This window comes from Coturnix japonica, chromosome 19, assembly GCF_054131305.1.
Source record: "Coturnix japonica strain WE chromosome 19, WE-NBRP24, whole genome shotgun sequence".
NCBI classification, from domain to species: domain Eukaryota; kingdom Metazoa; phylum Chordata; class Aves; order Galliformes; family Phasianidae; genus Coturnix; species Coturnix japonica.
Genome location: NC_140681.1, coordinates 12,302,947 through 12,363,557, shown reverse-complemented (window position 1 = coordinate 12,363,557; position 60,611 = coordinate 12,302,947). Strand labels below are relative to the sequence as shown.

The 60,611-nt window shown below is 44.8% G+C and overlaps 2 protein-coding genes and 1 long non-coding RNA gene across 3 annotated transcripts; 2 read left to right on the top strand and 1 right to left on the bottom strand.

The window, feature by feature from the left end:
* Positions 1-955: 955 nt before the first annotated feature.
* On the top strand, positions 956-12,754 carry LOC146757860 (uncharacterized). The gene is made up of 2 exons (XR_014935812.1): positions 956-4,120; positions 4,904-12,754. It is a non-coding gene; the product is annotated as an uncharacterized LOC146757860 (long non-coding RNA).
* On the bottom strand, positions 3,617-29,358 carry CTCFL (CCCTC-binding factor like). Its single transcript, XM_085519776.1, is given in 13 exon segments — positions 3,617-5,691; positions 5,807-5,881; positions 6,357-6,451; positions 6,532-7,232; positions 7,686-12,720; positions 13,102-18,508; positions 19,087-19,247; positions 20,613-20,733; positions 21,084-21,217; positions 21,372-21,542; positions 23,198-23,390; positions 23,992-24,441; positions 29,229-29,358. Coding segments are annotated over 7 exon segments (1,206 nt in total). The 5' UTR covers positions 24,298-24,441; positions 29,229-29,358; the 3' UTR covers positions 3,617-5,691; positions 5,807-5,881; positions 6,357-6,451; positions 6,532-7,232; positions 7,686-12,720; positions 13,102-18,388.
* Positions 29,359-34,071: 4,713 nt separating this feature from the next.
* PCK1 (phosphoenolpyruvate carboxykinase 1) lies at positions 34,072-41,617 on the top strand. Its single transcript, XM_015882090.2, has 10 exons — positions 34,072-34,302; positions 34,392-34,666; positions 36,062-36,243; positions 36,831-37,034; positions 37,356-37,543; positions 38,398-38,560; positions 38,690-38,914; positions 39,004-39,135; positions 39,854-39,949; positions 40,508-41,617. Exons 2-10 carry the CDS (start codon positions 34,443-34,445, stop codon positions 40,960-40,962), a joined length of 1,869 nt encoding a protein of 622 aa, XP_015737576.1. The 5' UTR covers positions 34,072-34,302; positions 34,392-34,442; the 3' UTR covers positions 40,963-41,617.
* Positions 41,618-60,611: the final 18,994 nt, after the last annotated feature.

Genomic DNA, 60,611 nt, shown 5'->3' with positions numbered 1-60,611 from the left:
CCTTTTGAAGGCAGATGAAACACCACACAGCCAGGCAGCACAAACCTTACACACTCAGGCTGCGCTAATTTACTTCCCAACATCTAGAAACGAAAGCAGAACGGCAGCAAAATGCACAGTGCTGTTTTCCATTCTGACCAAAGCACACATGAATTTAACGTGTCACCCCTCAAACAGAACAGGTCTGCACAATTCATTACAGCCATCTATCACAGCTCATTCTTTACAGCTGTACCAGAAATGCTGAGTCAAGGCCTGAAGCAGGAGCACCTGGGGGGAAGGCAGGGCAGCTCAGGTGTAAGCAATGTGTCTGATTGACCAGAAGGGCTGGAGCCAGGATCCACCCCTTCCAGCCCTCATTTAAGGGTTGGCAGTGGGGATATGGGTATCTCTCTTTGCAGGTTCCTGCATATCTGAGGTCTTCTGAAGGTAAGTGGGTTTTCTTTTTTTGTTTCTGCATCCATAGATGTTGTATTTGGGCTTGTTTCAATTTGCTGCTGCCTCGGATTGTGCCACTCTGCTATCATTGCTGTACTTTCCATCATGTTATGGCATTACAACAGCCAATTAACTTTATAGGCAATAATTTGCCCTGCAGGCACCACCCATACAGGGGGATACTCTGCTCCCAGGAGGAAGGCTGCATTCTCTGCCTCTTCAGAGCAGATAACAGTAATGGGCTGCAGGAATGGGGAAACAATTGCTTGCCATGCTTTGGCCAAGGAGCAGTGCTGTCCTTTCTCTCCTGTATTTGCTTTTTATAGGACATGACAGTCTGAGAAAACTGATTTAGCCAAGGAGTGGAGAAATCTCTATGCTAATGAGCAATGTGTATTCAATTCAAGTGCTGTTTCCCAGAGAGCAGAGAAGACACAGAGCTGCACAATCATTGCTGCGGTATGGAGGGTCAAACATCCTTCTCACAGCTGAGCTGAGTGAGCCCAGGTAGGATGGGAGGAGACGAAGAGATAACAAAACCTGGGGCAGGGAAAGGGGGAATGGTGCCTGCTGTGGCTCCCAGGCCAGAGGGCTGTGGGTGTTCCTGCCTGCAGGAGCTGGTAGCTCATGTGTTGTGTTACTCTTGGAGTTTGGACGTGGCCTTTGAGTCCTCCTCTCAGCTCCTTTTATTCCCTGCTAGGTTTACACAGCCTCTCCACTTCTAGTGTATATTTAGTCCAAAGAAAAACACCATTAAAATGCCGAGGAGGCTTTCAAGACAATTGTTTTATTATATTAAACCAACTTCAAGTCTAAACTCTGCTTCTGTGAAGTTACTGGATGGGATGCTTCAAACCTAAATTACTGACCAAATGTAGCCGTCACCAAAAAAAGATGGCAGCTTTCACAGCTCAACCGGAGCAGGTAAGGGTTTTAACAAGAGGGTGCTTCAGGGATCTGCACACAGCCCTTCTGCAACAGCTGCTGTCCCAAAGATGAGCATCCTTTGCTGCAGGAAGCACCTTTCAGCACCTTTCCCAGCCCTGGTGTTGCAGCTCTGAAACACCCAGTGCCTCTGTGCAGCTCTTTGGCACGTGCTTGCTCTGCTCCTGTTGGTGCTTCAGAGGAGGATAATTCTGAGCACTGCAGCCTGTGTGTCACCCGGTGAAACCCAAGAGCTGTATCCATTTTTAGCACCCGGCTGCTTGCCTGAAGTTATGTTGCATTATCTGACCAACACGTAAGGGAACAACATGAACTGCAGCTCCCCCTGCCACTTATTTACCTTCAGTTTAAACAGTGCCTCTGCAGCCTGCTGCGCTGCCTCCCGTGCACCCATTTACTCAGCACCTCTTGCAGGGCCGCTCTATTTTTACAAGTGTGCTGCTGGCTTTTATCTTCAGCTGCCTTCTTTATTTTTATTTTTTTAGCTCCTGTACTCTCTAAACTTATTTAAAACATGTTGGCAGATAAGAGCAGTGAGGGAAGATACAGCAAATGGATCATGGTTGGCATTGAGAATCGAGGAATTAAAGCGAGAGGTAACATCATAGGTTAAAAATGAACCATCGAGCTGAACAGCAGTAGTGCTTGTGCTCAGTAGGTGAGCTCTGAGGGATGAGGGAGCTCTGAGCCCGTGAGCACTGCATGCCAGTGGGTGCTGAGTGCACCAATTCATCACCCCTACATGCAAAGACACTTTAATGATGCCCAGACTTTCGAGCTTAGAGTCCTGTTCTCCTGAGGCTTTTTAAAACAGATTTGGTGACTCTCTTTGCCAGGTTTGTTTCAGTTCTATCTGTATCAAATCTTCAGTTGCAGTATATTGGTTGTATTTTGGTTTCTGTCTTTCTCATGCTATCCATAACCTTCAATTTTTTCCCCTCTCTGAATCTCATCTGAAAACTTAGAGGAAATCACAGGCTCATGGTCTTGTGTACACATTATGGCTTCCTAGTGTCTGTCTCTGTGTATGGGGGAAATGCTCCCTCAGATGGAGCAGGAGTTGAGGCTTTGTTTGCCTGACACTCAGGTGCCCACTGTGCCCCATGGGGCTGCCCTGTGCTCCCTTGGTGTCCCTGCATTAGTCCCACAGCCGCCTCTGGTACACTGTGCACGTCTGGGGCTGAGCTCAGCTCCATTTCACATTCAGGCAGTCTCAGAGCTGGCTGGAATGAGGGCTTGCTAAAGCTCCCATCAGATGCTGACGGGCCTTTTTGTGCCAGGAAAACGGATGTGTGTGACAACAGCAAAAGTGCCTGGAAGCATCCCAAAGGCTGAGCGAAACGAGGGGATTTTGAGTGGCACCGAACAAAAGGAGCAGTGATTTAATCGCCACAGATGGGGAGGGGGGAGCAGTGTCAGGAAAAGCAGGAGGCTGAGATTAGGGAGGCAATAAAATGGAAATGGGCAAGAGGTGGAGCAAACCGTGCTGCGATAAGGGGAGGTGGATTTCAGCCGTGGCAGATGGAGGGGAGCTGGCAGCCAAAGAGGGAACAAAAGAAAAACCAACAGGTAATAAATCTGTAAAAATCTCAATCAACAACTTGAAATACCATTTCCAAACTGTTTTCTCCAGGGAGCTGTGATTACAGCAGATGGGTGTGCAGGGCTGTGTGCTCTCTTTGGATGCACACGAGGGCCTCCAGCCAGGTGAGCAGGGCCTGAGCTCCTGTAGGCAGCACGGTTCTCCTGGTGTAAGAGTGGTCATTGAACAGCAAAAGGAGGAAGAAACTGCTTCTTTCTTGGCTGACCATTTGACTCAGCCTGAGTCAGCAGCATGAAGGTGACACGCTGTGTTTCCTCAAGCCCCATAGCAGTGCACTGCACCAGGTATCTCAGTTGTGCCCATTGGTTGTGTGTTTGTCCTACCCCTCCCTGCCTCTGTTTCATCTATTAGATGAAACATCAGTTGTTTCAGGTGTTATATTTTTGGAGAATGGAAAGCATCTGGGTACTGCAAGGACAAGAAGGGAAATGAATAGGTGAAGTACACGGGTTGCTCTGAGGTGGCAATTTCCCATCCAAGTGGTCCCACTGCTGCTGAGCTGAGCTCACTGAGCCCCACTTCCTGGCTGCCCCTTCCTTATCCCCTCATGGGTCTTTCTTCCTCTCTCTGCCTCCTCAGCCTATGCAACATCTCCTGAGCCCAAAAGAACGAGGTTGTACCATAGGAGGCTATAGATAATTGTATAAAGTTTTTATTTATGCTTTGAAGGCTTCCATTAGCTTTCCTTCCTCATTCCCTACAGGCAGGGCAAGAAGATGCTTGGGATAGTGATCCTTACTTGTGGCCTATAAGAATCATAGACCAGAAATGAAGTTTAATAGCACATACTCATTAAAGTCCAAGTGTAATGGAAAGTGGGGAAAAAGACACAGCCTTTCTCCAGCACATGACCAGGAGAGCTGTGAGCAGTGAGGGCACAGGGCAGCAGGGAGCTGAGGCTGGAGCTCTTTGTCCAGGAGCTTTCTAAGAAGCCCCTGGGACTCCTTGCCATGGGCATGTCATTGGGAATAAGAAGCATTTCAGCAGTGCTGAGATGACTGCACAATCAGGGGCAGCCCGTCTGCTTTTTTTAAGAACATTTTTTTTTTCCCCTTAGGGAAGCACTGCGGTCAGCCAGAAGTTCCTGGACAGGCAGTGGGAGTGAAGTGCATGAAATCCAACACTCCATGTCAGGTACCGGGGTCAGGCTGAGGGTCCCTTCAGATCCAAAGCACATATATCCCTCCCAATCCCCCCCTAAATTAAACAGAATGAGATGGGAGGGCAAAGTCAGCCAAGTGAACACAAAGCACTGGAGTTTACATCTGATATCAGTGCGTGTGGACCCAGGGGCTGGCTCAGCTGCAGCACTGCCTGGCAGGACCCAGCAGTGGCAGCCTGGGGTGCCGGTCCTTGTCTGACCCCACTGTGTTTCACATGCTGTTCTCCCTCCTCTGGGCTGAGCCAGCTCATCTTGCTTGAAACTCTGACTGAAAACATCATCTAAAAACAGCTTCACATGCTGGTGCCCAGAGGGGAGGAGCAGAGCCCAGCGGGCACAGACAGAGCTTCAATAAACAGCAGAGCCGACGGGGAGGGGATGGGAAGGATCTCACACTGACAGCAGCAGCTCTGCTTGGTTGGGTTGGGATGCAGGAGGTGGATGTACAGCTCCCATGCACCCAGGGCTCCTTGCATGTGGCTTTGGTGAGATCACAGCTCCCCTGTGTCCAGGCTGGGACTTAGAGTTGGTAATGAATGCTCAAAGACTATTGTGGTTTTCTTATTATCAAGCTTTCCCATGGTTGAAAGAAGGCACCTATTTCCACTCCAGGTATTTTTGGTCAGGATGAAAAGCTCAATAGCACACTCTAAATGTCACACTTCCAGCTGGCTCCAGATAATTTTGGTTGAGAAGGTTTTGCATGGAATCCCAGCACATTTTCAGCCTGAACTGTAATTCACTTCTTTTGGCAGGAATTTGCTACTAATGGAGCCTATCTGCAGCATGGGAACCAGCAAGTGAGAGCTGAAATCAAGGCTGTCAGACTCACTTCGCTTACTGGTTACGAAATGGGACAAATCAGCCCCAGAGTCACACGGAAACATGAGCACGGTGGTGACACGGCCTTTCATGCACAGCGTCAGCACTAAAAACAGCATATAGATGGTTTGGGAAGTTATAAACACCGACCTCATGATTCTATTCTGAGCTGGTCCTATGACAAAAAGGGGGGGAAAAATAACCAAATGAAAACAGCAACAACAAAAATCCAACAGAAGATAAGAGCCCAAAGCAATGGGCAGCACTGCATGGGGCCCACCGTGCTGGCTGTGGGATGGGAGCTGGCAGCACTGACTGACACCGGCACAGCTGCAGCCCAATGGCTCCAGCAGCAAAGTGCTTCAGAGCTTCCCTTCCTCTTCTTAATTATCATGATTTTTTTTAAGCTAAACAGCCTTTGTCAGGTTACTCGTGTCATGTCCCTGTTTAGCCTCCCACATCCAAAGTTCAGATGGATATTCAGAATGGCTCTTCCTAATCTTCAGCATGTCAGACTTCATCGGTTGATCTCAAGTTTCCAGCTGTCTCCCAGGTATGGTGTGGGGCTGATCCTGCCCTGCAGGAGGGGCTCTGGGCAGCTGGTCCAGCTGGATGGGACGTAGGAGGGCAGCCCCAGCCACACCTGCCCCCAGCCCTCCTCCACCCCATGAATCCATGGATTATTAAGAAGTGTTAATCAGCAAACATGGGATTGAAGGTCCTGTGAGAGATGTGTAGCAAACTGGTTAGAAGCCAAAAAATTTCCATGAGATAATTTTCAGTGGAAAAAGATGGAGAAAGCCCTAATGTATCTTAAGTGCAATATAAATTCTTACCAGTGAGTGTTTTGATGTAGTTTTAACCTCTGAGTTAAGTGCCACAATTCAAAAGACATCTGCTAACTGATGATTCTGTAAAGCCAGAAGTGCATCACATACATTCAAATGAGCTCCAAAAAGGCACAGGCACATCTGCTTTCATGAATCAGATCAGAACAAAAACCATTTTCTGTTGCTGCTGGTTTTGCCAGCAGTGGAGAGAGCTTTAAGCTCAGAAAATCATATTTCCCTCTCCCAGGGCCATGCCACCATCTGACCAAAACCTCACTGAACTCAAGACTCTGTGCTATCTGCAGTCCTTCTGCAGCTGGGCTGGCTCTGCTCCAGTGCCTGGAATGGGATTCCAGAGCCATCCCCACTCTTATCACCCGTTGTGCCGATAATCAGCCTGCAACAAGCCTGACCTTCTGATTTGATTTGAACTTTGGCCAACAGGAAAACACTTGTTGTAGCATCGCAGCCAGGCACCCAGCTGCCAGCTTTGTACAGTGGGGTTAAATTAAGGCATGTTCCCTACCGTGAGCACAGGGGAAGAATGGGAACTCACCAGATGTTGTCATCAGGCTGAGCAAGATGTGAGTGCAGGTGGGGCCATCAGCTCCTGCCTCGTGCTCTGCAGAATGCATTTCAAAGAACAAGAAACTTTCCAAATCGGTGAGGAAAAAGCCCTTATTTGCTGTCCCCACAGTACTGAGAAACAGTTTTTCTTCAGTGGTTCCTACCTGGTGAAGTCACACAGCTCTCCTGATGGTCCCATGCTGTTGCTGTGCAGGGCAGTGGCTCTCGCCCTATTCAGATGTGGCAGCCCCGGCTGTGCTCACTGCCCAGCACGGTGATGCCCTCAGGTCGATGGGGAAGTGCACTCCCTGCTGGGGGTCTGCAGACCCATCCCTGGTCACTGCCGGCCCCGAGGGGCTCCGGGAGGAAAGCAGCCCGGTGCCGCTCTGCTGCTCCCTGCGGGCTGATTGCAGAACTGCTGTCACCCTGCACAACCACTCTAATCACTGAGCGAGTACCAGAAGCCTTGCGCATCCTGTAACTCTTGCTGTCTCTTTAGAAGGGATCTACAGAGCCCCAGCGGCCTGCAGCCACCATATGACACCCTTTCTTTCTTACCGACACCAGTAAAGAAAAGATGCTACAAGTTCAACACGTGGTGCCTTTGGGGGAGAGCAGTCACTACTTCAGTGTGGTGGCTGGAGTGCAGCAGCAGTGCCTTCAGCAGAGATGTGTCCTTGCCTTTAGGGCTGGGCTGCAGCATAGAGCTCTGCACGAGGAGCCCTGAAGTACCATCAGAAGGAGCAGAGTGTTCAGTGCTGACTCTTCAGGTGCAAAGGAAGGAAGGTTGGAGAGCTGGAACTCTGCCCTTCAGGGCTCATCAAAGAGCCACACATGATAATCCCACCTGCAGGGCCCTGAACACCTGGCACCAGGGAGAGAAAAGCACTGTTTGGTTTTAAAATGCAAGAACATAACAACTTTCTGTCATTTGGATCACGTCTCCATGTCCATTCAAGTTAGGAAAGTTAAATATAACCAGCACCTTATAAAGTATTAATTGAAGCAAGCATTGCACTGGGACCCATGAATCATTGTGCATGTGTTCAATACTTACAAGTGTAGCTGTGGTGAGGAGCTGGGCTCAGCCCCTAGCTATGGTGCATGAGGGCTGCTGGGTGATCTGCTGCTGCTGGCTTACACCAAACCATAAACCACAGACCTGTCATTGGGGTGGGGAGAGCTCCCAGGGCACAGAACAAGGCTCACAAATCAACAGCACAATTTGATGTTAATCCACAGCTCCTGTGTCAGCTGTAGGAGTTAATGTTACAAGCACAGTGTCTGGAACAGGCCCTAGGAAATGCTATTGTTTTACCTGGTTGGCTTCTCCAGTTTCTGTCTTCTTTGTGGCTGGGGCTGCAGTGCTGAGCATCTGACTCATCCATCCAGGCACAGAGCACCTCACGCATCCCTCCTTGCTGCTCTCAGCCACCGATTATCTCAGATCATCAGTGCTTTGGATGACCGAATAAACAGGATTATCCTCTCCCGGTGCCTGTTAAGTCAAAACTGGATGGTGATCCTATTAGTGGATTGCAATAGCATGAGGATATCCAAGCAGGAGATTATCTTTTTTACTTGCTCTGCGGAGCTGAAATCAGTACTGGGAAATTTAATCTCCATGAAGGGGACAGTAGAGCTCACAGAAAGAAACCCAGATTCACGACCATCCCCTCAATCAGCCGCCTAGCTCAAGAAAGGCATCTCTATTGACAAAGTCATACCCTTCTTTCATTGATATAGTACCGGATTTGGGGTGCCCATGAAAAACATCTTACATGCGTAGCCTCTTTCATCCAAACTGATCCCAGCAAGCCTTACAAGTGCCACATGCCAATGGCACGTGGGATTAGCAGCACTTACAGGAGCCTGTCTGTGCTCCCACTGAGGTTACAGAGCACGGCGGGGGCACTCGGTGCTGAGTCAGACATGAAATGGGCTGGAACGGGGCCAGGCTGCTGAGCTGAAGCCTTGCATTGTGCTGGAAGGGTTTGGGTCTGCGCCTTGTGCAGAACAACGGGGCAGGTTGCAGCAGGGCACAGAAGGATGATGTTTGAAACATCGCAGTAATACACCTTCACTTGTTTTTTTCCAGCACTCAAGGTTAAAAATATTGTGAGTAGTTACAGAGGAGGAAATATCCACATCTCAATTAAAATCTCCTTAAAGTAACACAGAATATCAGAGAAGCAAACCAGCCAGCTCCCAACACCGTATAATAAATGCATGCAGAAAAGTAAATTCCTTCAAAAGAAGCTTTGAAGAGTGTAATTAAGCATGAAAGTTACCATATATTAAATTATACATCTACTAAAAAAAGAGTCATTAGCCCAGCAAATGGGCTGTTAATGATTTCAGGTTTGCCTCAGGCTGCAAGCAAACCAACCTGCCATGAAGCAGTGGCTGGGCTGCTGCTGAGCCTGGCTGTTGCCACAGACCTTGCCCACTGCTTGGCAAGTGTGGAACAACCAAACTTACTATAAATCACACCAAAAGTGGCCTGGAGAAACAGCTGGAGTTTGTTTGAGACAGGTGAAATGCCAGCTCTGAGGTGCTGGGAGCCCCTCCATGCACCAGACCCTTGGTGTGCATCCAGCTGCATTGCCCCACTCCCACTGTGTTTCATGGCACTGAGAGTTAAAGTTTCCTTTCCCGTCTGCCTTTCTGATGGCAGCACTCAAGGCACAACCTCAGGTGACCTTTTGGACCCCATTTAAGACATCTAAGTAATTCTATGTCAGATAAGTCACATGTATGGTGCCCGGTCCTTCCTCCAAGTGCTGTTGTTTCTCATGGTTATTCCTACAAAAAGAACATGGCTCGATTTTGGCAGCACTTGCACAGACTTCAGGGTAAATATAGCTGTCGTTGACTTTCCCTGAGCCTCAGATACTTCTGAAAATAAGCTTTCTGGCACCCACTGAGGAACATGCTGAACATCTCCTTTAGTTACATGCCCCCAAATAAAAGGAACCCATAAAGTCCTTACCAGCAGCCATAAGAATTTGATTTGAGATCACATTTAACTCTCCTTACAAATATTCAGGCACAGTCCACCTCTCACTCCACCAACAGCATCCAGAATATCTTCAGTGTACTCAGCAGTGGCATCACAGAGTATAACTGGAAAGTAAGAATTAAATAAAAGAACTGAGTTACTTCTTTTTAACAGCCTCCCCTATGAGGGTCCACGTGTGCACTGGAGGCTGTTCCAAGGGCACTGGAGCTTCCACCACACTGACCCCAACCTCAGCTCACACAGCTCTCAGGTCTTCGTATTTAAAATATGCTTTCCAAATTTGTTTTGTTTGTACTACATTAAAAGAAAAAACAAAAACCAACCCACGACCCCTTTCCCACTAAAGCAAGTAGATTTTCCAGTGAACTCCAGCACTTAACCCTGCAGCATTTTACTATTTCTAGATTAGAGCATGAGTTTCACATTTTTTCCTGGACAAAAAATAAATATATAAGATATGCATGAATTTATAATGCCACCATGGTAAACACAAGAGGCATCCTGGAAAGGAAAACAACCCGAGCAACAATATTGGGCTCAAACTTTCCCAGCAGCTCAGGAGCAGCAGCCCACTTCTGCTAAGGCTGCGGACAGTTCTGTGCCCCTATAAGCAGCTGCCAGGGCCATCTATCAGGGCTGGGTGCTCTATTACGGACAGCCTGTGTTCCTTTCCCCCTCTGGCTCTCTGCAGTTCCAGGGATGCCCTCCTGAAGGGACCAACCCTGACACACTTTGTTTCACATCCTACCAGGCTGGCGTGGCCTTGGTGCGGCCTTCACCACTCACAAGTGAAGGCAACAGATGAGCATTGCTTCTTGCTGAAAGCATCCCAGTCTGCCCTGAGTGTCCCAGCAGGGCTTTATCACCACAGCTCGTCACGAGATGGGAGTCCTTTTCCATAAGACATCTCTTGATTAGGAAAAGAGCTGCCTTGGGAGCAGCTACTGCTATAAGTGGAAGAATAGCTCCCATTTTTAATTATCTGATTAAGTTTTCCACACTAAATCTAATTGAAGCAGCAAGGAGGGGACTGAATTTAAAGACAGACAAGGCATTTGCATCTGTTTTGCTGATTATAGTAGTTGCACATTTTACTTTAAACACCAATGGGCTGCAACGGCCATTCAAATGATATGGAAATTGGTACTTTATACTGAAATCTCCCTTAAGCAATAAAGGAAGGGATTAGCACATGGCTCTGCTTCTCCTTTTCTCTTCTTCTTTTCATTTTACTAAAGTACTGTGCCAGTGGAAATCTGATGGCTCATAAACAACACCTGTATCTGCTAAGTTTTATTATATCAAGCTGCAGAATATTTGAACCTTTTTCTGTAACTAACATGATACAGTTTTTAATTAAAATAACAGCCTATATCTGAAGCACTGAATTAATTAACTTCATTTTCACAGGGCCCATCTATCCCAGAAACGTAGGTACACAAGTGATAAAGGACAGTGACCAGCTTGGTGCCCGCACAGAGCCTGCCTCACCTGCACAAATCCAAGGAGCACAAATCAGGGTGTCAGTGCCACCCAGGACTCAACCCCTGCCCTCAACCCCCTTTGAAGAAGGGGGGTTTCAGAAGCACTGAACACAGTCACTGGGCTCACACATTCCACTGAGACACCTTCAGCTCTTCATAGAAGAATGCAGACAGGATTGAGCAAAGCAACTCCTTTCTCTCAATAAAATTTCAGTACGTGACCCACAGAATAGAGCATCATCAGTCCAGAACTGCACACATTACATAGGGACCCAAATTCTGCTCTTACCCACCTGCCTCTGCATCCCCACTGCCTTCAGCGGATTTTTTAATCACAGAAATAAAAGGGCAACATCACTTCTGAACATTTGCACTGTATCCATCATACTAAAGCCAACACAACAGGGCACACTACAGCACATTCATGCAAGAGATCTGATAACCGCGTTTGCACTTCTGGTTTTGTCAGCCACACATGAATATTTATGCACGTTTCCATGATGCGCCCCTGGTTTGCATAGGGCACAGGTTGTCAGCAGCTGAAAGCCATTAGCATCTGACAGCTGCTGAAAGAGCTTGTTTGGAACAAATAGGTGTCCTGTCCTGCAGAGCAGGCAGGTGATCGGGGCATCATTAGGGGCTGTGGCTCTGGCAGCTGTCGGGACAAGGAAGGCCCTCCCTGTGCTGCTCAGCCCGGCCTGGAGCTGGGAGATTTAATTATCACCACCACATAATGGGTGGTTTGTAGGAGGCTGAGACCTGACAGAAACAGATAGTGGGCAAACAGAGAACAGATCGCAGCCAATGGAGTAATTACAATCCAAATAAGAGCCCATGAGCCGAGAGCAGCAGATGTTGCTGTCTGTCAGCATCTCCCCATAAAATGCATGTTTGAATGGTGTTTGAGAAGAAGGTAAAAGAGCATTACTAGCAGAGCTACAGGATGCTGGTGGGGGATGCTCAGGGACAGTCCTCATGAGGGAAATCCTGGGGATCTCTTGGGAGCAGAGGTGGGGACATCCAGTGATGGGGACTGAGAGGGTTCAGGAAGGGGCACCCCCCCTGCAATGAATGCCTCCCCTCCCAGTGCAGCTGGAGCAGGAACAAGCTGAAAGCTTCTCTATGTAGGAAGAGAGAGATGATGAGCTCTGTGCCTCTCTGGTATTCTTGAAAACGGTGAGCTCCTACTTTTCTGCAAGCACATGCATGATACAGCTTTAATAGAGAAACCCTGAAGTTAACAAGAACAGCAAACATCTGTGCCCAAAACCATGGGTGAGGAAGCGCCCTCCATTTCTCAGTGCTCACAAAGTATTCACTGCTGCCTGCTTGTGCTGTGTTTTTAAAACACGGGTTGTTTAAAATATACACAATTAATATTAACAAAGACCTGTAGTTCTCAGGGCGAGTCGCTGGAACAAGCACTGCCTTCTGTCTGATGTGCAGTGACCTTTGGAAGTATTTTAAGGCACCGTCCTATAAGCAACGCTTCTTGCACCAATTGCTTCTGCCCGGATATAAACCAGCAGAAACCATGAGAGCGGCGTGGGATAGACCTGTGTTTTCTAAAACTGGGGGAAGAGAAAATTGCTGACATTTGGAAGATGGTTCAAGCTTCACAACTTTCTCATTTGTTTAATGATAACACGTACAGAAACTGCATACCACAAATAAGGATGCTGCAGCACACGGAGAGCCAGCAGGAGGCTTCACCATGAACCAAAGCCGTGGCAGAATTCAGAGGTGTAAGAAGAGGGATTTGTCCCTTTTCACTTACCAGGGCCACGTGAGGGAGCACTCAGTACAACACAGATGAACACAGCACTTTTTTTTTTAAGCCAAAGTTCCTGAAAGAAAAAATAAATAAATACAGAAATAAAACTGAATGTAGAAATACTTGCTATGCAGGAAGAAAACAGCCTGATTGCATCAGCATGACCTGCTTTAGGTGATGATGCCAGACAAGTTCCTTCCCTCTTCCATCACACTTAGGTTCCTTGTTTAGCCCATTTCTTTAAAAGCTATCCTCAAAGGGCCAATGGCATCAGAACATCACATTCAGAAGAGTTTTGCTGCCAGCCCACAGCCCCAGCAATGCTGCAGTCAAAGGGTTTATGCAGCAGTCCAGAGCATCGAGAGTGGAAGCAAGTGCTTCTTCCAGAGCTAACATCTCTCAAAGCTGCCAACAAGTAGTTTTAAAATACAGATAGATGCAGTTAGAGACCTACCAGCTACTGGCATCTGTCTTGGTCATGAGGCTTTTATAATAGAGTGCTGTGGCTCTATCTGAACTGCTCCTCCCCAAAGCTCACCAGCATGGGCAATGGTTGGCCCTGACACTCCACAAGCTGTGAAGGAGTCAGCCTCAAGGCATTGCTTCATCTGATTCCAGCATCACCATCACCATTTCAAGTAAAAATATCCTTATCAATATTGAATTGGATGAATGTTTGTTCTTCCTTTCCTTACTGACTGATTGCACCACGCTGTCACATTCAGTCCAAACTGTGCTGCTGTCACATGTTTCCTAACAGCTGGTGTTGGTCAGCAGGTAACTCTTTAGACTGAAACTTTTCTGCACAAATCCTTCCACAATCCTCTGTATACGTACAGATCTTGAAAGAACACAGGTTCTGCAGCCCTCTGTGCCCACACTTCTCACTGTCTGCCCACCCTGCAATGCGATGACACAAAAGAAAAGAAAATACAACAAGTTGGAAGAGCAGTAAGGTCTTGGACTCCAGCAGGTGAGGACCTGCTTGGATGCAATAACAATGGGTGCAGAAATAAGAGAAAGATGCTACTTGCCTTCAGGATGCCTATGAGGCTCTGTCATACACAGGGATCTCCAGATGAGATACCTACACTTTCACTGCCAACCCTTAAATGAGGGCTGGAAGGGGTGGATCCTGGCTCCAGCCCTTCTGGTCACTCAAATGCATTGCTTACACCTGAGCTCCCCTGGGTTAGCCCTGCCTTCCCACCAGGTGCTCCATCACTGTTTCAGGCCGTGATGTACCATTTCCACTACAGTTACAGGATACAGCTTCTAGAGCTGCATGGGGTCCCCATGGCAAACCCCCCACCCTCATTCCCCATCCCTGCCATGTGCCCACACGCTCCCCACCACACACAGCAGGAGGAGTGCAGGCACAGCACTGAGAGAAGTGATGCCGAGGAGCTGCTCGCTGTCATTTCCTGCAATTAAAGACTACTTACTTTTCATGCTCGTGCTGCCAACCCCCCCATCTGACTGCCACACTTGCTGAATTTCATTTTCGAAATGTTGTAATTTGTTAGAGATCACACCCAACTGGTTATTTGACTGTCTGGGTTTAAACACTACCTTTGTAGCTGATCCTGGGGCTCTCTGTCACAAAAAAAAAAAAAAAAAAAAAGAGAATATTTAAGAGGATTTTCTCCATTTGTATCTCATGAAGGAATTCTCTTCATTTAAGGCAAAGGACGGAGTTCTCTGCCAAGTATTTATACACAAATAGAATCACAGTCTCTGGCTTTGTGATAGGAGTCGCATCCTCAGGGTACAATTACGGCAATTATCTGGATGGATCTTCTCATCAGTAACCTTTGACTCATCTCCTACGAACTGTCAGTCTTCATCATCAGATGGGGAAAGCAGTCTATTGTTTCTATTCAATCATCTGCTTCTGAGAAAGAGAAAACCCCGTGATGAGGACAGCCTGCCTGCCCAAATCTGTGACCTCCTGCAGCTCTCCTGCATCTGCCAGGCGGGCAGCAGGGACCAGCAGCAGCTCGCTCCTGTGCTGTGCTGCTGTCAGGACGAAAGCAGCAGGCGCCCCCTGAAACTTCTGCATTTCTCATTGGGATTTCAAGGCAAGCAGAGAAGATCTTTTTGCATGCAAAGTAGAGCCGCATCTCCCAGTTCTAAAAGCTGAAGCTCCCTCCATGTTTCCTCCCCACGAGACTCTGCCACCAGCCACGTCCGTGGCCTTTAGTTGTGCTGCCATAGTGTTTTTACATCAGCCTAAGCGCTGACCTTTATGAAGTTATGAATGTTATTTCAATTTTAATACTTGGAGTTTAATGTCTCTGGAAGAGATTAACCACACCAGCTTAATGTCTTTGGTTCCTTGCACATTCGCTCACTGCTTTCTAATGTAACTTAATCACTGCATGCTGCCACTCCCCTCCGTTTCTATTTCTAGTTCAGTGCAATTATTTAAACAAGCAAGAAGGCAGCAGCACGCTGTTTTATCAGTGGGTCTCATTGCACCTAAAAGCAAAAGAATTAAATCAGAGATTAATTTTCTTCTGTGTTTCATCTTCCTCCTCTGTACAGTGGAGACAGCCATAGCTGCTGCTGCAGGGAGCTGCCAGGTTTTCACAGTACCAGACACAATTAATAGAGCTGAGATGTGCTTACAGCTGTGGGCAGGGAGCTCTGGCTGCAGCTGTAGCAGTGCAGTGCCTTTGCTTCCACCAGTACCAGTGCTGCCCATTAGGGAAGGAACCAGGCAGCGCTGCCATGAGGGTCATTTCAGGTTTGAGCTCTGAGGTCCCACAGCTGTCACTGCACTCTGTTTCTTTTACAGAACAAGACAATGTGCACCAGGAATGGGAGTGCAAGCAACTGGGGTTGGAGAAATTGAGGCTGTGTACGTTTTCTAATTGCAATGTAGTTGTGAGATTGTTAAATAACCGTAACAAATTGATTCTAACTAACAAAGAAAGTAATCGCTGTGAAGATCTTCAGCAGATGACAGTCAGTGTGTTTTGCTAATCCAGAAACCCAGCCAGCAATATTTAAAAGACACAAACAGTTTTTTGGATACGAAGGAAAAAATATCAGGAATTTAAGATGACAGTTAATTTCTTGGAAAGGAGACAATTCAGGAAGTGGAAATAAGCTGGAAACTCACTGTTCTCTGCTCTTACAGAACACTGCCCAGGCAAAAGGTAATGATCACTGCGTGCTGAAATCCCAGGTCACAGGGACCCATCCCAGCAGCGTGATGCTGTGGGAGCAAGGCAGATTCAAAGCCCGTTCTCCTTCCTGGCAGCGCGGCTGCAGCTCGTAGTGACAACTAGAGCTTCATCTGCTAAGAAAAACAGCTAAAAAAACCTCTTGGTTTAGCCTTCACCTGCACAAGATGTTAAGCGAGATGCCTAATTTCAAACTGAGGAAAAATAAATAAGTAAAACAATAAAAAATATTATTAATTACTAATTAATATCAATAAATTAATAAAACTAGAGCACCTTTGTCATGCATCTTTCTTTTGCTGGTCTGCTGTCGGAGATGTGAACCGGTGCTGCCATCTCCAGGAAGCGCTGCTGATCGGCTGCATTGCGCACTGCTCAGCACCAGCCCATGGCAGAGCAGCACTACCGTTAGTATCTATTTCATGGCATGAACCCTTCCTGAATGTTTAATGACTCCTCTATAATTCGTAACTGAAGTTGTTTGTTTGTTTTTTAAATTGTCATCTGTTCAGAGTATGTACTGTTTTAGTAAAAACTAATACATGTGTACTGATCTTATAGGTACAAATAACACCACGGAGTTCACTTTGTAAACCCATCACCTGAAAGCTACGGTAATGTAAGTTCTTAAGTACAGCAACCAGCGTTCCCAGTTAAAAAGCTCGAGTCCATAAGGAATGACTCCTGAGTAGGTCTAAAGCATTCCGTCTTGATTTCAAAAAGGACACATTCTGGCTTCTAACTATTCAGATTGTCATTTTTCAACTTCATTAATGTCTTTTATTTTTTCATATACATTCTACTTTGTGTAGTGTGATGCTCAGATACCAGCACAGGGCAGCACTCAGCTTGGTTAGTAACAATTCAAGCAAGCAATATATTCAGAGCACTGATCACGTCCAATATATAACATCATATCTTCACTTTCAATTTATTTAGATAATGAAACTAATTTACATTGAATATTACACGATGAGCCAGGTAAGTAAGTAGCGCTTATTATAAGTTTAGAGGAAAACTAAGCATTAAGTGGAAATTTAAATTTTCGTATTATAATATAATCAACAATTAAAAAAGAAAATGTGTGTTCCAGCCAATCACTGGTGGCACCAGCCACAAGTCATTTCTAATGAGGGCTCAGCTCTTATGGTAACAGTCATTTATGAAGGCACAGAGAGGAGCCCACAGGCCCTGCATAGTGTGCAAGAAGAGAACAGCGATGGATACTCCCAAATATCAATTATTAAAAAAAAAAAAAAAAAAGAAATCTGGAACTAGCACAGAAATTCTAAAAGCTGTGCATGTCAAATAACAGACTGAATATCTGCATGAGCAATAGCTAATGAGACATTATCTTAGCTGTAGAAACTGAAGTTTCCAGATGAAAGGATATGAAAGATACCAAAAAGATATTGTTTGCGTGCACCAAAACATTAATAAACAGCTAAATCTAATTATTGCAAAAGCATACACACTGCAGCTGTAAACTTCTCTCTAAACATACCATTACATTCTTACCAGAGAAAACAGAAATGTCAATGCTAATGTAAACTCAGCTGCTGATATATATTCATTATATTCATTATATTCATTCAGAAAGGCTTCAACATTTCTTACTCTGTGTCAAATTTTATCTCCGCGTCATTGGCCACAAATCAGTGTAGGTATAACCTGCTATATCAGAATGTAATGTTTGAGGACATCTAGGCCTTAGATATATTTCTACCTGCCCACCATTCTGGTCTCCCCAGATCTGAATTTATTCACTTCCTATTAACCTTAACCTAATGAGAAAAGATGAGGAAGCAGAAGAAAGAGAAGGAAAGAGATTAACTACAGACCATCCTCTGTTTCATGTTGAAGGAATAAATGCTCAGTGCTCAAGTGCTACCTACACTGAGTAACACTGAGTAATTACAAGCACCCTTCTGACTGTACAGACGTGCTGAGCCAAGAGATCTGTAAATGGGCCTGGTCACCCCTTCAGCATGACAGAAGGATGACTCTAGCCATTTAAATCACTAGAGTTTTTATTATTGGATCATTATCTGATTTGAGTATGAGAGAAGAACAATTTTTTTGTTAAGATGCATATTGAGATTAATGTGCAATTTGGGTTTTGAAACCAAAAATGTTCCATTCTGGTCTGTATTAAAGCAGTGTATTATCAAAAATAGGCTCATAAGGAAACTCACTACAGCTCAACGCAGCAATGATTGTTTCATTCACCTTTATAAAGGCAAAGTGAATTTGTAAAAGGGAAAAGAAAAAATGCATTTGTAAGCATTGCTGAGCAAGGAATTTAGGAAGATATCTGCAGGAGCTGAGGAATAGCAGTCCCAGAACAAGTACCTGAGCAGTGACCCAGAGCAGAAGACCAGAACTTCTGCTCAGCAATTCAAGACTGTTCTAAAGCATTCCTCCATTTTTAGCACTTAAATTAGCTTCATTGTGAAACAGTAATTAAGCAGCAGGGAAGATTTACCACCTTAGCCTTTTATTCTTCATTCTAATTTACATGATTAAATTCTAACTTATTCACTGATTACCTTATTGCTTAGCATGCTTTGGATTCTCCCTTTCTTTCCTTCTACCCTTGCTTCTTTTTCTGGGTGTAGAAGTTTTGGCCTTCACCAATCCACATTTTTCAGGATACTTCTGCATATCACCCTGGTAGCATAATGAAGTGTAAATACATTAATCAAATATTAATATTATATATATATATATATTATATATAATATTGAGTTACTGCCCAGTCCCTTGGAGAAGGTTAGAGCTTCTCCTCCTGATGTCATTAATGTTTGCAGAGACAATGACCAAGCAATGGAAAAGCTTCAGAATGAGGGCAGAATAAAGATATTTTTACATACAATTTGCTCTATCAAATAGTGCTATTGTGGTTTTTTTCATCTCTTGTAGTTTCCATGGAAATAAGTAGGAGACATTACTTTTGGATCAACCTTTGTATTTCTTCATACTATCAGTTCAGCAAAAGATATATGCAATATAATCAATGCTTTTATTATGGAGTCTGCAGATGTATAAAATATATTTGTCAGAGATACATACAGACCAGAACATCTGTGGATCTTTCATTTTAGCACACACACTAGCTGTACTACAGATCTCCCCTCCCCCTTATTTTGTCCCTGTAAGTTAAAGTATTAGGTAAGAGTACCCAATGCAAACCCTGCTTGCCAAGTCATCCACTTAATACGCAATAATTTGTCAGTGAGTTTAAATACCTGCTTGCATGGATAGCTGCACTGATCACATCTGAAACTTCTTCCATCCCCGTGAATCTTCTTGCACTGAGTAAGAGCATAATGGTTGTGAAAAGCAGGCTCACAGTGACTGCACTGAACCGCCACTGCCATACGTGAATGCACACTTTGTAACTGGACACCTGAAGAGTTGAAATAATTATTTTAATGGTAAATTTTGGATCTCCACAAGTTTGAACAAGAATTAGATTGTGCACAGCCCCAAGTAACATGTTTGTTATAGAAGAAAGTGGAAGAAAAAAGGACCTTCTGTACTCTCAGCAAAAATTCCAGAGAAATTAAGCATTTATAAGCTGAAATTGTTTAACAAATCAAACCTCTTTGAAAGTTCCAGTAATGGTCTACTTTAACCTACACAAGATTCATTTCAAAATGCCACCCAAAGTAGCCGGTAATTACAAAGGAATTGTGACATGTTGACACTAATTCCATGCTGACTTTGAAATAGTTAAATCCATTAAGTGGCACCTTTCTGAAAACACAGATAGATACTAGAGGCAGATTTGTCTGCCCACATATTTTTAATACAGCCATTTCATAACTTCAAAAATCTAAAATTGTGTCTAGCTCTTCTTGGTACTGGTCAACTGTATCACTTAAATGTGCCCTATTTCTTTGTACTGATTTCCTAACAAAACTCTTACCTGTTCAAGAACATTTTCTCCCTAGAAGAGAATTGAATTTACACATGAAATAAAGCCATAGTGACTTCACAGGGATTTGAATCAAGTAGTCTTCCAAACAAGAGCTGTTTAAAAATGTAGTACATGCAACCCCCAGAGAATCCCAAAGCCTTGTATCTCCAGAACTATCTATGAGAAGTTTAACTTTTATTTTTAGTATCAATCTTATTCCAACACTGTTTGACACAGATGACAATGGGGTAAATAAATGAATTTTCTGCACATGGAGTAAAAATGTACTTATGCAGTGCTCTATTTTTTACATTCTGGAGGAAAACCCCAACCAAGGAAGAGATATTTCAGTTTATTGTATCATCTTCAGTGTTTCATGATTGTTATACAGTCTGAAAATAATATTAGAAACTGATACAAACAAATTCAGAATCCAACAGGTAACCTGGAGGGGAAAAAGGACAAAATATTTGATGCTTTGTATTTTAAACAACTTAAAGCATCAACCACAAGATGTCACCCCATCTCCTTGCAGGAACTTCCCTGTAAATCAGCACTGACATTGTCCATAGAATATTCTGTAATGATGTAAAGTCACATAACACATTTGGTATCATTATAAGCAGTAACAAGTAGAAACATTTTGGCCCTAACTATCTCTAGGCCACAGCAATGTGGAATAAGCAAAGCACACAAAATACGTGCTTTTCAGGTATGTTTTTACTCAAAATCACAGATGAAAAATGTTGTGATTTACAGACTGAAATTAGGAAGGAAATTCACAAGGAAACCCATGAAATTTGAAGGCCTACAGGAAACACAGGCATAAATAATGACACTGGGGAATCCTACCTGAATGAACTGCCATGTGTCTTTTCAGTTTATATGCATCTTTGCCAGCATAACTGCAAAGGTAGCAGGCATAAGGACGCTCTCCTGTATGTGAGCGAATGTGTCGCTTCAGTTTACTTGCCTAGCATAAAAATAAGAAAATGTCTGCAGTAACATTTGCATTTATAGCAGCATAAACAGTTAAAATATAAGCAAATTTACAAAATACATCTACTGCAATTTTAAATACTGCATCAGTTACAGACTTAGTGCTGCCTGTTCTGGTTTTAGGTGATATTCTGTACTCTTCCCTTGTGGTCCTTTCACAAGCCAAAGTATTATACAACGTAAACTTTGGCCATTTGGCCAGTGCAGTGTACATACATATATTTGCACTGCAAGACAGGCATTAATACTGTAGCTTGCCACATACAACTTAGCATCTGAAAGCCTACCAACCTTCCCCAAAGAATTCAGAAATGCTGTACTTACTTCCACACTCTAATATTTACACATTGAATACTTGAAAGGTTTTTCAAAGGTATGCTTGTAACACCTGTGCCGTGCAAGCTCCCCACTGGTCACAAATGCTATATCACAGTCACTGCATTTATAGGGCCTGGTCCCTGTGGGAGTATAACATTCCTAAGAACCTTATTTAATAGCCATATGATCCGTCTGCATTAAATCAACACGCACAATTTTTATCAGAATTGATTAAACTGATTAAATAATGCAGACAATATGTAACATGGAATATCTGCACACATAAGATAATACCTGTATGTACATTCACGTGGTTCTGCAGGAGTGTAGCTGTTCGAAAAGCCTTGAGGCAGATGTGACACACGTGATGTTTTTCTTCAGAATGGATTTTCCTGTGACGGTTCAGACTTGATATCTTGAGTGAGGTGTATGTACACAGCTCACAGCTGAAGACTGCTTTTTCTCCTGTGAGAACAAAGGCACAATTAGATCATGAGATACAAAAGAACGACTTCACTCTTCAAAAGTAGTACTGAATTCAATATAGTGCCTCTAGTTTAAGGAAACTACCTCACATTTATACATAAAAGTGCTTCAAAATGCAATAATTTCTTCCTGACAGCTTGCCTTTCTGTAACACAGCTATTTAAGACTTTAGCAATTCACCCCAAAATAGTGCCATGCATTAGTGATATAATTGAGAACCTAATTCTAGGAATCCTACCTCCTAGTCTAACTCCCACCTCCAAGAGAGGATGAAAGTTTCACATGGCTAAGATGTGGTTCATCAAGGCACTTCTAAACAATGCAACACACTTCTTGTTGTCAACTGTCTGATTGGTACTAACAAATGCAAAGATTTGGATATGGCAGGCTAAGCTACCCTCAGCTTTCAGCCAAGTGTATGTAAAATCTGTTATGATGTAAAAGCCCCTACAAAATTATTAGTTGACTTTAAGGATAGAAAGATCAGCTCCTTGAAGAAGACAGAATAAAGTCTCGCTTTCTGGATTACACAACATTTCCAAGTTCTTAGCACAGCAGTAACAAATTTCTTTGAGAGCAACAGTGAAGAGGAAACGTGCTGCACTTTCAGTTTTGAAAAGGATTCAAAACTGCAAAATGGCAAATAGATTATAAGAGAAGAGCCTTTCCAGAACAGTTGCCTCAGCTCCCAAATGCACTCTGTAATGTTTTTCATGCTGAGACCAAAATGCCTTTTATACAGCGCTTCATAGCACACAGAACGTGCTGCTAACATTTCAGTAACAGCAAACAAAACCGCTTTATTGTTGTTTATTCATTATGGATTCATCCCACAGAACAGAACTTCCTTTGCGTTGTTAAACCTGTTCAAGTGTGCTCCCTTTAAATGCAATATCTAAACCAAGGGACGTTATTGATTGGTACATCCATACTTCAAACAACCTGCACCAGTCTACCTTCATATCCAGATATTATGAGGGACATATTCACAGATTTTTCAACTCCACTGATGTCATCCGACTTTCAGAGCACAGACATACAGATTCTAGGGAAACAGTCACTTTATACGCCCCTTAAGTCAGTCCTTAAACTCTGCAACACACTCCTACATTCCTGAAGTATTAAGACATGAAGACAGCTACGTTCTGTTACTCTCATTGAGGTTCTGGGAGATAATCCCGCTGACAGGCACTGGTATTTGCCTACCACTCTTAACCAGCAAACTGGAACCATTCTAAGCTCATCCACAAACCCTGAATATATGCATCTTGAAGCTGAATGGACAAGATTAAATAAATTATCAGGCTTATCCAAAGGCATTTTATACCCGATCTTAACTCTAACACCTCCCTGGAGGTTTTAAAAACCACATCATGTTCAAAACACCATTAATTTCTAAACTCCACGCAGAATGGATCTCCTGAACACAATACATATGACATCAACTCATATTTCATTGCTTAAGGCAAAAGAGTATTCTCCCTTCTTTTAATTTTCCACAGAAAATTAGCTTTAACTTAACCTAAACAATTAACAGCATGGACATTTCATACAAAACCTCCATGTTGCTTCAAAATCTAACTTAAAATATGTTATCAAATAATTAACTACAGGTATTACAGTCAACAATTTACCTTCCTTATGATGTGAAGAACTCATTTGAGATTCTAGATACTTGGGATCTCTTATAACTGTTTGTACTGATGGAGATGAATATTTGTGGTTTTTATCTTCATCATGTGAGTCTGACCAATCATCACTAGCTTTACAGCTCAGACCCTCTGCTTCCTTTCCTCCATCCTCTTCAGACTGGGCCATTTGCTAGACCTTATTTTCAAATTCAGTGACATCATTATCTCTGTTAACCTACTTAATTAAGAAGTTTTTAAACTGCCTTAATCCTTTGTCATAAGATCATGACAGTTTTTATTTTTGTTAATTAATCTTAAATACGATCACATCCCAGAGAGTATCTAGAATGGCAAGGAATCTCTATTATAAACCAGTAGTTAGCAGAGGTTTAATACCAATGTTTCGTGTCCTTTCAATACAGCACATTTCATATGAAACCATATCACACATCCAACAATCACTGTCGTATTGTGCTCACATAAAAGAAATTTTCTAACACTATTTAACAGACGTAGGCTCTGAAACAACAAAAGCACCACAGTGCTTTTGATGAACTGAATTAAAAGTTTGTCTGAGCTGTAGCAGCTTAGAGCTAGTAATCTAGAAAGGCTACGTTTTTTGTTTGCTTTTTTCAATAGAGTATGAAATTACAGAGAGCTGCACAAAGGATTAGCTATTTCAGTCCAACAAATCTCAACACTTAGGAAAAATGATACTAAAGTCAGAACAGTGTGAGTCTGATAGTACAAGTTAACAACTATCATATTGCCACCTTCACCACACCCAGAATTAGTACCTCAATCAGCAGCATGTCACTTGGCTCCTCCATTGACTTGTTCTCTGAACTCTCTGCCTTTCCTTCTTGCAGAATGTTAATGTGCACCAAGCCCAAGTCACACAGATCACACACGGCCTCGTGCCCACTCACTGGCACACCCTGCCCATGCTGCACCATGTCCTCCTGAGGGTGGGCAGTGATGTGACAGATGCCTGCAATGCCATCTTCCTCTGCCCTTAAACACACTGTCTGTAGTGTCAGCAAGTCTCTTTCACCCTCTTCAGGAGACAGGGACCACTCTGCGAGGTCACTCGTCCCCATCATCGCATCACTGACACTTCTCTTCTCCTTCTCTGGGATTATCTTGTTCTCATCACCCTCTTCTGTTCCATCCCAGTTTCTTACAGCACCTTTGATTTTGGTGAAAGGCTCCAGCAGACCTAACACCACATCCACCAGTGAAGAAGCCTGCTTAGAACGCAAAGTTAAAACAAGGGCAAACCACGATCTTTTCAGCCAAGCTCCCCAGCCTTGTTCCTCAGCCCTGAGCCCTCCACAAGCCCAGCTGCACCTCTGTGTCCACTCCCACCATCCCCTCATGAGCCCATCTCCCCACACCTCCCAACCACCATCTTCCACACATTCCTTCCTTCCCCATGCACTCATCCAAGGGCCCCCACCTGAGCTGCCTCACTGCCCACAGAGCCAGCTCATCCCCAGGGGAAGGACATACCCAGGCCTGCACTGAGGGCCCATGGCAGTCCTGTGTAAAGATCTCAGTCTTAATTGTAGGTCCTTAACCTTCTGCCCCTGCTCAGTTGCAGAGCACACGGTGTAGCTCAGTTGGTTTTCCCACTTTTCAAAGCATTAGAAGTGATTCCCACGTTTCCCATCCGGAAGCACTCAGCCTGGTGCCACCTCTGAGTGCTGCTGAAGAGCTGGTTGACGGCAGCACTGCAGCATCTCTTACCATCATGGCTTAAGTATTATGCAAAACTGACTGAAGTACATTCACAGAGGCAGTAGAGCGGTATATAAACATCTTCATATTATACTTCAGGCCACTGCTGGCTATTCAAGGAGAACAAGTTTTGGATTAAGTGTTCTCCAAAGGTATTGTAAAAATGTTTTTGAGATAAACTTGTGAGGTTTGAGAGACTAACATTTAATCTTGTGTACCTTTCCAGACTATCAATTTCCAACACTCAAACACCTCACAAGGCCCACTTACCATTCACACTCTATTACAAACTAGTGCAAAGGAAGGATGTGGAGCCTCCCCTCTAAATGGTAGGTATGATGTAGCACAGTGCATTGCAGAGCTGCTATCACCCAGCATGAACCAGATCCCACTCAACACTTTACTGAACTTAAAAAATATCCCTCGTCAGTTTATGGCTTTCCTCACCTGTGTCAGTGACCCCCTTGAAAGTGGCATTTGTGAAATATCCTTAGTTCAAAGTAGCAGCAATGCTGGTGGTTTGTTAGGCTTTCTAGTTCCGTATTTTGCCCAATACCAATATTACACCGTGTCCTTCTGAATACAGTGGGCACTACTGGTTATCCAGGAGCCACATGAGCCCTCTTCCAAAGAATCTGGCAGGGACTTTTTTGTGAATTTTTGTGTTTCAAGTACCTAAGATAGCACATGTTATACAGCTCTGGATTTCTACAAATGGTGCAGCCATGACAAGTACCTCAGTGGTAAGGCAGGAACAGCAGAAACAGGCTGTAAGGATGGCAAATTAAAAACAAATATAACGATGAGCCTGATATTAATCTGGTCATTGACCTTATTGGACCTTATCCTCAGAGGCAGCAGATTCCTATAATTGCCACAAATGTCCTTGACACAGCTTTTCTTATCTACACATCTGTAGAATTGGAAATGCAAGAACAATATAAAATTTTTACCCTTAGTAACTGCAAATGAGTTGTAACTGTTATGTTACAACAATTCAATACAAATCCAATGCAATTATTTAAGGAAGAGTATGTATTCCATCAAAGTAGGACTAATATTTCAGGGCCAATACCACATTATAATAACTTATGATCTACTGAATCTGTATGTAAGCAGCTGACATTAGAAAAGCTTCATTATGATGCAACATAAAATATACGTGCTCGAAAGTTTTCAGCTTCATTCTCTTCCTGTGTTTTAGAAAATCATTTCAGACAGCTTTAGAGGCCATGTAACCAGCCTTTCCTGTGTATATTTTGCACCTCCATCTTCCTATGATAGGTCCTAAACTATAACCCTCTGTTACTGACAGAAGGATTGCCATTAATTTAAATGTGTTTGGGATTAGGCCCAGAATAGATAACTGCTCAAGCTGTAATGTTATTTACACATTTCTGACCTGTCCACAAAACTCGGGGCTGTTATGGTACACTGGAAAGAAAAGAAAAAAAGCAGACCAAAGCAAAAAGTGTAACAGATAAACCCCAGTTTAACCTTACATGTTCATAATGATTCACTTTTATGATATTTCTTCTTGCAGTTAACTCTGTTCTCCTCTGGAACATGACTCCTGTTACCCTACTAGGAAACTCAGTCTTTGTTGTGACTTATTTTGACAGTTTTAATATCATTTTCCACCTGGCATCTGAAAAGTTTTCCATTTTCACTCTCCTCCGATGTCTCACTTTTGTTTCCAAGTGTATGTTGTATTCACACTGCACCTGTCACAGTGGAATCCACGTCCCCTAACATTGGTCTACAAACCTATAAGCCTTTACTTCTGCTCTTACACCAGGGACAACTGCTACCTTCATCGCCTGTTTTGCAGTGTGATCTGCTCCTCTAAATGATGATAGCAGGAAATAACTCTCACACCATCACCTGTTTCAGAGAAAGCCACTACAATTTTAAGTTCTCCTGCCTCACGTGACTCTTTATATGTCGGTCTGTTATCAGGTTGTACTCACTAAATGGTGACATATTTTCTGGTGCTGTTGTCAACTTGTTCTTTTAGTGTTCCACTTTCACACTGATGAAGAATTACTTCAGGGACTACCAAAAACCTGACTTTAATTCCAGCAGGAATTTTTTAGCATTCAGATCTGACTTGGATTTCTTGTCAAATGGCACAGAACTACTACAGTCCTCATCTTTATGGCCATTTAAAAGCTGGTCAGACCTCTAGCCCAAACACTTAGCTACAGCCCTGCTTGTGTATACAGTCCTACTCGTTACTAGACTTTTTCACCAAAGCAAAAGAAAGATGGGAGCACAACAAAGCAAAGACAAAGAGAAGTCATTCTGAGATGCATTGGTTGACTAGTGTCTGGCCAGGTATAAATTACCACTTCTCTTTCTCAGTGCAAAGAGGAAGGTGAGAAGAGATACAGCTCTCTCATAGAGGCACAGTGATGCTTGGACTGCCATTCATGCACAAGCCACTTGACAGGCACCGTACTGAAGGGGCAGTGAATGTCTTGTGTTGCGCTCTCTCCAGGGTTCCTCTTGGCTTTGAGAAGACAAATACCCTCTTTAAATACGAGTGGATCTAATAGAAGAACCAAAACAACTTCTATTGAGTTAAAGGCCTTAATATTTTACATCTTACCTTTGCTTTTCAAATCCTGCTCCCTACAGTTAACAATTATAATTATATAGCAAGACAAAAAAAACCCAAAAAACAAAACCAGCCAGGATATAATAGCACACAGATGTGGGATACATAAAAAGGGAAGCATTTAGCATAAGCTTGTTGGAGCTGAAAGTACCAGGGGTGATTGCTTAGGCATAAGTCACAGGAGTGGTCTAAAAATATTAACCATAATTGCAATTTATGTATTAACTGTTTCACCTAACACTGTTATATATTTAGAAGCAATTTTACCATCCAGTAATGCATGGCTTGCTGCTTCTGGCAGGCAGCAGATCTACGTGCCTGGGTCTGGTTGGAAGAAGTGTGTTTACTTCAGGACCTTTTTTCTTCCATTTCAAAAGACATGAACATAGTTACAGTTAACTACACCTCAGTGACTCCCAGTGTTTTTACAGAATACTCTTTAATCAAAGAGATAGCAAAGAAAGTTCTAAAGACAACTCCCCTTAGTTAGCTAGTAAAGCCTTTTGCTGCTGTTTGTGCAAAGGTCAAAGGAGTTAAGTTTAAAAGGCAGAAAGTTTTCCTCTTGTTTTGACTAAACTGGAGGAAACGTGCTAGAGCTGTGCAGAATTTGATTGCCAAACATGAAGTGAAGACACACAGTGAGAAAAGGTAGTAAAGGTTTAACCCAGCTGATGTAAGAAACAAAATTCAAGGATGCCCATGTTTCCTTGCCTTTATCACACTGTTAATCTTTAATCAGGAAAACAGTTCTGAGAAGAGCACTTTGTGGACAAATAAACAGGCATCAGTGTCTGGAAGTTAACAGGATCACCAGAGAACAAGACTATTAAATCATTGTCCTAATAAATCAATAAATGAGATGTACAACCCAAAGGAGTTCAAATTCTGCTTCCACGTGGATATGCAGCAAGTGCACGTTAAACCTTGCAAAATCAGCAGAAAGGAGCTGATCTGTGGGTTCAGAAGAGCAGTGGCTTCCTGTGCAAGTTTTTTCCAGCTCAGATCACAAATCTGCACAGGAACCATTTCACACAGGTTTGACATTTTTGAGGATCCTGAATTGAGCTCCTTAATGTAAAAATCCAAAGAAATTTCGGATGGGTTGCAGAATTTAAGGACAAATTAAGGAAACACTGCATCACATTAATCTAAGCAGTAGTCAGCAGGGACTATCTGTGGCACAGATAATGACCTTGTCTTATTTAGGTTTTAGGAAGAATACACAAGAAGATAGAAGCTGGCATTACCAACTCCCAGCCCTTTCCCATGGAGAAGATAAAGTCTTGGAGATGTAAAGTTAATCATCCAAAGTCAAACAGGAAATCTACAGCAGAGGAAGAAACAGAACCTAAACTTGTGAATCTGCACCCACTCTCACTGTTGGGAGCCATCATTTTTGAAGGAAACTGGCATACGAATAGATCTGTGCACCATAGGTTGGACTGCAAGTAACGAGGAATAAAAATGACAAATGAAACAAAAGGTAAATGAGAGTTTTGCAGTAAGTGAGAAGTTTGTTGCCAGTTGGCTAAACAGAGCAGCATAACACTGAAACAACTGACAATGCAATGCTGCTGTCAAGCAAAGGAACATGGAGAGGTACTGAGCAGCATGCAAAGGGAAGGAGCACCAGGAACCAGGATTAGTTCATCCTAGAAAAATAAACCAGCTTACGTTTCACAGTGCGCTGCCATTTCATTCCATAGGTGAAGTGTCTCTTAAAGGGCACAGCCAGTAGCACCCCAGTAATCAGCAGGAAGACAGAAAACTGCTCTTGAACAAGAAGTTGAAACATTGCCTGCTGCTTTGAGACTGTGGATTTAATACCAGGGTTTATTATTTACCCTTCTACAGGTAGGAAGCAGGGAGTCCTTGACAGCTACAAGCACACAGCACTGTGGTAATCAGCTTTTGCTCCAGCAAGGGTTACCATTTTTATTTGCAAAGCTAAATATTGGTGCCATCTGGGCTTTGTGTGACTGAGCAGAGCAGATGCTGCATAGGTGAAGGGAAACACAGAACCTTATGCTGACTGTTTTCCACTCTGTTTAGTACAGTTTGTCCCCATCTCTCCTGGCTGTAGTCCTGCTGTGCATCCAGCCAAGAAATGCATTAACCATGCAAAAAAATCAGACACGTTGTTATCAGCCTTGTGCTGGCTAAGGTAAATTCAGTCAAAGTCTTGGTGGGTCCAAATACTCCATATGCCTATTAGATCTTCTACAGAGCACTCACCCTTGTGCCATACCTGGCTACTGGATAGATACCAGTGGACAGAGTTATGTGTAGTTTGGTTAAGGCTACATGGCTCAACACCATCTCTAGAACTAATGGGATGGTGAGAGAGAAGGGTAAATGATGAACAGCATAGAACCAGAACCAGAAAGTGAGGAAACACCATTCGTGGGGAGTGCTTACCTTGTTCTGCTTGTGGGGTGCTGTCTTGTGTGACACAACAGGAATTAAATCCTCAGAGTCATTTACAGGCAACGTGTAGCCAAGCCACAGCACCTCCCTAGTCAGGACTCCAGTTTTTATTCTTTACAAGAGAAAATTGAGAAGAGAACCTCAGCACCCCCAGTGACTATAACAATATCTGAGAGCCTGTCAGAGCGAGCTTTGAAGAAAAGGAGTAGTTAATTCCTTTGCTGCAGCAGAAACAACAAGCAAGATCCCAGTCTGCCTGTAGTATAATGTTAGCCTTGAAGTGTACCGTGGCACAGCAAGGACCTTCTTTAAAATATAGCTTAGGAATGGGAAGTGGAGCTGAAATTATGCATCAAAGATTCATGACTTCCATCAGAGAACATAAGCCTCCACTAATGCATGTTTCCTGAGATTTACTTCCATTTGTTTTGAGAAGTTTTAGCACGCCTGTTGTCAAGATGAGAAAGCTGGACAGGCTAATGAAATTTCATCAGCCTGGGAGAAAATCTCCATATTTATCCTTTTTCATTCCTTTCCCTTCAGAACTTATCACCTAACTTGGAAGACAGGTAAAAAAGGGACACAGCTTAAATGAGCCGCAGACCCAGGATCCACAACACGGCTGGCACCACTGAAGGTTAGAGGGGGAAATGTGGAAGGGAAGCACTGAGCTCCCAGTGTGCTGCTACCCCATCCCCCAGCTGGCAGAGCACACAAGGAGAGGAGTACAAAGAGCCTCCAAATCTCATGGAACTGCGTCAGAGCTGAAGAACTGCACACAAGAAGAGTGGCTGTGAGGTGGAAATGTCACCCAGAGCTGCAGCGGGTCTGGAGTAAACACCTGGCTCTATCACAGACTCTTTTGCAACTGTATGCAATCTGCACAGGTCAGGATTTGTTGCCTAAAAGCGAGCGAGTAGTCCCTGGTCTCTGCAGGCTGTACGTGTACGAGAGCAGCCCTTGGAGCAGGGTTTGTGCAGTTTGTGTCACTGCAGCCTGTTTGGTGGCAACTGGGCACAGCTTTGCAGTAAATCCCACCATCAGAAGCGGCGTTCTTCAGCCTGCAGAAAACTGGGACAATCTATTAAAAAAAAAGCTATCCTTTAACAGAACAACAAGAGATATAAAAACTCTTCTGCAGTGACAACACGTGGGATAATTAGTATGGGAGGGGGTAGAATTTCTCAGTATTATTATATGCCATTAACTTTCAAATCTCATTGAGAGCGCTTCGTTACACTCTGTTTGTAGCAGTGAAGCCTGAGACTGTGACGCCTTCTCAGAGCATCCAAGAACCTTCACATTTACAGAACTGAGTTCCAGTGAGTTGGCAAAAGGGGAAGTGCACAGAACCATTATTCTGAACAGGCTGAATGATGTCCATCAAAGTGAACATCCTGAAAACACTCCTTGTGAGGCACTTGTTGAACACCATCATCTCGAAATGTCATAATCACCCTCATTTACATAATTTGACAGCTTCCAAGAAACCTTGATGAGCATCACTTTCAAGTGTCAAGATGTACAGAGAAAAAGTGCCGAACAAAAGTTAAAACCAAGGAAGTTGTATCAGCTATTAGATATTAAAATGCTATTAGTACCAAAGAAGATTTTTCACTTAAGTGGAAAATAAACTTTAAATTCAAGACCTTTTTTTTTTTTCCTTTTAAATTTAAAAAGAGCCCCACAGTTCAGCTCCTGTGTTTCTTACCAGTGGAGTCCCCACACTCACCAAACCCAGAAGGCAGGCAGACATACAGCACATGGCTGCGTGCACTGGCAATAGGTGAACACCCCAAGACCAGCACAGCCGAGCTCCTGGAGATACCAACCACTTCTCCCTCAGCTGCTGGATGGTACAAGTCTTCAGTACCTTCAGATCACAACTTCGATGCCATATGTTGTGTATCTGAACCTCGAAATGAGAAGATTCATTTAAAAAATCTTGGCCTTGATTTGCATATGCTTCAGTTATGTCATTACACCACAGAACAAAATACTACGCATGCTTTATATAGGGGCTTCAGGCTTACTGTGTGTTTGCGGCATGCTTTGAGATCCTCTGATAGGAGGTGTTACCTAAATAGAAGTAATTCGATGCTTAAGTGTCTAGAATTCCCAGTGGACATCTGCACTCGAGCCCCGCTGCCATCGCAAACGAAAAACATTTGGAATCCTTAATGTGATTTTTAATGGACATATGTTCATAACACAGTGCCACCAATTTGGCATATTCAGTGTCTTCTCTAGAGAAACCCACAGTTTGTATAGCAAGATTGTGGGAGGTTAGGATTGCAGTGCGAGAAAATTTGCACAACACCTGCCTGCCTATAATTTAATTGGCAGAATCCAATGCTCCGGGTTTGGGGGGTATTTCTGAAGAGGCACGAGAACTAATCCTGCACTGCTACAGCTTGAAGCTTTTATTCAGACTTTAGTTGTGCTGCAATACGATCATTTTCTGGCCCTGTTTTTTCCCCCCCTTCATACAGAAGTATTGCTGTTTTACTATCAGTTGATTATTCCTATACATGCACTTTTATGGGACCACCAGCAAACACTGTGATTATTGCTGTACTCCTCTGGAAAGAAAGAAAGTCTTCTCAGTATTTGAGACGAATGTGCCACGTTTTGTTTTTACTGAAGTACTTAACAACATATAAAACATAAAAAATATTTGGGCAAAATATTTCTGCTCACAAACACCACTAGCATTACCATATTGGCTCAGATATTACCTTTGCTTACAGCGGAGCCCCTTCTGAAGCAATCTCCAGCACCTCTTATCCTAACAGATTTTTGTTTTCCTTTTCAGGAATGTTTGGCCTTGCTGTGCATCAAGGGCAACCCCTCTTACTTCACTAATTTTTTTCTCCTTTGCATTTACAACACACAATAAAAGGCTTTGCAGGAGAGATAGAGGATACAGTCCCAGGGGAAGCATTCCCATGGCCACTGACCACTGTGCTCATGAGGTTCAGCCCTGCGGTGCCTGCAGCTCAGACTGCAGCTCAGTGCTGCTCTGGCAGACCTGGCTCTTCTGGACTTGCAGCTCTGCTGTCTGCATTGCTGAGAGCCTTGCAGGAAACACCTCACTGACTGCACGAGCCTGAGCAGCCGGTGGGTTAAGAATATCTTTTTGTTGCTTTCAGCAGCTCCCAGAAACTTATCTTGGATTTCCAAATTCACCATTCTGTGAGCTATTACTGACAACATCTTACATGATGGTAGAACCCCCACTGATGTCAAATATAGCAGAATTTAGCATTGCTGGGACTGAATAGAAGAGGAGTGCAGTGAAATGGCACAGGGGTTACTTCTACGCTTATCTTCATCTGAAGTGCATTCAGTCCTCACACACTGACTGCACAGGCAAAGTGATAAAAAGATCAGCCTCTGTTTGTGAGCACGATGGTTTAAAATGGAGTAGCAGAAGGCAAGGATCTGGCAAGATGGGCAGAGCCAGGAGCAGCCAGGGGAGACCTAATTTAAGCACAGGTCAACGTTAGATTGCACCCATAGGATCCAAGTATAATAACAAATAATTTTCTGGGGGAGGGTGGGGACGGCAGTTGCTGAGGGAGTTGGTGACCTGTCTCTTCTCCAAGTTGTACAGATAGATAACAATTGCTCAGTTTGCATGAGCCTATAGTGAGCCATAACCAGAAATCCTCCAGTGCTGAAGGAAGCTCAGTATTTAGATTTACACTGTGTGCGTTTTTAGAATCACATAGACAAAAACAAGACCTCCAGGCAGGAGCACACCATGGTTCTTCAGGCTCATCAGTGCTCAGTACTGAACTTTATCCACAGAGCAAACACACCTCGGCCGAGCCCCAGCTTCATAGCCAACCTGCGAGCATCAGCTTGTTGTGCCAGCTGCTGTGTTGCGCCAGCTCCCTGTTCCAGGCTGTACCCAACCTTTTCCACACACTGAGATGCTGTGACGCTTTTGGTTTCAAAGCTAAACTGCATAAGAGCATGGTTAAACTTCAAAGTTCTGTTACTGCTCCAAGCAGCAAACCCAGGTACTAAGAACTGCCGCTTTCAGCATTCATTAATCAGACCTGTTAAATGATTACCTCGCCAGGGCTGTTGACAACTCTGCACGATGACAATGTGTCAGTGGCAGTGTCCCAAAACACAACCAGTGGTGATGTAAAGGACAAGCCTCCCTCACCTCAGCCAGTGGGACGGACACCACAGACACTATTTAAGGAAGGGGAACACCACCTCAGAAACCAACAAGCGCTCCAAAGCAGGTGAAACACCATCAGCTGAAAGGGAGCCAAATCCCCACTGACATCCATCCAACTCAACTGTAAGTACAATGCTTTCTGTGTGTTTCTTACGCATCGTTAATGGCAGAACATCACAGCATGCAAACAAAACCAATGCATTTGATTTTAGATTGTGATCACTATTTCAAAGCCCTCAACGAGACCCACTGCAGCTGCAGTAATGCCCCCAGAGCTGAAAGCTGAGGTCAACGTCATGCCTAAGGTTATCCAGGGGGACTTGGAGAGCCTACCTCCACAAGTGAGGGAGTTCATTGAAAGCAATGCCAAGCTGTGCCAGCCTGAGAGCATTCATATCTGTGATGGCTCAGAAGAAGAAAACAAGAAAATTCTGGACATCATGGTGGAGCAAGGCATGGTCAGGAAGCTGAGCAAGTACGAGAACTGGTGAGTAGCAGAAAAGGGGATCAAGGAGTGTCTCAGAATAGCAGTGTGCATTCTCTGTCCTGTTTGCACTTAAAACTGTTCATAACCTTCAATATTTGCTTTCCATGAACATTTTGGCACGGCAGTTTACATAGTTGAAATAATTGAGATCAGCAAACTTTTCCTGTACAAATTAACATAAAGCACAGGAATATCAGCAGTACATTGTCTCTATTTATTAGCTACATAAATCAGGGAACTGAAATAATGTCACAAGACTTATGTAACTAATCATTAGGAATGGCTGAATATTATTTAGCAAATACATCTTCTGAAGAATTCTACTATTTTAGTCAATTAGTTTATTCGTCAAATACTTTTTGTGGCATTCAAATAGTTCCGTGGGCGTTCAAATGTTACTCAGTACAGGCATTATTCACATCATGCCAATGAGCTTTGACTGTAATGTATTCAGCAAATACTTTTTTCAAATATTTCGTTGTCTCTCCCATTTAACCCAACGTGAAAGGAGAATATTAACAACAAGAACATGCTAAGGAATTAAGTGCCAACCAAGAAATCTTCATGGTAGAAATCTGCAAAGACTTTTGAATAACTAAGTGGAGGAATTTGGCAATCTGTTTGCAGACTATTTGGGAGAGAAAAGGGCAAGATTCACCAGATAAATTATTCATTGTTAATTATATGCTTAGCTGTAGTGATGATGGTTATGACAGCCCAGCTAGAACATTTTTGTACTCGTGGAAAATTTCTGTGCACAGAGGTGAAAATGTAAAGCAATCCTTGCTATTGTAAATAAATGGCCAAAATTTTTAGAGGGGGAGAAAAGAATTCTGTTTCGTAAACTCCTTCACTGTTTATGACACGCTTATACTCAGTATTTCTTTTGTGATGCCTCTGTCTTAAAAGGACAATGTCAATCTACAAGGCTGGATTCTCATTCTGCAGGCATTTTGACCAGCACGTAACGTACTTGCTTGGCATCCACTGTGCTTGAGGCACCACTTTGTGGATCCCACGCAAAACAACTGTATACTGATGAGAAGGAGAATTAAATGAGATTCTTAACATTTCTCTCAAAGTCAGCAGTAGAAAATAAAGCCAAGATAAGAGGCAAAGGGACATTAACATGTAACCAGAACTTCCCAAGCCATATAATTTGTTATTCAAACTGCAAAGTCTTGAAGCAATTTGTATGAGAGAAAATGTCTGCCTAATTTCTGAAATTTATCTCAGTTATATTGGCTCTGTCACTTTAGTTTTAGTCTTATAAAACATTGTGGCCATTTTGCTAAAGAGTTCCTAGCTGAAGGGTGAAAAAAAGTGGGGGAGAAGCATCACATCCATCTTTTTAAATAATTAATATTGATTTTCCTGATTTACACTGAAATGCAGCTGGTTGGCTCTCACTGACCCAAGAGACGTAGCAAGAATCGAGAGCAAAACTGTCATTATCACTCAAGAACAGAGAGATACCATTCCAATCCCTAAAACTGGAACTAGCCAGCTGGGTCGCTGGATGTCGGAAGAGGATTTTGAGAAAGCTTTCAACATCAGATTCCCGGGCTGCATGCAAGGTGGGTGAGAAAGGAAGGCTGACATTGAATTTTTAGGATTATTGAAACACTAATCATTATTATTCTGATATTTAATAAAAGAAATGTTGGCTGAAGGCTCAGGCGCAGACCCTCAGTATTAGTCACTGTGTAGGTTTCATTCAGATCTTCAGCACAGATCCAAATGCCTGCCCAAGGGTAGTCTGCAGCCTCTTTCCAGTAGAGAACTGATTTTCTCCTCATAAAGAGGAGCACAGTACAGGTGCTTCTTCAGTCAGCAGCTGATAGAAAGAGAGGTGAGAAAACAGAATGCCCATCCCCAGCATTCACTGCAGCTGCAGCAGCTTACACTGGCAGAGAAGCATCCACCCACCTCTCCTACTGGCTAGACACTTTGTCTGAACAGCTGCTTTCAACATCTGAGATAAAACTTCTTGCTATGTGAGCTGACAAACAAAAAGTTAGATGTTTAAACATCAGAGACACCCACAAGACAAACAGCTTTTAAAACAGCGAGAAACAACCTCCACATTAGTATAGATGATTTCAGAAGTTCCCTGGCTTGCTCTTTGTCACATAACATTCTTGCTCCTGTCTCTGTTCTACAGGACGCACAATGTACGTCATCCCCTTCAGCATGGGCCCTATTGCATCTCCTTTAGCCAAGATTGGGATTGAGCTGACAGATTCTCCATATGTGGTGGCTAGCATGAGGATCATGACACGGATGGGAACAGCTGTTCTGAAAGCCCTGGGCACTGGAGAGTTTGTGAAATGCCTTCATTCAGTTGGATGTCCTCTACCTCTAAAAGGTAGGGAAGATTTAAATGCTTCAGCCCTTGAAGTACTTGGGCATGTTTTAGAGCTGGCTGCATATTCTCAGCACATTGGAAATGCTCATCATTAAAGACTTGGGGTGGTTTGTGTAATTGTACTGGGTTAAAAAGTCAATTAAAGGAATCAAAGCTCAATGAGAGTTTCATGGAAAGGAGATTATTATCCCTAGTTTTTACCAGGGGGTTTCTTTGAAGCATCTGGTATGGGTTGCTGTCAGTCTCAATGCTGATGAAAAAGCACAGTCTGATCCAGCATGGAAATTGCTGCATTCATGAGTACAACATTCTGTTCTGCAGAACCATTAATCAACAACTGGCCATGCAACCCAGAGTTAACACTGATTGCTCATCTCCCGGATCGCAGAGAGATCATTTCATTTGGCAGCGGCTACGGAGGAAACTCCTTACTGGGGAAAAAATGCTTTGCTCTTAGAATTGCCAGCAGAATTGCCAAGGAAGAGGGCTGGCTAGCAGAACACATGCTGGTAAGAGCTCTTGAGTCATGGTGTGTGTTTGAACAACCATTAAAACTGAAGTCAGACCAACATAAATACAATCACATCTTGAGATCAATAAAATGACAGTCCCATATGAACAGTGCTGTCACATTAGGTATGAACATATCACATGGCAGACTTCTGATAAATAGGAAACTGCCTGAAAGTTCAAGTACCAAACATTTTAAACTAATGTCTATAAAATTGGGTACTGAGCAAAGCCTAAACGTGATCACTGAGCATCTACACTGAGACTACAAATGGAATCATAAAGGATTAATGCAAGTCTGACAATTGTCTCTCATAGTATAAACTGGTCTCTGGACTAAAGATTCTGCAATGCTGTCATTTAAATATTCTACTACCACAAAATGCCACTGACAAAAAGAATTTCAGAGTGTCTGATTGAACAGTCTCAGGAGAAATCTCAGTGTACTATGAAAAGTGCAGAAGTATCGTATCTGAAGTGCCCTCACTCCATTCTAATTTTACAGTAAAAAAAATACTGCCTGTTTTTCTTATGTCTCAGTTAAGAAATACAGCTAAATACAGCCTGTGTATTTTTAATCAGAAAAATAAAAAGGTGTTTGAATCATACATATGTGACATTTCTAAAAATATAGGGGCTGTTTACATATAATTTAAGGGCAAGATAAGTGGATTTTTTTGATGAATTAAATACCACTTGTTATTTGTCAACTACGTTACATTCTACTTCTTTTGTAGGAAGAATTTTGCATAACCAAATGTTTTACCATTAGCACTTGCTGGGAGACAATCTTCACAATGCAAAATGCAAGAAGAACCAACCATATTTAACAACTGTCTTTGATTTTCAATAGATTCTTGGAATTACAAATCCAGAAGGTGAAAAGAAGTATTTTGCTGCAGCATTCCCCAGTGCATGTGGAAAAACCAACTTGGCCATGATGAACCCAAGCCTGCCAGGATGGAAGATTGAGTGTGTGGGTGATGATATTGCCTGGATGAAATTTGATGAACAAGGTATGGAAGTGGAATTAGATTGATGAATAGTCCAGCATGGTTTGCTTTTAAAGTCAGCAAGACTTGATGAAAGTTCTGGAAAGAATTAAAACACTTTTAATTACTTATATTTTGTTATTTAACTTCCAGGCAACTTAAGGGCAATCAATCCAGAAAATGGCTTTTTTGGTGTTGCCCCTGGAACCTCAGTCAAAACAAACCCAAATGCTATTAAAACCATATTCAAGAACACCATATTTACCAACGTAGCTGAAACAAGTGATGGGGGTGTCTACTGGGAAGGCATTGATGAGCCATTGCCACCAGGAGTAACACTGACTTCATGGAAGAATAAGGATTGGACTCCAGATAACGGTAACCTGGCTCTACCCCACATTCTCTTGTCTTTCTCTACCGAATTCAATTTCCATCTGCCATTATGACCTTTCTATCATATTCTATAGGGGAACCTTGTGCTCATCCCAACTCACGGTTCTGCACTCCAGCCACCCAGTGCCCCATCATGGACCCTGCATGGGAATCACCTGAAGGTGTGCCCATTGAGGGGATAATATTTGGAGGCCGCAGACCTACTGGTAAGAGAAGCAGAAACCACAAAGCAAGTCTGAAGTGCTCATCACAGAAGAGCTGAAACATAGCCGGGCGCAGACACAAGATTTGCTATCACGGCAGCAGAAGCAAGGAGATAACCCTGTTAGTTTAACTTCGCCATGTTAGCCTTTCACACACACACTTACAGACACTTACAATGTGTAAAGTGTTAGATGTTAGCACAAAACACTTACTGATAATAGAGGACTGGAGAGTGAAGAGAGATCAGGATCCAGTACCTCAGGCAGTAGAAGCACAACAAATTATATATGTCAAACTGCTTAGTCTAACTAGTTCAGATAGGAAATGATTCAAGATTTAAACCAGTTGTAGGCAGTCTACAGATAAAGAAGTTAAATGAATTGTTCTGTTAAAGACCACCTAGAGCTGAAAAAATCAGAAGTAATGCTAGGCCTGAATCTAATACCACAAACATGACCATGGGACCAGAATCTGCTTCCAATGAAATCTGTTGGGAATTCAGATATCTCCCAGCTGATGTGTTCAATAATGATTAGCCAGTTTTGAAAACATTCATATGAATTGCTCTAAGAAGGCAGGAAATTAACCAAGTTAAAAATCAACAAGAAAAATTAGAATAAATTACACAGTAACTGGGATACAGCAATATCTCAGTTAGCAAAACCTGTCATAAAAATGCTTCTGAATCGTTAATTACTGAAGTGACTTTGTTCTTTACAGGTGTGCCTCTTGTATACGAGGCCTTTAACTGGCAGCATGGAGTATTTATAGGAGCAGCTATGAGATCTGAAGCAACAGCAGCTGCTGAGCACAAAGGTAAATCAAAATCTAGTCTGCCTATCTGTGTTACAAGCTACTTTCTCTGCAGAGCCTGCTCTGTCCTCCCCCTCTGCTCTTTCACACTTAAATCTTGGCAGCTGATTTTGCAACCTATGCATTTTTACAACAGAAAATATTTATACTGGAATTAACAGCCAGATTTTCCTGAAAAGACAAATTATGCAAAATAATCCCCTAGGTGGCAAGCGTACAGAACAGAGTGCAATCATGGTGCTGCCAGAAGAGTTGATATGGAGTTGTTACAGCCTGGGCTAAGTAAACTTTAATTTTCTGTTCTGCTAATGCTCAGCAAAAATAACCCAATAACGAAGGGCAGCTCTCGAGAACCTTAAACTGTTTGACCTGAGATTTAAGACATTTACTTTCCAGTGATTGCAAAGATTAAACTAATTTGTACTTCAAGGCTAATGTTTGTACTGTTTCTCAAAGTTCTGTGGTTCATATGCAGAAAGGTGGCTAAGGGTGCTGGGTAATAAATACTGGGAGGAACTGAAACTTTGTGCTTTAAATGTTTTCCATTTGTGTTTTGAACAGGAAAAATTATTATGCACGATCCATTTGCCATGAGACCTTTTTTTGGCTACAATTTTGGCAAGTACTTAGCACACTGGCTTAGCATGGCACACCGCCCGGCAGCAAAACTACCAAGGATCTTTCATGTTAATTGGTTCCGGAAAGACAGCCAAGGGAAATTCCTGTGGCCTGGCTATGGAGAGAATTCCCGTGTGCTGGAGTGGATGTTCAACAGAATTCAAGGGAAAGCCTCTGCCAAGACAACTGCCATAGGTTACATCCCTGCTGACACTGCTTTGAACTTGAAGGGCTTAGAAGACATCAACTTAACTGAACTGTTTAATATCTCCAAAGAGTTCTGGGAAAAGGAGGTGGAAGAAATCAAACAGTACTTTGAAGGGCAAGTTAATGCTGACCTTCCCTATGAAATAGAAAGAGAAATGCTTGCTTTGGAGATGAGAATAAAGCAGTTGTAGCTGATCAGAAATACAATTATCAATCCACACGTTCTGTAACAGGATAGAAACATTTCACCAAATCACCACTGAAAGCACAGCAGCACACTGATGAGCAGGGGTTGTGATGAAAAGCAGGTCTTAGTTTAGTTAGACGACAGGTAAAGGCATCCTAGAAATAACTCCAGACCTGTTGATTTATAACTACATCAGTTGTTGAGTATTGTTGAGCAGCTGTGGGAATCTGTGAGCACACAGTCTTAAAACTGTGATCTGTCACTTGCATGCACAATTCTGCACATACCCATGATGTATGTAAATTGCTTGCTGACAGCTCTGTAGGTATAATCCAGCCTGCAAGGTGTAGCACATTGCTTCACAACTGCACATAAACCACAAGAGTTTCAGATTAATTTTGTTTTTCATATTTTAGCAGCATCACTTACAGGAAAGAATGACAAATGTTGTATATATGTATTATCTAAGCATACTTCATGACTTAAATGTATTGTAGAAAAACACAGTTGTAACTTTTATCAGAGTGAAAGATGACTTTGTATTACTAATGCATATTTAAGATATTGCTATTATATATGCCTCATGTTCCTGTGATTTCCAGATGTTTTACATGGCTTATTCTTTAAACTATTGAAATAAAAGTTTATACAAAACGTGACCTAATTTCCAGTATTCTCACTGTTTATAAAACTACGAGCCAACAAATTGGGCCTCCTGACAATACCACAGCACAGAGACAAGTTCACAAGTTAGATGTTGAATAGCATTGATCTGCTACTCTTAAGCAAAATAGTTTAAACTATTACTTTCCTTGCAACCTTTATTCAAGCCAAAGGAATGATGCAGAAATTATGACACCAGCTGAGAGCAGTCATCCACCCAGCTAGATACGTACTCTCCATAACTGGGCATTATTAGTTGATTCAGGCCTTTGTAAAATAAACTGCCCTGTAGGAAAGTCCTGTATCAGGATGTTTGCCTCTGTTCCTCAGTTGCTTGGCTTCTGCAAAAAGAACTAGTGGAACTGCTGAAGCAAAGAGAGCTTGTGAAAGGCTTCCTAGATTAAGTGAGGTGTCGGAAGCTTTAAAGCTTGAGCTGAAAGGGCCTCAGACTGGTTTCCTCATAGATCAAGATTCTAAAACCATCCCATGTTCTCCCAGTTTAAGCCCATTTTAAGGTACCCTTTATGTGTTTCTCACATCCTTGGCAGGTATCATGCTTTTTCACTTCGAATGCTCTATCTCCCAAAATATATTGCAAATATTTGCTTAACAAAAAGAAATCGTTTACACTGTGTAATAAGCCCTTTTATAGACCCTGCTTCCTCCCAAAACAAACATTATTAGAGCTGGTCAACAGATGCCCTTCCAAGTTTGCTAGGAGAGGTCACACAGCCCAAAAAGCCACTGACTGCCTCCTGGCTTCGCCTGTAGGAGTTAACTCACACATTACCAAATCTGAAATAAGCACTATGACATGAGTCAATAGATAGGTCACACAAAACAACAACAGAAAGCTGTGAAGGAAGCAAAGGAGAGCTGTGAAGCCTCTGGAGAAGTGCTTGTTGGCCTGTTTGCTGCTCAGTAACACATCTTTATGGTGCAGGTCTCCTGAATGGTCACCTTTAGCCTCTGTACTCCTGAATGAGCTCCAGATCCAAATCAATCAGTCGGTGAAGGGGGAAGACTCTAAACAACTCCACATATACACACTCCTCTGGGATGCAAGGAGTGCCATCATATGTATAAAGAAGAGTTGTTTATAATTCTGTAGTTGATTGGTTTGGTCCATTTCCAAACTTCTGTGGCTGTTTGGGAGCTGCTATTTAGGTAAGTTTGAGGGAGGACAGGGAGATCTCAGAAAATCCATCATGGTAATATTAGTGATAGCCAGCCACAGTCCCTTGGTTTCTTAAGGGCCTCACGAGAGGCTCTTAGTCCTGAACAGTGCCAAAACACTCTGAGCACGTTTTGAAATGCTGCCCAGGAGACGTGCAGAAGTCTGGGGCCTTCCAGAGCACAGTGAATCTGACAGAAAGAGCAGCTCATGCCTCATGGCAGATGAACCTGTGCCAAGTGCCCAAATCTTGCATGTGCATGGACCTGGATAAGGGAGTGACCCTTGTCCTATGAAATGATGCTCAGTGGTGAGGCAGGTGCCGTCAACTAAGGCCTTGCTTTGACCCATTACAGCCACCTCTCTGCAACCTGACAGGCTCTAGGCAGGCTCTGCTCCGGGGGCTCTTCCCACAGCTCCTCATAAAGGGCTAGCACAGAAAATTCCAGCACGTTTTAACCACACACCCCACCTCAAACACTGCTCAGAGTGATGGGCAGACAAATTGTTCCTGAGACTACAGAAAATGGGAATCTGCTGTACTGTGAAGGCTGGGAACAAGAAAATAACTTCTTATGTGAATCATTCAACAGCCCCTTTGTATGTAAATGTATCTGTAACCTACCACATCTATGGGGAGTACAACTCACATCCTGAATGATCACAATGTTTAGTATTGGCATAGAAAATGTTTTAAAAAAAAAGGGAAGGTGAAGTTTTAAAATTTAGAAACTCGGTCAACTGAGCCAGATTATGATCTCAACTTCTCTCCATCCAACAAATACTATGCTCCATAAAAACAAAATGAATTAGAACATAATGCTTTCAAATTGAAGTTCAGAATTTCTCTTGATTATCTAAAGAAAGAGGGGAAGGCAACAAATGCAATAAACTTCAACAAATAAGTAGAGAAATATAAAACTTGCCCTATTAAATGAGGTGCAGAGAAAAGAAGCACAGGGAAGACTAACACACGAAGAGTACAAAGCCATAACATTTGCAACAGCTGTGTTATGAAATGCACTTGGTATTCTGGGAAGTGAGAAACAAAATACTTTGTTAAAACACTTGTGGATGTTCCAGTGGCTGACGAGAAAAGAGACAAAGTCAAAATCTCACTTTAACCACGAATGCTATTGGGGATATGGGCTGATACCTTACTTCTGTCATGATTTACCAAAACCAGATGGCATGGTGATGGACACACCATCTCCATGGAAGCCCAGCTCAATGCTACAAAGCGCAGTCTCTTTAACTCACTGGTCTCAGGGCCAAGTACTCACGTTAGCACAGATAAATCTACAAAGCTCAGAACCAGACCTTGGTCCAACCTCTGTACAGGTTGAGAAGTCTCTGAGTCTGATGCCATGCTTGGGACTCATGTCTAAAGTGTTTCAAGGTCAGATTTTCAACTGCGTTTTGTCTCATTCCTTCAAAACCCTTTCTCAGGTTCTGATCCCTCTCATAATTAGTCTGAGTACATAATATATCAACACACCTCTGTCCTGTCAACATGAATGGTGGCTACACCAAATAGAGAATAAAACTGAGAAGCAGCATCCAGCTTGCTGCAGAGCTCTTCATTGGAAAAAGCAAAATCCCTCTTCAGATCTCACAACTGTGTGATGATCGGGCCATTTTCAGGGAAAGAAGTAAAATTCAGAGAAACGGCATTTATGCTGTGGGAAATACTGTTTTCCAAAAACCTTGGCTACCATAGTAACATGATTTATTCCATACTTGCGGCAGTGCAGTCAATTAGCTCCCTCACTGAAGACAATTATTGTGACTAGAGACATACCTGGCTGCAAGACTACTAAAAAGCTGCTCACAAATGGCACAGCAGAGCGTTCTACATTCAAATTAGTAATTGTTATTGGCTATCATGGAGGGCACTTCTGGCAGGGGTTGAACCTCAGCAGTACAAAAGGGCACATTCGTCCTATTGGTGCTGGCACACCTCACTCAGCAAGATTCCAGAATGGATCCCACCATAGCTGTGAACCTCTGTGATGTGGAACAGCTACGTGTAAAGAAAAAAGGGAGAAAACGAATTGCTATTGTATACCTTCCAACTTCCTGCAGCCATCACAGATATAACTTTTGTCTGACAAACTCTAATAGAGTAAGATATATCCACATGCAACATTCAGGCCGATTCTGATCATTTACAGGCACAAACAATTTCTTTGTTGTAGGAGTGTGCGTGGGGTGCGGTGTGTGCCCCAAGCTGCTCCAGCACACACAGAAGGCTTTCCCTGCCTTCACTACCATCAGTGACACCAGCCACCGCTGCTCCTCATCATACCAACCTCACTGCACTTGCCGTGGCTTTTCTCCAGTGTAAGTGTGAGCAGACATATGCTGACATTACTTGACTACAGCTCTTGTTCAAATCAATAAAGCTGCGAGCAGAACTGTTCCAAACACACACCCCAGAAATGGTATTTGTATCTTCCTTGGAAACGTCAGATACTGACCACTGGGGAAAAACAAGAAAAAAAAAAGACAGAAAATAAATGAAAATAAAACATCTGTTATAAGCTTCCCAGAGGAACATATAAAAGCTTCAGGGCTGTTTTTGCACAGCCTCAAGGCCTTGTTTTCATCTAAAAGAACCTTTTGTAAAGCAGCAGTTTGCTGTTGTTAGCCTTTATCCAAACCACCAGAGGTTGTTCTTGTTTCTTACAAAGCACCACAACAGCATTTCCCAAGCAAAGGTGCCCAAGGAATAATGGCCTTTACCAGAAATTTGTTCCTCATACACAGCTGTGTTCCAGGACAAAGCCCACCCTCTATGAGTGTCAGCCCAAACTGATGGTACCAAAACACTGTGATTTGCATTTATGTGCTGCTAAGCTTAGAGCAGCCCAGCTCTCCTAGGAATGATTCCTGCTGGCACAGGGGTGGTAAGACCTGAGCGAACCTTCCATAGGTGACAGCTCACTGCCCTGATTCCAGTGGGGAATCTGACTCCTGGAATCTAATGCAAATTAGTGCCTACTTTCCTTTTCCTATAATGCATTCAAATAGGATTGCATTAAAGCAAGCATACCTGAATTCCTTCCACCTTAGGCTGAATAACCTCAATACTAAATAGCAAATTTGTGAAGGTGGAGGGCAGAGCCTATAATGATCAGAAATCTGGGTTTGGTTTTGTACATTTGGTCTGTTTTCCCCCTGGAGCTGGGGAACCTACCAGCAGTTATTTGAAGCTCCAGCAATAGCCAAAGGGAAAAAAAAGCTATAAATTTAAGTAGGATAGCAGCTGGGAAATGGAGGGGAAAGATGTTTGATAACTGTGAGTCTTAGTGTACAAAAACAATATCCCTCTGACACCAGTAAGTAGAAGCAGGCCTCAGATTTCATGGAGTTTTCCTGGACTTTATAGCAACAAGACAGAAAGCTGGCTCCGTTTCATCATAGTTATCTGCACTCAGACACCCCTCCACCCTCGAAGGAGATTAGTAGTGATAATGCATCTGGTACCTGCCCCAGCAATAACAGATCTATGTGGAGAAGATTACAAGAAATTGTTTGGACTCCTGCCCAGTCCTAGAAGTCCTACCAACCATTTCCATAAGTCCCGTCAGTTTTTATGGCTTGTCTCTCAAAAAGGCTGCTGAAACCTACATGAAGGAGAGACTTTAAAAAGATTTTTGCAGACATTTATTTTTGGCCGAATTATGATTGCTTGGAGGAAAAAGAAGCCACCATACAAATCCTGTTAGAGGCTTCAGCAGGAACTCACAAACCCATGCAGAACTGAGATAAGCTAAAAAAAGCAAGAGCATTCAGGAAGGGAAGACAGACCAGCCAGCCAAATGCAACTCTAATTCCAACCCGTGACAGACCCCTGGGGCAGCTCCAAAGCCACTTAGCACAGGCGTGGAGCAGGGCCAGGAGGAGATGCTGGCACCAAAAGAGCAGCTCTAGCAAGTCTAGTGCACAGCTCTGTGAGGGGACAGGCTTGGATGGGCTCAGACCCCAGCAGTGCACAGCTCCCACCTGCACAGTGCTCTGACCAACAGCCCTGGGGACAGCACTGGCCTCACACTCCCTGCACAGAAGAGCACATGCTGCGTGCCTCAGAAACCAGAGCAACAGCACATCTGTTAATGACTCAAAAACATACTGGCAGCGCTCAGCATCACTTGGCAGGGAAACCTGTATCAACTGTCTGCAGGCCAAGGTCTAAAGGGCAACCTGCCTCTGGAGGCAGCTGAAGCTCCGAGGAGTGGCATCGTGCAGCTGGTGGGTGCCCTCACAGCCCCCAGGGGTGCTGGTGCTGCTTCATGCCTTAAGTGTACCCCAGGAGGACCAGGGAGGAGAGTATGGAGCATCCTGGGAGGCGAGGGGCTGCATCCCCTCACAATGGATCTCAGTCCCGTGCAGGCTACAACACACACCACGATATCTAACAACTATCGTCTCTCTCCCGTATTGCAATAAGTTTAGGAAGCAGAAGCTGGAAGCTCCTTCTCTTCCTGTTGCTGGGGAGCAGTTCCCAGCCTCCTGGTCCAGGTGATGAGCTGCAGGTGCTGGGGATGCAGAGGAAGAGTGGGGAAGACAACTGTTTCCCAGACATTTATGGCATTAAGGGCTTATCTTGAACTACGAGTACAAACAGAAACTGTGTTGCACCTTAAATGTCACTGCTAGGCAGAAGGAGAGTCATGAATCTTTAGCAATCTTCACCAAACCATAATTTTCAGGCAGAAAACGAATATACATTGGAAGAAACACTCCAGCTGTGAGTCTCTTAGCAAAGCAATTAATGAAGGCAGAGCCTCATGGCCAATGCAGCCCGCTCTGTCCCAGGGCTGTTGAGCCCTTCTCCTGTTCCTCTTTCTCCCCATCACTCTGCTTATTCTTTGCTTCATTGTTAATCCTACCTAATTTAAAAATAGGAAATTGATTTCTTATGTATCCATTACAAATCAAATCATTTCTTTATTACAGCGAGGATCGTATTTCATAAGCAAGACACAGAAAATTAAAACCATGCCTGTTACTTTGATGAAATAAAGGAGAGAAATGCTGGAGGGAAGGCACTGACAGCTGGGGGCTGTCATGCAACCAGCGGTGCAGTTTAACTCTTTGCAGTACCCACAGCTCCTGCAGCTGCATTTTCCTCCCACAAGCTCCCAGTGGTGGTCCTAAGCATTCTATTACTGATAAAACTCCATCCGTAGTTGCTAACAGAGGGAGAGCAGCTCCTTGGAACAAAGCAGGGCAATGGCTTTGGTGCTGCAGATTATTTTGCTAACAGTTTTGCAGCGTGCCTGTGTGCCCAAGCAGATGTTTCCCAGCACTAACACCACTGACATTAGGTTCCAGACAGCACTGCTGCAGTGCACACAATACAGGAACCCACTCCCCAGCCCCGTGTTGGCACCACAGCCCTCACAGCACACACCATTCTGGCAGGCAGGAGAACCACCTTTGTCCGGGGACGGAGCTGGTCAGGACACACATGGGTTATGTCAGGACAGCAGGGCAGAGCCACGGCTTGTTAACATTGTGCTGTGACTTGGCACAGATGGGGAATTAAAACAAAATCTGTTGTATGCATCACCAGGGATTTATGGACTGCTCTATGAACCTCCCAGTGAAGAAGACAGGACATTGCTGCTCTGAGAACTAATCCAGATAAGCACTGTGGCTAGCAGGGCATTGCAACATCCAACCCAAAGTTCATCAGCTCCATCATTACCATGCTGATCTCCAGGCACTGCAGCCAAATAAACAAAGCCTCTAATTTCCCTATCAGAAAGGAAAAGATCAGCAATTCGTCTCCGCACAGTGTATTTTCAATAGTTATCAGTGCACTGTCCCTGAGGACAGGGGATGAGCAGAGCTGTCAGAACCACAGCAGACAAACTACATGAGAGAAAAGCGGCAGCAGGGGTTGTTGTGGAGCAGCAGCCCATCTCTGGGAGCACACCCATCTGAGCCAGAAATGATTTCCCTTCACTTTAGGATAAAACCTCCATCTTGAGGAAAGAAAGTAAACAAGAACCTGAACCACAGGCTGTGTCCATGCTCAGGGCTTTGCTAACTCTTTTTGGAAGCTAAGGCTGGTGATGCTGTCACACTGAAGCAATCCTTACCCCAGCAGCAAGGGCTGGAAACACTTCCACCTCACCCAGCCCTTCCCTTCCCTGGGAGTGGGCCAGGGCAGCACTTGCATCCTGACAGCAGGCAGCTGCACTTGCCAGTTTGTTACAAAGAGCTTCCGACGCAACCGGCCAAAAAGTCCTTCTAAAACTCTTCACGGTCCTTTCGTGCTGATGGTTCTCAGAACAGGAAAACAAGTTTTGTACATTGGTGGGAGCGGAGGAAATGGGCACCTTCCAGGAACACCCCACACTGGTCCTTCTGCCCCCCACCAAAGGGTCACCTAAAACCACATCCCTGGGAGAAGTGTGCTCTCTGCTCCTTGCTGCTGATCTCTACTGATCGCTGTGATGTGGAACCAACTTACAAAGATCCCAAGAAACAGACTGTGTAATTACTGCCATGCAGCTCCAAGACTGGCTGGAATGGCCCCTACCTCCCTCCCACCCCTCAAATATCAGGAACACAAAAACACACATTTGCAATCACACAACAGAACAGCCTCACCCCACTAATATTTTAATGGAACCACTGGATGCTTTCATTAGCTGCAGTTGACACTATGACAGCAACAATAACTGCCAGACAGAAATTGAGACAAGACACAGTAATTAGGTCAAACCTTCAGGATAGAGCTGTCATCACAAGACATAAATGTACACATCTTTCCCACTGTCAAAGCTCCATAAGCTGTCTTCTTGCTATGGACTCTCTACACAGGATAAAGACATGGAAGCAACGAGGGTCATTCTTCCTTTCGCCATTCTTCACAACTATCCTGCGTTTAATTGATCTGGATTAATTATTTAAGGTAAATTCATCTTTCCTGACCTAATGGCAGCATGTCGACTGATTAAGTTTACAAAGCCAGCAAAACGATCTGTGCAGTGAGACCAGCTCCCACAGTGTGTGTTACTGAGGACAAGGGATCCTGTGTCACTGCCAAGGACACAGCAGTGAGCACTGAGGTGTGCAGGGGTTCCTCTGGGAACATCTCTGGGGGGGCACAGGGGTGGATTGGGCTTTCCAGGAGATTCTGCTTCATTTTGCTGCTGAGCCTGTAAGTGGGAAAAGCGGTGCCCTATTCAGACTGGTAAGCAATGCGGCGAAATTAATTCCTGGAGTAACATTTGTACATCAGAAGGAAAAGATTTGTTTGGGTATCTGCAGCATTTCCCAGCTCTTCTGGCCAATTGCTAGGGCGGGTGCACAGATAAATGAGAACAATACAGTCCTCAGCATTCTGGCTGCAGGGAGCAATAGATAAGGCAGATAAGGCAGCAAGTGAAACTCTCCTGGCTGCAAACATAGCCCTGGGTAAAGGCTGCTCAGCCACAGCACAGATGTCACATTGGTTGCTAGCAATAACTGCACTTCCAGGCACAAACAGGACAGTAACTATCCATCCCCATGAGAAGTCTGTTGTACAGAGAGCCTGGAGCACTCCCCACAGCCAAATGAACCCAGGGGAGATCTTTCAGCATCAAGCCAAGGTCTCCAGCCCCAGGAAACAGTTGCTCCTGGGCTGGTCTGCCTGAGGATTAGAGCTGGGTGATCTCACAGAATGCAGAACAGAGAGAAACACGGGCACCAGAGATCGGCTCAAAGGCAGCACCACCCGCAGCTCCCCCCAAAACCCACCCCATCAGAGCTGGGGCTGCCACCAGGAGGAGGGGCACAAAGGCAGCACCCATCCCCACCAGCCCCAGTGTTCTTGGCCACTTTGGTGCTCTAACCCCAAACCCTTTGAGAAACAAGAACTTCCTTGCCATGCTGCTGCCAGAGGCTCCCAAACCATCTCCCCGCTCTTTAAACAGGGATCCACGGAGCCTTCATAAGGCCATATCACAAAAGCTAATGGAGGCTTTCTGCCCAGCTGTTGAGACTTTTACATCCCAGAAGTTCCTTCCCTGTACTTATTGCTGCTCCATTTTCTACCTCTGGGACCTGAGCCTGGATTAAAAACACCACGAAAGAATTCAGTCCTAGAAACAGCCAAACTTTGGTTTCCAATGAAACAAAACAAAAGGCTGCAATGAAGTAACCACCTCCGCAGCTCTACAGCCACGTACGTAGCTGTTACCAGTGGGACTGAGGGGAGATAAGAACACACCACCCCTCCAGAGGAAACATCCAAATCCAAATTGATTTTTCAGTGGTGTTTTCCACCACTCCAACTCCAGCAGAAATGGTAGAGAAGCCACATTAATAAAGATCTTTTAAGAAGGGACAGAAAAATTCCCCCTGTCTGTCAGGACAGCAGGAAGGCATTTCCTTCCTGGGCTTTGTCCTGAGCTGTTGGACAACCACAGCTCTCTGTCCATGAGCAGGGATGAAACCAGTGCAATGGGAGGCAGCTACAAGGTGGACCACACAGACATAACAAGCAGTTGTAGGAAGGAGGCAGCTCTACAACAAGTAGATTCACACCTGTGTGTTAAAGAACATGAGAATTCACAAAGCCCAAGACCTCTGTTTTCACAAGGGGGTGGGGTCACTGTGCAGCTCCCCCCGTCCCTGCTGGGCACAAACACTGAGGAATGTGGCTCCAGCTCAGTGCTGGTGTAACCTGTTTGCTCCACTCGCAGCTGGCCCTGTTGGCTGGACTTTGGCCTGAGAACATTCACTGCATGTATTAACCCAGCATCCAACAGAACAAACATTTCATTGTCAGGGTCTGCAGAGGTAACGGGGCCAGGTGAGGAGGGCTTTGCCCACACTGGAGCCCTTTGCTGCCATCAGTGTTAAGCCCTGGTGTCCTAAAGCAACCCCATAGAGCTGCCTCACATCTGGACAATGCCAAAGGTTTAGGGGAAACAAAAGTCACCTCAGGTGGCAGAGAGAGGCTGGTGGGTCTGTGCTTACTGCAACCAGGGACACACCTGTGGCCTACTCACACCTGAGACAAAGCACACAGCCCAGCTGGGCTCTGAAGTGGTGGAACTCCAGCTTACAACTCCAAACTCCTCAAGTGGGCTTGTTGATATAATACCATTTACATATTAATTACTGTAAGAGCAGGGCAACATCGCCTGCCTTCCTGCTCACCTCCTACCTCAAAAGCACAGAGCAGACACAGATTTCTATGTACTAAAAATGAAATAAATCTGGATGTCCTGCGCTATGACACATTGCAACAATTTCAGTATGCCTGCTGGAAGGCTGTTAGCTGTGTGCATATGAGATTATCAATTTCTCTTACCTTCATAAGCACCACGAGCCCTCTCAATACAGCAACTGCTGCAATGCTGATAGATCTGGGTGCCCCATATCCAGCCAGTGGAAGCACCAGGCAGCTCTCTTACATAATATACCCCTTCTGTTCCTGCAGACACCTGCCCCCCACAGGGCAGCTCCCTTTTTGTCTTTTATGGGGCAACGTGTGCGGCCCCCACGAGGAGTCCCCGCCCCCTCCAGGTGCATCTCATCAGCGTTAATGGGGCTGCCCCAGCCCCGCTCCCACCTGGCCCGGCAGAGAAGGGTAGAGAAAAGGGGGGATGTTCCAGCTGTAGGGAAGGGGAGGTGCCTTTCTCTTGGGGTTTGTCTGCGGGTCACGAGCAGCCATTGCACCCTGCAGGTTACCCTGAGCTGTGCTCGCAGTACATCGCTCTCTTCGAGTGTCCAACCCTCCCGGCCCCATCCGTGGCACCGCACGGTGCCCCTTCTCTCGCCCCCTCGTGGCAGTGGGAGCCCGGCACGGTCCGGAGCCGACGTCCCCTCGGCCCCACAGCATCAGGGGCTCTCCAGGCCCTACTGCTCAGCCTCAGCACCCACAGAACTCAGCCCCATCTCCCCCACTGTTTCTGTTTTTCCCGTCTCATTTGGGTTGAATGGTACAAAAGGAGCCCTTCTTCCAACCCCCTCCTCCCCCCCCCCTCCACCCATCTGGCAGGTCTGTGTTATTATTAAGACACTTGAGATTATGGTTGTCTGAAAGTTGAAAAATGACAGCAGAGAACCAGATGCTGCACACTGATGAATTACAAGGGCATTATGCAGAGGCAGCTGTGCCATATAAATGTTGGGGTTTTACGTGGTGCCATGATTTTCCATGTGGCATCGTATGGTTCCAGCATCTGGGCGTCACCGTCAGTGCCTCCCATATATTTTGCTGAGCACTGTCATTATGATAATGAAGAAATTGCAGCAGACGTTAATTGCTGTTCCTGCTGGCTATTGCGACAAGGGGAAGGCATGGAGCAGGCTGCGGGGTTCTCAGCTGGCGGGGGTGGGGGTTCTCACTCCCCCTTTGGCTTTCTCAGTAGCTAGGCAGAGTGTGACCATGGACTGTGTGTCCCCTCCTTGGTCTCCCTGTCCACTCCTCTGTTCCAGGTGAGTCTTTGCTCTATTGGCAGGACAACGTATCTTCAGTTTTCCAATTAGTTCTGAGTTTGGAAACAGTCAAATGATGGTTCTCCTTGGACTTAAATATCAGCGCTCACTATGGAGCTTGGTTTATTTGCCACAAGACTGTGTGTTTGGCATTTCTTCCCCTCCTGCAGCCCGGGAAAATCCAAATAGCATGCAGAGCTGCTCGTGCCTATAGGATGTGTGAGCTTCAGGTGTTGCCTTCTGCCAGTGTCCCCATGCAAAGGCTCAGGGAGCAAGTGATGAGCCATCTCCTCCATCCCCACACATGGATCCAGGAGCTGCCCCCAGGCTGTGGGTAAGGAACAGCCTCATGTCTCCAGGTCTGCTCACTGTCTGGGGTCCCCTGAGCACGCTGCAGGTGGCACTGGCAGCATATGAGGGGTGGCTGCTGAGGGGGCACCCTGGTGGCACTGCACCCTTAGGGAGGGGCCCCCACACACTGCTCAGCCCCATGCTGGGCCCTCCCTGCAGAGATAATCCTCAGTTCATTGGGAGTCTGAGGGACATTTTGGGCTGATGGCTTCATTCTGGGTGCGGGTTCTGGTGAGGGTGGCTGCCCAGCGATGCACAAAGCCTCTGGAATTCATCACTGGTGTTTCTTTGCTCTGCCAGCAGCTGGGATGGGCCGCATTGCTGTCCCCTGAGTCACTCCCCGATAACCATTTATTATCACAAAGCTTCATGGATGAAACATTGCTGCTCCTGTTCGCCCCCAGCCCAGTGGAAGGTGGCCTCATGGCATCACCATGACTCACAGCAGGAGCAGCGCCAGTGCTCCGATGGGCACAGAGCTGCACTGGGATGCTGCCTTATATAGGACATGGGACAGCAGGTGGGGACACCACCATGCCAGGCAGAAGTGACAGCAGCTCCTGTCAGCTTCCAGGAAAAAAAAGAAAAAAGAAAAAAAATGAGAGAGGAGGCCACCAGGCTTTAAAACTATGAGGAGATGGATGGAGCTGCTGGGGATGCATCACTCGCTGCTCAGGTGTGGATATCTGCACTCATTCCCCACTGTGCTCAGCAGCCATAGGGGCTCAGCTCTATGGGGGCCATAAAGAGAGCAGTGCCCAGAGCTTGAGTGATGCGCTGCCTGTGGTGAGAAGAAAAGGCCTGGGGGGACACAGAGGAGATTTTCCTGGAGGAGGGGGGAAAAAGGGAGAGGGAGGCCGCCTGTCTGAGCGCTTTGCTGCCTGGCACCTGTGTCCTGGGGCAGGCGGCCAAGCGCCAGGAGCAGGCATGGTGCCATGGCAGCAGATGGGCACAGAGCAGGCAGCTCTCGGCCTGGGGAGGGGGTGGCTGCTGAGGGCAGATTTCCCAGCTGAGAATGTCCAAACAGCTGCCAGTCTGGAGCATGTACACCTATAATTAAGGGGGTATGCGATTTCTAATCCAGCTCAAACGGAGCTGGATTAATTGGCAAACCTAAAAATAGCACCCATGACCATGTATGGCAAGCTTTTGTGTGCGGTTTAAATTAGGAAAGCGGGCTCTGTTCAGAGTAAGCTGGGAGAGACAGAGGCATCGCTCTGCACTGGGACAGCCTGCGAATGACAGGAGGAGCCCATGGCACAGCCGTGATCCTACAGCATCAGGAGCACAAGGGGCAGCACCCGTACCCCAGGAACTTCTGCGTATGGGGGAACAGGAGGTGCCCCCCATAGACACCAGCTCTTGGCTGCCTCCCCTCCCCATGCAGAGGTGCCTCTGACCCCCCTTTCCCAAACAGACCCCAGCGGCAGAGCAGACCCTGCTGACTGTGCTCCACCACCGCTGCCATCCTCCAACACCCTGCAGCCAGACTGCAAGGTTAAATTGCTTTTAATTTTTGTTTAATTATCTGCAGCGGCACAAATAACTAACAGTATCGATCTGAACTTGGCACACAAAGGCAGGTTTCAAATGGCAAAGCATATTATGGGATCGACTTATTAAATGTAGCTAATGAGCAAAATAACGATGCGGTGCCAAGCTGTAAGAGGTTAGACTTTAAAGTTGTCACAGTTCATAAGCAAGAAAGATTCAATCATATCCTTAATCAAATATTTATATGATAATGTGCCTTAATCAAAATAACAACAATTAATTTGGAGAGGAATATATCGCCTGCTTCCTGCTCCTGCGTTGTGGTGTTGTTGCAGTGGGCTCACAGAGCGCAGGTTTCCCTGCAGGTTAATGGGACCCATTTATTGCATGGTGGGACCCATTTATTGCATGGTGGGACCCATTTACTGCATGGTGGGACCCATTTATTGCATGGTGAGCCCATGCAGTGCTGGGGAGTCGATCAGAGCACTGTGACAGTGTCAGAGCTCTACCCATCCCTCCATGCCCTTGGCACGCACCTCCACACGCAGCCTGGTCGGCTCTTTCCCTCCCCTCATGCCGGCTGTCTGTGTGTGCACTTTTCACTCTCAGCCTCTTTCACACTTCATCAGAAGGCTGGAATTCTTTAAGCACCAACTTTGCCATTTCTGTTGGAGCCGAGATGAAAAGCTTTCAGCGAACCACCTCTGATTGGAATCACTTCTGCTGCCTTTGCTTTGGCCAGATGTTTCCTAATTACTTATCTGTCAAGTGTGTTTATTAACATACTTTTCCTCTAAATGAGAAAGCACAATGTTCTTGTTTAGTGTCTTTGCCTGAGTGATATAAGCCAGGCTAAGCTTCATCAAGGCCACATCTCATGCTCAAACATGCAACTCAACATCAAAAGTTTGATCTTTTTCCTATTCAGTGCAGCCTTTTTGTGACCAGCCTTAGCGGGAGCCACATGGTGCCGTGTAACCTGGATTTAGAACTCTTGTTTTGAAGGCTGGGTCCAAGCTGTGCAGCTTTCTCCTGGACCGAGGGTTTCATGCAGTAACTCATCAACCTGCTGCCATTACTCAGCTCAATGAAGACTTTGTCACATGGATGGACTTACTGAGCTGATGCTCTGCAGTGTGAGTGAGGGCTGCGGGGCCATCCAAAAGCAGCCCTGCCCACCCCAATGTCACCTCTCCCTCTGCAAGGAGTTGGAAATCCATCTGCACAGCAGAAAAGAAGCTAAAGCCATTCCCCATAGATTCTGCAGTCCAAGCACTGCTGCAGGTTATAGACCAATACCCAGAAAGGATTGAATCAACCCAAAAACAAATCCATAGATCATTTCTTTTTTTTCCAATAGCTTTTGCTGTCTTCGAGGCCAAGCAGCATTCTTTAATGGAAGAAGTGAGACTGGGCTGGTAAAGCTTCCCGAGGTCAAAGTTATTTGATAGCTAGTAATTCTCCATCAAAAGAGACAAAGTAAACCTCTGCTTCCAGCCTCACCACAGCAGCAGAAACACTTTGCCAGTGTATTTGTGACAAATTAATTATAGCAGTGGAAAATCTCAGTGGAAATGAATATTAAAAACAAAAACAACAACAACACAAAAACTTTTTTAGGCTGTTGACTTCAGGGAATGTATTTCTGGCTCCAAAGCTCTGTGTGTTCCTCATTAGCTCTCCCCCTCCTCCATCTCCTTTCAGAAATGATGAGAAATGGGCCAATTTTCAACCAGCCTGGGCTTCTGAGGCACAGAGTGGGTGATGCTGGGCTCTGTCTGGCACCCAGCAGTGGCTGTGGGGCAGGGCAACCCCCAGCACCACGCTGCCCTGCCAAGCCTGGCCCAGGAGTGCCCACAAGGGCTGCATCTCCATCCTCCATCCCTGCAGTGCCTCAGCTAACAGGCTGCTGCCTTGTTCACGGCCTCAAATTAATTAAGAAGTTGAATTAATAAGTAGCATGGGATGCTTAATTAATAATTAATTAATCCGTGGTTAATAAGGACATCAGGAATTAGCTCAGAAGGGAATTGTTTCAATAGATTGAGGTGAAATGAGGAGGTGAGAGCAGCAGCACCCAAAGCTGTGTGTGGTGCTGACCCCCATGGGTGATGCTCTGCAGAACCACGTCCTGGTGGTACTACATGGGGATGGGCTGTCCCCTCACTGAGAGCTCTGCTCCTGTTGGAGGGGGCAGAGGGAGGGGAGGAGAAGGGCATCAGACTGATGAGCAATAAAAGAAGGGAAGATCTGCTACTAAATACTTTCTAAACCCATCCTTTCCCTGCAATCATGGTGTGGTTGGGTTGAAAGGAACCTCACATGCCCCAGGCCCACCCCTGCCAAGGCCTGGCTGCCCCCCCAGCTCAGGCTGCCCTGTATCCATCCACAGCCTGGGGCACCTGCAGGGATGGGGCACCACAGCTCTGGGCAGTGCCTTGCTGCCCTCACATCTGACCTAAACCTCTCCTCTTTTAGTTTTAAAGCCATCCCCCTTGTCCCATCGCTATCAGAAAGTCGCTCCCCCTCCTGCTTGTAAGCTCCCCCAAGTACTGGAAGGCAATGTTGATGTTTTCTTCTCATTTTGATACAGTAAATGTCTTGTTTCTATATTAATATTGATCTCAAGGTGTGCATACATATGTATACACGCCGCGTTAAAAACACTCATGTTATCATGTAACATTTCGAATGCAGCTGAACCGAAGCAGGTGATTTCTCCTGATGGTTTGGTATGAAATTTCTCATCCACGAACCGCTCTGAAATCTCAAACAACACAAGAAGTCAGAGCTGCCATTTCCCACACAACAGATGCAACGCAACGGTGGAGGAAAAGCAGGTTTCAGTTATTTTTGTTGACGGTAACTTGTTGCTCACAGAAGGGTTCAGAGCAGATTTTGGGCGTACCAACAAAAATAAGGATAAAAAAAACGTCGCAGGGTGTAATTATTGTTGTTTTCATTTATAGTGCTGTCATTTCTGTTGCCTGAGCACATCCACTCGTAGTTCTCCCCTCACTTCCCCTTCCTTTAACCACGCAGTGTGTACAGCCTTCAAATGGCACCTGGCTCTGTGATGCCCTCGGTTGCAATCCTGGAGGCCCTTTGGGTGCTGTGGCTGCACTCAGGTGGCCCCAAATCCAACAGCAGTGCTCAGGATGAGCAACAAGCCATCACCTCCTCGGGGCAGCTTAACAACACGTTATGCTGAGCTGAGAGCACTCAGTCCCTCTTTCCCAGCGCTGCACTGCACCCAGTGCAGCCCACAGTGCTTACAGATGGGGGAGGGAGCAGAGCAGGGCTGAGCACACCACGCTCCCACCCACCCAAGCAGCTGGGAATTGCAAACATCATTACAAATTCCTGTCCAGTGAAAACTTCATTTACTCATCTAAAACAAATGCACGGGTGTCACCACAGCCAACAGGGGTAGGTCCTGTTTGGGAGCACAGCCATCCTGTTCAGGCCACGTGCACGCTGGCTGCCTTCGTGCCCTCTGTAAGAAGCAAGGGCTTGTAGTGGTGGAGGTCTGCAGCTCTGACACTTTTTATTCCCTTTTCTATAGGGAGGAGAGCTCAGTGCAGCTGTTCCTTGCCAGCACTGGCACACAGCACACAGCTGTGCTGACCTGACTGCATTGCCACGTCTCCCCAGCACCCCCTTCATCTCCCCTGGAAAGCACGAGCTGTGAATGACCATTCCTCTCATGCTGCCCTTGTGTGGGGGGTAATTGAATCAGGAAATAGGAAAAATGAGGCAGGAGAGCCGAGCTGTCATCGTACAGAAACAATTAAACGCATGAAATGTATCGTAATGATATAATTAAGGCAAAATTCTAATCTTCCATTAGCAGGGGCATGAAGTATTGTGAGCGCATTACAGCCAGCATCGCTGCAATGAGGGAACCTCTGTTACGTGGCTTTATTAAAAAGCATCAAAATAAAAGTGGATTATCGGATCCTCAGGAGAAGCTCTGATGCAAAATTCCTTTTGAACCAACCTTGATGACAACAGAATTCAGCTCAGCAAACAGAGGGGAGGAAACAGAGCCCCCCTCCCCATGCAGCCATGCAGCTCTTGGGTGGGAACTGCCTGAGGATGACCATGGTGTGCTGCCAGCTGCTGGAAGGGGCCTCGGCAATGGCACATGGATGGCTTCCTCCACATACATCCCCCACTCTGTGGGGAAAAGTCAATTAGCAAGAATCATTTGTTTTGGAATGCAGTGGTCGGAGGGAAGCATTAGTTCAGAAACATTAATTTCTGGACAAATGTTTACAATTAAAATGCACTTTTGATTCCACTCAAGTCTCACACTGCCATTGCCAGCTCAGCCAGGGCTGGAGAGCAGATGGGCATCTCCAGGAGATGCAGGAGGTGGGGGCACTGTGTGGGGGCACCAGGCAGTTCTGCAGCTGAACTGTGCTGCAGAACCAGCAGGGCAGCTCAGACAGCTCTGAATTGCACAGACTGGAGTTATAGAAACTTGTTTGGGCATTTACATTAAAGTCTATCCTGGAAAAGGTAAATAGGAGCCCAGCTTCTTGCCACTCTTACAACATTACAGTAAATGGGGTGATATTCAGTATTTCTTTGTGTGTAGGAAGCCCGCTGCTGGCCATCCTGCCCTGGTGCAGGAGGAGGAGGAAGCTCTCCAACCTCCTGTTTGCAGAGCAATAATCCAGAACAGGGCTCAGGGATCAGAAGGGAAGCACACAGCCCTCCTGCTGCTCCCTGGGCTGCTCTGTGCCCTCCCCAGCTTGTATTTAGCTCTGCCCTGCCTGAGCACTTTGGCCAGGGACACTGAGTCCTCCTACTTTGTCTGGAGTGAATGTGTGCTCATGGCATCACCCTGCATGATATGCATTCCGGCTTTGCCCCATCCATCCATCACCACAGTGGTCTCAGCAGTGATTCTCCAGCCCGGTCACATCCTGCAGCACAAGGCAGGAATTATTCCTTATTCTCTCTGGTCCAGCAGAACTGTCATTCAAAGATCCACCTGAGAGCAAAACCTCTGCCATGCGGAGGGGAAAGGCTTGGCTGGGCCACGGAGATCACATACACTGCTGTGGAGTTTGAAGTTTGGACACTTTGAAGTCAGAGTTTGTAGCTCTCAGTGAGCAGAGCCGGGAATGCTGCAATAAGGCTCAGTGCTGGGAGGGCAGGATGGAGCTGAATCCGATTCCTGAAGTCCTATTGAATTTGCAGCACTGAGATCTGTTTAAAACCAAAGCCTTCTCCCCTCGCAGTTCCCAAACTCTCAGAATTGTTTCTTGTGCTAACGGCAACAACAACAAAAAGTTATAAATAAGCTTTTGCCATCAGCCGTGCTGCAGTGTCCCTGCCTCACCCCAGCAGTGCACGAAGGCAGCTTAGGAACAGCACTGTGCCCATTCCCACGCGCTGCGCTGGTTGGGTTCTTTTGCTTTTTCATTTAAAAACAAAATCCCCTTTGGAAAAGGTGGTTTTATCTGGGTTCCCATTTTCTGTGGGAAGACACTGATTTCAGCCAA

Coding starts and splice junctions, on each gene's coding strand:
- PCK1 (XM_015882090.2), top strand. CDS start 34,443: ATGCCCCCAGAGCTGAAAGCTGAGGTCAACGTCATGCCTAAGGTTATC. Junction 38,561..38,689: donor GATGAAATTTGATGAACAAG/GTATGGAAGTGG, acceptor TTTAACTTCCAG/GCAACTTAAGGGCAATCAAT. Junction 39,136..39,853: donor TGGAGGCCGCAGACCTACTG/GTAAGAGAAGCA, acceptor TGTTCTTTACAG/GTGTGCCTCTTGTATACGAG.